We start from the raw sequence: 72,089 nt of genomic DNA, 5'->3' as shown, positions 1-72,089 counted from the left end.
GTCCTCACTCCTCCTCATACCCTACTTGGAGCCTGGGCTGTGATGATACCGAGCGTCCGTGTTGAGTCCACTTAGGTTGACTCTGCTCTCAATCTGAGCCTTGGGTTTCCCGATTCTAACTACCTTCTCCCGACCCCTGGAATATTTTACCCCATTTCAAGACAAAGACTGTCGGACCTGGCGTTGCAAGAAAAACGTGTGTATAGAGAACTACCCGCACAACAACGAGTATATATCGGTCACGAGAACACGAATAGTTTTGAGGGATGTACGCAGAACCAACAAACAGACGCCGCTTTGTTAACAAACCCCAGGGGACATTTATTAGATACAGCAAATTTGTGTAATTTGGTACGCAAATGGAATATCCGCTTTGATGGCAGAAGTGATCCCATAGCGTTCCTGGAACGGTTACATGAACTGATTGCGGCATATGAAGTTCCTCCAAACCAAATTTTGAGATCACTTCCGGAAGTTTTTAAAGGGTATGCTCTTCTTTGGTGGAGGAATAATTGGGATTTATGGCAAACATTTGATGACTTTTGTCACAGTTTTGAACTCCAGTTCTTACCTCCAGGCTATTATAAGAAATTGGACAAAGAAATACAAGACAGGACTCAAGGAGAGAAAGAAAGCTGTAGAGAGTTTATAGTTGCTATTTCGACTCTTCTGCGACGTCGTGGGGGCTATCAGGATCAAACTCGTTTGGATCGAATTTATAATAATTTGAGACCTGATTACCGATTTTACATACGAAGAAAAGACATTCGAAGTCTATCAGACTTACTTAGTCGAGCCGAGGAGTACGAAATATTACTGAGAGATAGAGCAACATTCCGCCATCCCCCACCACCGTCACAATCGCTTACGCCTGAAACCGCTTACTATGTGAAAGGAAAAAGGAGGCTGGAATTTGTTGAACCAGTGCACCTGGAGACTTTACATCCTTTTCAGAAGAATGACATACAGGATCCACAAAGATCACGTGAAACTTATGGAATGAGGCAAAATTGGGACGTTAAAGAAAGACGTCTTGGTCCAGAGAGAAACCCTAGGAACAACGCTTTGCCGAAAGTACAGCGCCTTGATCATCTCGCCGATCCGGGACCTCGACAGTGTACGGATCAACGAAGAGAAGACTCTCGACGTCAAGATCGGCTTCATAGAAAAGAATCATCTCTAGGAGAACGAGCTCCTCATAATCTCCAAGATGGGAGACAAAACTTGACATCCCAGGTAACGAATCCTAATCCTATATTCTCACTTTCCAATGAAAGGAAGCCGACTTGTTGGAATTGTGAAGAAGAAGGGCATGTATTTCGTGAATGTCCAAGACCTAAATATATACGTTGCTACTATTGTAAGAAGGAAAAGCAGCTTACAACAACATGTTCGTGCCGCGCGGGAAACGAATCACCGTCTCCACGGACGGGAAGCCGTTTGAGTCGGTAAAAAGGAAGCCTACCACTTCCCAAGAATGGAACGACTGGATTCGTAGGGTTTCAAATGTTCCATCGAATCCGGAGAAGTCTTTAATGATTCCGGATCTGAGACCTTTCGTCAATATGTTAATATTTGGAAAATACTTTAAGGCCCTTATAGACACGGGGGCTATGTTGACCTTTATTTCACCCGAGGTAGCTAAATACCTTGATACGAAAAATATACCTACTAGGAAAACGACTTTGAAAATCCATTTGGCCGATAACCGAGAAGTTGAGGTCAGAAAAACGTATACATTTGTATACCCTGTACTTTAGATGATAAAGAAACCGTCATAGAAGCGATACACGTTACCAAGTTATCAACTCCGGTGATCCTAGGAATGGATTACATTTCCAAGCTGAAATTAATTACAATGAACGTTGCGAGTAATGCAAATATAGAATCACCTATTGAAACCAAACCACAACTTTCGGCTATTGAACCTCTTACACCGGATGAAGAACTCAGACTAAAACAGTTCTTAGACGAAGAATTGTCACTACTGGCTGAAGCATCTGGGCGTACAACGTTGGTTGAACATCAGATTTGTCTGAAAACGTCCCAGCCAATCAAACAACGCTACTATCCACGAAATCCGGCTATGCAAGACATTATGGATAAAGAAGTAGACGATATGCTCAAAGACGACATCATAGAAACTTCCTCTAGTCCTTGGTCTTCACCGGTTGTCCTAATCAAGAAACCGTCCGGAAAATATAGATTTTGTATTGATTTTCGTCGTGTAAACGAAGTTTCTTCTAAAGATGCTTACCCTTTGCCATATATCAGTGGCGTCCTCGATAAGTTACGAGAAGCAAACTATATCACAACTCTGGACTTAAAGAATGGATACTGGCAAGTACCTTTACACATAGATAGCCGTCCCATAACGGCTTTTACGGTTCCCGGGCGGGGTCTTTTCCAGTTTAAGGTATTACCTTATGGTTTACACAGTGCACCAGCTACCTTTCAACGACTACTAGATACTCTCATAGGACCTGAACTAGAACCGAAAGCGTTTGCATATTTGGACGATATAATAGTACTAGGAAAAACCTTTGATGAACATCTAGAAATTCTGAGAGAAGTATTTCTTCGTCTACGCAATGCTGGTCTCAAACTTAATCCAGAGAAGTGTCAGTTTGGGAAAACGGAATTACGTTATCTGGGACATCTTGTGAATCGATACGGTATTCAAACCGATCCACAAAAAGTACAAGCCATGCTAATGTTTCCCGTACCCACGAACTCTAGATCCTTACGTAGTTTTATAGGATTAATGTCGTGGTACAGACGCTTCATCCCAAATTTCGCCCGCCTTAGTGCTCCTCTGACAGCTTTACTAAAAAAATCATCTCGATGGGAATGGAAAGAGAAACACCAAGAAGCTTTCGAGTCCCTTAAAGAACAATTAAAGTCTGCACCGATCTTGGCATGCCCTGATTTCACTCAAGAATTTAGTCTACAAGTCGATGCTTCAGACTTCGGGTTGGGTGCTGCTCTCACCCAAAAGCAGGAAGGTCGAGAAACGGCAATAGCATTTGCCAGCCGACTTTTGTCTGATCAAGAAAAAAAGTTTAGTACGACGGAGAAAGAATGTCTGGCGTTAGTCTGGGGAATAAAAACATTCCGTCCGTATCTAGAGGGCTACCATTTTAAAGCCTTCACGGATCATCAGGCGTTACGCTGGTTACTGTCCATAAAAGAACCATCCGGGCGCCTTGGTCGCTGGGTTCTCGAAATTCAGCAATACGACTTCGAAATATGCTACAGAAAGGGAATCAACAATAAACTTGCAGATGCATTGTCCCGCTGTCAGGCACCCCATGAAAACATAAATACAATGGAGGTGGCACAGGTTGAAAAGAGTTGGGCGGAAAGCACTCATTGCAACGACGAATGGTACGAATCCATGTACCGAAAAGTACAAGCTAGGCCACATAAATATCAAAACTTTACCATTCAAAATGGACTATTATATCGGAAAGTGTCTCAACGAAGACTTCCAAGAGGTTCTACGCTTCCATGGGCGTTGTGTGTGCGGAAAGAGGACCGGGAGAAGGTCATCGAAGAAAACCATGACGCACCAACGGCCGGCCATTTAGGTGTACGTAAAACTCAAACACGCATCCAACACACTTACTATTGGCCGGGATGGAAAAAGGAAGTGTGGGAATACGTAAGAAAATGTGAGAACTGTCAACGACAAAAAGAGGAGCAAAAGCCTCCACGGGGGAAAATGCACTTTAGAGTACCACAGGGGCCATGGCACACTGTTGTAGCAGATATAATGGGCCCATTTCCAAGATCAACCAAAGGTGCGAAGTACGTTCTAGTCGCTCAAGACACTTTCACAAAGTGGGTTGAAGTTGTTTCCCTCAGAAATGCAACCGCCAGGGAAATCAAAGAAAAATTTCGAGAAAATATACTACTGAGATATGGCTCCCCTAACGTCATCCTTACCGATAACGGATCACAATTTACGTCACAAATCTTCAGGAATCTCTCGCAAGAGTGGAATATTTATCATTCTTTTACAGCCCCCTATTCACCACAGTCAAATCCGACTGAAAGAAGTAACCGAACGCTAAAGACTATGATTCGCCAATTCGTAAAAGATAACCACAAGCACTGGGATAAATACCTTAGTGAATTTCGTCTAGCTATGAATACGGCAGCCCATAGTTCCACGGGCTTCAGCCCAGCCTTCTTGAATTTTGGACGGGAACTACGACTACCCCTTTCCTTCTGTCGCGATACGTTGGAAGAAGAGGGTCCTAATGAAAAGAATACCCCTCAAGGAAGATCCGAACATTTTAAGGTAATTCAGGAAATGGTACGCCAGAACTTACATAGGGCCTTCAAGAAACAAGCCTATTATTATAATCTGAGGCGACGACATCCCATGGTGCAGATAGGACAACAGGTATTATACAGACGACATGACCTGTCCGATTCATTTTAAGCATTTGCAGCCAAACTAGCCCCCAGGTTTGTGGGACCTTATACTGTCATCGGGAAGGAAGGGGAAAATATATTCCAACTTAGGTCGGATAGTGGACGACACGTAAGAGCTCATGTCAAAGACCTCAAACCCTACCTCTCATAGTCTCCTATCCTTTTGTTGCTTAGCTTGGATTGCGTAACTAATTCTTGCTTGGTATGCTTATGTTGCTTAGGTTTTCTTAACTTTGTTTTGGCTTACAGGTGATGAAAATGGCTAAACTTACCAAGGACGACATGGCAACTCTGGCACCATCCAAACCAGTTAATGACAACATCATTAATGAATTTTTAAGACTAATAGAAGTGCGGAGCAGACAGGAGACAAAAGCAAAAAAGGTTCTGTGTATGAATACAAACTTTTTCTCCCGTTGGGATCAAAATAATGTAGGCTATCAGGGCGTAAAATCCTGGATAAAAGAAAATCCATTTATAATGGATATTGTTTTCTTCCCTGTTTTCATTCCAGGCCAAATCGGGCACTGGATCCTTATCGTCGCCCGGCCTAAAAAGCGAGACATAGTGTGTTTTGACTCTTTAGGAGGAGCACACAATCGACGAATGAAACAAGTCAAGGAATTCTTTGAGAACGAATCCCTTCGCCGCAAACGCCGCTTTGCCAATGATGAGTGGTCAACCCTCAACATGTTGGGTAACACGCCTCAACAGAACAAAGACTCCAACGACTGCGGCATATTCGTCTGTCTAATCGCAGACCTTTTGGCAAGAGAAAAACCTATACGTAGTCTTAGGGGTTTAACCTCAGCCGAACTAAGGGACTCCGTCAGAAGGAAACTTAAGTGGACTGGCGTTTCCAAAACCAAACCGGAGCAACAGAAGAAGGAAGCCAAAATAATTTTAAGGAAGGTGGACACTACTCACACCACCACAGCTCCCAAGAATACCGAAGAAACCCTTTCTGCTGGGAACATTTTTACACCGAACGAAGTCGACAGAGCTACGGCATATTTGGAAACCATACTCTCTAGTAACAGATCTCCTGCAACACCGGATCCCCTACTAACGGAACTGGACGAGTTTGTCTACCCATTCCCGAAAGAGTCACCTGACGCTTCGTCCGGCTTCGAAGAAGCCCTAGCCAAGACGGGCATTAAGACTCCCCCAGGAGATAAGGATCCCGTAACCTCCAACGATTCAATTTTGGAAGTACGTGGAATCGAGCCTCTTACAAAAAAGAAAATGGATGTGGATCCTCCACCACCAGAGCCTCCCGTTCATCAAGAGGTGGAACCCGCCCCCACAAGCTCTTCCAAGCCCTCCGGAAAAGCAGACCCTCTCAGGACTATTTTGAGTGTTCGACGAAAGAGAGGGAAAACAAAACGACAGCGAGTCTTCTTGGAAGATGGATCGTTTATTAGGATGAACTCGAAGAAGATACAGAACATTTCAAAGCACTATCCAAAAGTGGACTTACGTAAAATAAATAAGTCGTAGTATAACTAATTTTAAATTAAGATTACCATTAATACCAATGTGTGTCAAACGTAAGTTCCTTTGCTAACCAAAGTATAAGTTTTAAGTTCTTTTTTCGTAGTGTATAGTTTTAAGTCCCTTTTTTTTCGTTATGTATATTTAACCAAAGTGGTGTTTTAAGTTCCTTTTAGTTACCAAAGCAGGATTAAATTTAAGTTATTTTAGTATTTTTCTACTTACCTTTGGATTATTTGTTTTAGAAGTTATATTTTAGATTTAGTTTTGTATTAAAGATATCTTTCTTTTTCTTTCGCTTTTCTTTTTTCTTTCCGAAAGAAAGAGGGGGATGTAACGACCCTTATTTGTCCCCGTCCTTAATCCTCACCCTTTCTAATAGAAACCCTGTTTACCAAAGTGCAGTTTTCCTTATTGCCCTTGACCTTTTTATTTTCCGCCTTCCACTATTACCGACGTCCTGTTGTTCCTAACTTATCTTATCTTAGCGTCTCCTCCCACGGCCCTACGTCTAGCCCTACACCCTTCGTTTTCTTTCCGCCAATAAATCCTTATTCCCGCTACACCTAAAACATCTCCTCTACTCCCCTCCTATCCGTAAACAACCAGCGTCGTCCTAATTTCCCCTGCGTCGTGCCCTAGTTCCACGTACCTCTTTTACCCTGACCTTTGCCCGCACCCTAGCGGTTATCCAGGTTTCCGCTTACCATTATACGTTTCCTATCCTCGTGTCCTGCTAATCCGCTTTGGGCGTCGCCTTCAGGTAGTCGGCGTCGTCCTATACATACTTCCTCTTATAATTCCTGTGTCCTTCGATTTCCGACGTTACAATAAGCCCTGTCCTATTTTCCCACGATCAGTCCGGCCCCTCCGTCACTTGACCCTACCCTGCGCCGCCGATGAAACTTCCCGTTACCTTATCGCCTTCCGCGTCTTTCCCCATAAACCTGACCCTCTCCTAAACACTCCTACATGCCCACCTAATTCCTACCTCCCATACGTCCTGCAGCGCCGCTTTATACAAGTCGGCACTTTTTTTCCCTATGCCGACGCACCCCTAACGACTCCATCCCTGCAATAAAGAATACGGTCAAGTATTTAGAAACAGCAGCGTCGCCATTTCAAACAGGTTGGAACAGGCAGACCATATAACCCTACGGAGAGATGTTGCCGGCACCGCTGCTGGCAGCAGACTGACAATATTAGGGGTTCTGCGCATGCGCCAACCTGGCTGCTATATAAGGGAGCCGATCACCAGCACAGCTCTCATTCGTTCCAGGGAGACCACCGCAGGAAGATCTCCGAGACCGACCACGCTTCGCCACTATTAGGTAAGACAATCGCCTCTTCGTCTTTCCCCGCTAGAGAAATCCGAGCGCCTCTATCCTCTCGCCCGCTAGAGCAATCCAAGCGGAACCTTTCGCCCTGCGCTAGAGAAATCCCAGCGCCTCTTCGTCTTTCCCCGCTAGAGCGATCCAAGCGGAACCTTTCGCCCTGCGCTAGAGAAATCCCAGCACCTCTATCCCCTCGCCCGCTAGAGCAATCCAAGCGGAAACTTTCGCCTTGCGCCAGAGAAATCCCAGCGCCTCTTCGTCTTTCCCCGCTAGAGTGATCCAAGCGGAACCTTTTGTCCTGCGCTAGAGAAATCCCAGCGCCTCTATCCCCTCGCCCGCTAGAGCAATCCAAGCGGAACCTTTCGCCTTGCGCTAGAGAAATCCCAGCGCCTCTTCGTCTTTCCCCGCTAGAGTGATCCAAGCGGAACCTTTTGTCCTGCGCTAGAGAAATCCGAGCGCCTCTATCCTCTCGCCCACTAGAGCAATCCAAGCGGAACCTTTCGCCCTGCGCTAGAGAAATCCCAGCGCCTCTTCGTCTTTCCCCGCTAGAGCGATCCAAGCGGAACCTGTCTTCCTGCGCTAGAGAAATCCGAGCGCCTCTATCCTCTCGCCCGCTAGAGCAATCCAAGCGGAACCTTTCGCCCTGCGCTAGAGAAATCCCAGCGCCTCTTCGTCTTTCCCCGCTAGAGCGCTCCAAGCGGAACCTTTCTTCCTGCGCTAGAGAAATCCGAGCGCCTCTATCCTCTCGCCCGCTAGAGCAATCCAAGCGGAACCTTTCGCCCTGCGCTAGAGAAATCCCAGCGCCTCTTCGTCTTTCCCCGCTAGAGCGATCCAAGCGGAACCTTTCGCCCTGCGCTAGAGAAATCCCAGCGCCTCTATCCCCTCGCCCGCTAGAGCAATCCAAGCGGAACCTTTCGCCTTGCGCTAGAGAAATCCCAGCGCCTCTTCGTCTTTCCCCGCTAGAGTGATCCAAGCGGAACCTTTTGTCCTGCGCTAGAGAAATCCCAGCGCCTCTATCCCCTCGCCCGCTAGAGCAATCCAAGCGGAACCTTTCGCCTTGCGCTAGAGAAATCCCAGCGCCTCTTCGTCTTTCCCCGCTACAGTGATCCAAGCGGAACCTTTTGTCCTGCGCTAGAGAAATCCGAGCGCCTCTATCCTCTCGCCCGCTAGAGCAATCCAAGCGGAACCTTTCGCCCTGCGCTAGAGAAATCCCAGCGCCTCTTCGTCTTTCCCCGCTAGAGCGCTCCAAGCGGAACCTTTCTTCCTGCGCTAGAGAAATCCGAGCGCCTCTATCCTCTCGCCCGCTAGAGCAATCCAAGCGGAACCTTTCGCCCTGCGCTAGAGAAATCCCAGCGCCTCTTCGTCTTTCCCCGCTAGAGCGCTCCAAGCGGAACCTTTCTTCCTGCGCTAGAGAAATCCGAGCGCCTCTATCCTCTCGCCCGCTAGAGCAATCCAAGCGGAACCTTTCGCCCTGCGCTAGAGAAATCCCAGCGCCTCTTCGTCTTTCCCCGCTAGAGCGATCCAAGCGGAACCTTTTGTCCTGCGCTAGAGAAATTCGAGCGCCTCTATCCCCTCGCCCGCTAGAGCAATCCCAAGCGGAACCTTTCGCCCTGCGCTAGAGAAATCCCAGCGCCTCTTCGTCTTTCCCCGCTAGAGAAATCCAAGCAGAAACTTTCGTCCTGCGCTAGAGAAATCCGAGCGGCTCTATCCCCTCGCCCGCTAGAGCAATCCAAGCGGAACCTTTCGCCCTGCGCTAGAGAAATCCCAGCGCCTCTTCGTCTATCCCCGCTAGAGAAATCCAAGCGGAACCTTTCTTCCTGCGCTAGAGAAATCCGAGCGCCTCTATCCTCTCGCCCGCTAGAGTAATCCAAGCGGAACCTTTCGCCCTGCGCTAGAGAAATCCCAGCGCCTCTTCGTCTTTCCCCGCTAGAGCGATCCAAGCGGAACCTTTCGCCCTGCGCTAGAGAAATCCCAGCGCCTCTATCCCCTCGCCCGCTAGAGCAATCCAAGCGGAACCTTTCGCCTTGCGCTAGAGAAATCCCAGCGCCTCTTCGCCTTTCCCCGCTAGAGAAATCCAAGCGGAACCTTTCTTCCTGCGCTAGAGAAATTCGAGCGCCTCTATCCCCTCGCCCGCTAGAGCAATCCAAGCGGAACCTTTCGCCTTGCGCTAGAGAAATCCCAGCGCCTCTTCGTCTTTTCCCGCTAGAGCGATCCAAGCGGAACATTTTGTCCTGCGCTAGAGAAATCCGAGCGCCTCTATCCCCTCGCCCGCTAGAGCAATCCAAGCGGAACCTTTCGCCCTGCGCTAGAGAAATCCCAGCGCCTCTTCGTCTTTCCCCGCTAGAGAAATCCAAGCGGAACCTTTCGTCCTGCGCTAGAGAAATCCGAGCGCCTCTATCCCCTCGCCCGCTAGAGCAATCCAAGCGGAACCTTTCGCCTTGCGCTAGAGAAATCCCAGCGCCTCTTCGTCTTTCCCCGCTAGAGCGATCCAAGCGGAACCTTTTGTCCTGCGCTAGAGAAATCCGAGCGCCTCTATCCCCTCGCTCGCTAGAGCAATCCAAGCGGAACCTTTCGCCCTGCGCTAGAGAAATCCCAGCGCCTCTTCGTCTTTCCCCGCTAGAGAAATCCAAGCGGAACCTTTCGTCCTGCGCTAGAGAAATCCGAGCGCCTCTATCCCCTCGCCCGCTAGAGCAATCCAAGCGGAACCTTTCGCCTTGCGCTAGAGATATCCCAGCGCCTCCTTCTCTGTCCCCGCTAGAGACATCAGAGCGGAACCCTAGTTCCTTTGTTAGACCCTTTCCCAACGCTTTTATTTCCAAGTTACATTGTCCTCACTCCTCCTCATACCCTACTTGGAGCCTGGGCTGTGATGATACCGAGCGTCCGTGTTGAGTCCACTTAGGTTGACTCTGCTCTCAATCTGAGCCTTGGGTTTCCCGATTCTAACTACCTTCTCCCGACCCCTGGAATATTTTGCCCTATTTCACGACTGAGTCTTTCTGAGTTACAGTTACGTTACGATATGAAAAGTCACGTTACAAAGTTTAAATCCAAGTAGTTAGTAAACGTAAATTGTACATTTTACAAAGTTATATTATACGTGATATTTACCTTGAAAAACTGAAATATCAGATTATTATTTACTCGAATTCGGGGAATAACGTTGTATACCTCGCCTTCGGCTCGCTGGGGACTACAACTTGCAAATTCGGGGATAAGCGGAATTCGGGGACAGGTTGAATCCGTAAATTAGAATTAGAATTTGTTGATTTGTTTCCCAATTTAATCAAAGTTTTGACTTTAAGGGCATTTTGTGACTTAAACTTAGAGATAACTGAAAAAGTGACTGGACCTTTCTTGTCTGAAATTTAATTTTTTTCGATTCTGGCCTTGGATTTTGAGCTGTATTTCTGATTTTCTCGGTACAAAGTGTGGTAGAAAAGTCTGCAACGGTCAACTATTGTACATTGTTGCATGTAAATATAAAAAAAAACTTACCCTAAGTCAATATTTTTAGTTGTTTAGTAGATTTAATTTGCCACGGAGTTCACCTAGTCATGTCAGGTAATTCCCTAGGGGGACGTTTAATGTTACCAGGGGTAAGACATAAGGGGGTTTAATTTACTCAGAAGATTATCTGGTCATACCAGAAAGTTCCGGGGAGGGGGTATTGTTACCGGAGGTTAATGACACACGTGGGCCTCTTTAGATAGTGTTGTGTCAGTGAACATAATTAAAATTAACTCCGCCTATGACTAATTTTGACGCTTCGCTAACGCTCAGCCAATTCGCGATGTACTCTAGTACACGTATCCTAGTCAGTCGTTTACGTAGTAATACAAACTCAATCTGGAACTGTTATGAATTGCACAAATTTTAGTCGGAAAAAATAAAAAAAACCCCTAAAATTACCAATTAACACCATTGACTTTGCCATTAAGAGCGTTATTCGGGCTTAGTTGCAAGGATATAAGACAAAAAACTGTTTGGCCTATTTTGCAGATCTCATTATATTCTGGTTTTAAAAAATCTAATATTTAAGGTACGACTAATGGATCGGCCGCTATCGACACCGAAAACAAAATTTTTACGTAAGAATCATAAATTATTTGCAATTAAACGCGTTTCCCGACCAAACCATTGAGTATAGGGCAAATCGTTACTGGACTTTTATTGTAGATCAAGTCGTTTTTTAAATTGATAATTTGTTTTGAGCTAAGTCCAACGGTTTGACAGCTATTGGAAAAAACCCAGAATTTTCACGTAAGAATTACAAGAATTTCGGACAATATTGCGTTTTACAGCTTAACCAAGTGAGAAGGAGAGCGTATAACAGGCTTACGGAAAGATATACAACAAAAAGCTACTGGACCTTTTTTGTAGATCCTGTCAATAGCGATTTATTTAGTTTTGAGATGTTAGCTAGTACAATCGAGTCAACCGCTATCGACTCCAAAAACAAAATTTTCACGTAAAAATTACAAAATATTAACATTTATTAGCCAAACCGATTGCGATAAGGCTAAAAGTCACTAGACATTTTTTGTAGCAATAGATTATCAAGTTTATCAGGGAGTTTAACTTAATCAGAACTTCATCTACTGGGAAATTCCCGAGAGGAGGGTTTATGTTATCGGGGGGTTATAAGGACACAAGGTACTTTTCTGGGAAATGTGTGTCTGACAGATTTTAGGACTTACATAAGGATATACGACAAAAAGCTACCTAACCTTTGTTTTAGATCTCTAGATTGCCTAGTTGTTGAAAATTTAGAATTTAAGTTATGACCAACGGTTCGGCTGCTACCGCCTCCAGAAACCAAATTCTCACGTAAATATTATCAAATATTTCCATTTAAACAGGTTTTTCGGCCAGACCATTTAGGATAGGGTTACAAGACATTCTTTTTAGAACACGTCATTTACTAAAACTTATAAAAATACGTTTTTTTGAGCTACGACCAACCGTTTAGCCGCTATTAAGCCCGAAAGGTAAACTTTTAGGCGAAAATTCTCAAATATTTTAATTTAATCGCGTTTTGCGGCCCAGCAAATGGAGATAGAGTAAAAAATCACTGGACCTTTATTTTAGATCACTTCATTTCCTAAGTCAAAATTTCGTTTTATGTTTACTTCCGACCAATGGTTTCCCCGCTATTAACCAAAAAATGTAAATTTCCACGTAAAAATAAAAAAAATTGCACATAATCACGTTTTTCGACCAAACCACTGGATATAAAGCAAAAAGTCTCTAGATCTTTTTTGTAGATCGCGCAATTTTCTAATTTGCAGGGTCAATCGGATTTGATCTACGACCAAGTGTTAGCGAAAAAATCTCTGGAATATCAAATATTCCAGCATTTTGTCGGTATACCATGGAAGATAGAGCGCAAAAAGTCACTGAACCTTTTTTTGTAGTTCATTTCATTCTTGACTAACGATATTTCATCAGATCTGACCTAGCTCCATCGGTTCGCCCGCTATTTTTGCGAATTTCTTTAAGGGGTTTAAAATTAAAAATTCCAGGTTTTCAGACCTTTCCTTGTTGGTTATACGGCAAAAGGTACCTGCGTGCCTAATTTCAAGTTTCTAGCACTTCTAGAAATACCTTAGATTTTGTATACGTGAGTGAGTTACATGCGACTGTATATATATTAGACATGTTACCTGGCCATGGGTATACATATTCTTATTTAGATTTGCATTACAAGTTCTGCTGTAAAATTTTAAAAAAAATTTAGCAACAAGGTATATTTTATTAAAATGTTTGCACATGAAACTTGAGGTGGATAAAACTGGGGATATTTGAGGGAGTGTCTTACCCCCGATGCCTAAGCCGCTCCAACCATCGCGACGTTAAGTAGCAACCATCGTCCACCTTGTACATTTAAAACCACTCTAAAGGTACATATATAAAACCACGAAGAAAAGTTCTTCTAAGACTGCACTCCCAAAATTCCTTGTCGCTTTACCTTTACTTTGGTGCTCTGTTTTATGAAATAAGTAGTAATACACGTATTTTTCCTTCAACACTCCTTTTCTGAGTTGAAACCTTCCTTTATTTTAGAGCAGGCACTGACGATGACTTCTAAAGTCATTTCTTCGAGACTACTGCTAAAGTTCTAGGGTAAACTGTTGTTCAACGAAAGTCGGTAGCTGGAGGCTTAACTTTGCTTCATGTAATACTAAGAGTATTTAATGCCTTCTCAAGGCTGCTCTTTAGATCTTAATTGTTGCTCTTCCTTTGTAGTTATCTTTAAGTGAGTGTGTTTTTGTAGAATAAAAAGACTGTTCAAGAGCAGGTCCAACCACATCTAGTAAAGAAAGTCAACTGGTTTCTACGGAAATTGCTAAAAATAATTTTTTCCTATCATGATTTTATTTTAAATACCATTCAACTATCTTTAATAACTACAAATTGTGAAACATATATCATGCCCCATCTTTACAAAATATAATCTGAATAACTACAACCAAATAATAACTACAACTAAATAAACATTTGCAACACATACCTTCTTTTATTCATATAATATGTTAGTAATTCTACAAATATTCATGTAGTAAAGGTTATATCCCAAAATTTGTAATTGAGGCCTAGAATCGATGCCAAACAGAGATCTTCTCATTTACATACAAATTACATGTACAAGGGAATTTAAACTTGTTCTAGTCTGCTATAGAGGATATGTATATCGCGAACTTCTGAATATATTTAATACTCGTAGATAAAGGATGCACGGCTCAACTTCTGTAATGTTTGTGTAATGTATAATGACTGTAATCATGTATAATGCATTATTTAATTGAACTATTTTAAAATAAGAATTAATAATGGTTTTTTTAATTCTTTTTGTAGCATAAACGTACAGTTAGACATAAACAACAGTTATAAATGCGTAAGGTACGCGATAAAACAGTAGGGATCAATTTTGGCTGGCTTATACCATCCAGTTGAACCAACCACTGGTCAAAGCAAAATCCGATGTGTCGCTTAAATCTAGGCTAACTAATGGATATCCAGGAGCGGCACATCACTAACCGTAAATGTCGAGATTCTGAGGTTAATCGTCAATTCCATAGGTCTAGTTTACTGTGTTAGATGACTGTTGGAGTTAGTGGGGTTCGTGCCCTAACTTCAGTGGTTCTTGCTAGCTTCAAGAAGGGTTTGCCACCCCTTGCCTACTTTGACTGGAGGGGCTGGTTCATAGCCGGACTCCTCTTCTTCCGGGCGGACATGACTTTAAGACGTAGTGCCCTAATTCTTTTTCGTGGAACTCGATTGGAAGTTGTCCCTACTCCCTAACCTTACCCACCCTGAATATCCAATCACTCCCAAAGTAGCACACAGGTTCTTACAAGACTAAGTGAAATCTATAGGCTTCTTGTTCTAAGAATATAATTTAACCCTTTTTACCCTTACATTCCATATCCTCCAAATTAGTGCAGATTGTTATCTAATTTGTCATTAGAATAAATTTCTCTATAGTTTTTGATAAAAACCAGATTACTTATGCAATAAAAATTGTAAAACTATTACGACGACGTCTACTTTGGACTTGTCTGTTTGGATATGATCAAATTACGGAAATTTGTATACACTTCTAAAACTAAGTTGCCATTTCTAATGTTATAACTGTGTTTCCGGTATTTTAAAATTGCACTTTTATTTTAATTAGGTTACAAGTTAACCTTATTAGCAAATATAATGGTTTTATCTCAAATAACGCCATTACAAACATGATGTGTATTTTTTATGTGTCCCCTTTGCCTAGGTAGAACAGTTTCAGAGGATATTAACTGAAAAAAATTTTAAATTGAAAAATGCTCGAACTCATTTAAACTTTTTAGTATAGTTCCCGTTTCATTGAAGTCTTCTCGATATGATTAATGTTTTCGTCTGAGCGTAGCAAAATTAGTTTATATAATTGTATTAGACATATCTTGTTAGTTTAAGATTTTGTATTACACGATTAATACTATCTTAGAAATAAAGTAAAAAATCGCTACTAAATATTAGTTCATGAATATAATAAAATGCATGGTTTCACTTAACCTACAACGCAACTATATGTGAATGCTGTTTACATCAGACATCGTAGAGCACAACGCTTCACCTGATATATATATATATATATATATAGTTAGTTTTATATATATATATATATAGTTTGTAGTATAGTATTTTGTAGTTAAGGTAACCCAGATATCGCAAGTACGTAAATATTCACTTTTGAGCTCCCCTGATCTTTTTCTGAATCTCTTCAGACGAACAAGACTCCAGATTCGAGGAGTTATTTTTGTGATTCCAGACGCTGTATTAAGAGAAAGGCAAACTGGAGCTAAAGTCACCTTCACTATGAATCAACGTTTTCAACCATAACGACGTTTTGTGTACACCAGTATGCTTACTATGATCATCAAGTGAATTTTTTTGTTTACGGTTTGTGTTTTAATTTTTTGTTTTATTGTGTTTCTTACTTTTTTGTACAACATATTTTATCTGAATTACTTTGGATACATCCGTTAAAAAATGTTACTAAAGTTTGGTGGGGGTTAGCGTTTTTATAGCAAAATTAAAAGAAAATAAATTATTATTTTATTTAAACTACCACATGTCATTGTTATAGTTCTATGGGTCTAGAGATATTTACAATATAAGATTTAATATTGTTTTAGTGTAATATTAAAATATTATTTTAATATATAAGAAAATAAAGCCGCTGTTGTTATGGCAACAGTAAAACATATTAAGATAAAAAAGCAATTGTTGGATACGTAATATTATTGCCTTAATAATCTGAATTAAGACGTTCCTTATAAGAAGGAGAAAGGCTAGTTCTACACAAGTATATTTATAAACTTTGAACAAGCCTCTACGAAAAGTTAGCCTGAAACATAGAAATAGTGCAATAAGAAGATAACCATTCGTTTTATATAAAAAAGAAAAGTTTAGATAAAAGAGATTGAGAGCTACTATTTTCTTTTGCGTTAGAGTACTTGGCATAGTTACATCACTTAATGAGTCCAGAACAAATGTCTATTATGAAAGTACTCGTCACTTAAAATAATTTAAAAAGAAAAGCCGTAACTGCAGACAATAGTTGAGATTCTTACTGCACTTTATGAAATGTTTTTAATACACTTACTTCTTTATTCTCAAGTCACTTCGCTTTAAAATTTTATATCAATCTTGGTGCATTACCATTAGGAAACTCAACATTAATATATTCTCAAACAAATAGAAGTTTACTGAGGATTGTAAATCTATTCTCAAAGCAAAACATTTCTTCAGATAAATGTTTACCACTAGTGAAAATTGTGGAAAAATAAACTATTCAATAGATTTCATCTCACTTAATAACATTTTGCATTCAGAATGGTTACTGTAAAGTTTCTATAATAGCCTTAAGAAATTGAACTGAATGCTTCTTGAAACAGCTCTATGCTTCTATTACAGGTTGAATGTAATTTAGCAATACTTTAGTAATACGAATAAAGTAACACGATTTTTATTTATGATTTATATTTATTAACGTTAAGCACTTTTCTTCTATATACTTAGGCACTTTGTAATGGTTTTAATTATAAATTCTAACTTTAAGTACATAAATAGCAAGAAGGATTTAAGTTTTTAAATATTGCTAAGGTATTACGGAATGATAATAGCTCGAGTTAAATGATATAGACCCTTTTTATTTTTACAGATTTGCTTCTTGTTAGTGAATTAATATGATTAACATTTTGTGCTTTTATGGTACTACCACAAGACATAGCTTTATCGGAATGAGATAAAGTACTCGAGGCTAAGCGTTTACTCAGCGGCAATTCTAGAAAATTTCCTCCTTGTATTTTGTTGCCGAGTCTACTAATGTTAGTGGTGATGATGATGAAAATGTTCATTTCCATTAAGATTGGATCAAGGTCTCCCCATGAAATCGACTTTATAACCAGGGTACTCCATTATCTTCACAGGAGATATTTATTTTAGTTTAAATAAAGCGTGACTTTAAAATACCATTGTGTGAGTTTAAAGAAATTTAATGTTCACTTTGGCGGACACAGACTACTACTATTCGGCTGAACTTAAGTCAGTGCATGAGTAGTATCGCAATGAACGGACCGTGTTAACAACATAATTTAATATAACACAAGAGAGGTTTCATAGTTTAACACTTTTACTGTGTCAATTGACTTATATACATATGCTGAGACACTTTTTTATTACTATAGTCAAAATATGCCAATATACACGTAAATAATAAGTTTACCGATATCTTTTCTCAGCATATAATATAAAAATTGGAAATTAAGTAAGTCTTTATGGATATAACTCACTTAATTCTTGCTTTAAAATTCGTTTAGACTATATCTTAAACATAACACATCTTTTTACATTCGAAATAGGGAAATGTGTACTATTAATATGTTATTGATACAGTTAAAATTTCTAAAATATCATGTATAAAGTAGGACATTGTAAATTTTTGTTTTATATCAATGTAAATAGTTTTTTTTCTGTATATTACCTTCAAGAGGTCGCCTTTTAAAGATTACTTTCAATTTTAATTTGCAAACTGGTTTTTCCTAGGTGTACGTTTATAAAATGTATGGTAGTATCTATTTCCTAATAATTACACTTAATTTTGTGGTATCTAATTAGCGGTATCCCTGTATTTTTATCAACATGATAGCAGATAGTGTTGGATTATCTCTCCGTTATTGACAATTTGTTTAAACTCATCTGTATTTTCTTTGATATATCTACTTAGAGGTAGGTATATCAAAACACTGCTCTAGCAATCGGTCAAATAATTTCGGTAAAGAAAATTGAAAATTAAACCCGTTTTAAACAAAATGTTAAACACAAAGCAAAAGTTTAATTTTATTATTAGAGATGTTGGTAAATATCCATAGTCCATTCAGGAATAATATGTCCAACGACAAGATACCACTTACTCATTTGGTACTGAAAAAGGGTGCATTTTATATAAATATATAAACATGTGAAATAGTTCATGTTTATGTAATAAGACATACGGTATAAATCTTTTGATATTTTTTATCTATAACCAGTTTTAGGCCACTAAACACTTTATTTATAAATTTTGAGTACGATTTGAAGGCTGGAATGGATTTAGTCCTTGGCAACTAAGCTGTAGAGTGGAAAGTTAAGATGAGAGGGCGGAGATGTAATCTTTGCCAAACGTTATTACCATATTCATCCAACCAAACATGGGGGTTATACTGTAAGTATTTCTTCAGAAAAATTAATGGTTTGTAAAGAAAGGTATGAATATATGTTAAGCCTGCATTACACTGGATTCATTTAACGAGCAACGTTAGAAACTTCTTACACTCATTTCTCAGATCAAACTCCATAAATTAGCTTTCTCCGACTTGACAAAAATTAACCATTCCAACTACATTGCAATGTTAATTGATATTTAACTTTTGCGCAAAAAGTAAATTGCTCATTATCGATTAAAATAAAAATCATAATTAAATGCTACATTTACTACCGAAATATCTCAATAAAGTAAAATAAAGATATTCCAATTCAATAAGTATCACATTAAAATTAGTTAATACCATGTAGAGCCATTTGCCATGGATTACGTCAGAAATATTATGATTTAATGATAATAATTATAATTATACAATATAAATATTTTTATTTGAATTAAAATACAACAATTTAACAAATTATTCATAAACAACTACAATAAAAATCTAATAAGTAGGTAAAACGTACATTTGGATTCCTGATTAACTAACAAAACATATTTTTACAGTTTTAATTCCTTCGTTTAAAGGAAACTTCACAGAAAAGTTAAATAAATGTTGTAATAACTTATTTGATAAAACGATGACAGGTCCATCTAGTCGTATACAAAAACTGTGTTCACAAATCACTACATCGTTACGAAAAATATGTTGCGATGAGAATCACCGACTCATTGAAATACAGAGGACAAAGAGGCAGGTCCAGTTCACTCGGGTCTGGACGAATGTTATCTCGTGGACAATAACAACAGGAGGACACAAAGAAACAATGATGGGAGAGGGGTGGTGCTGGCGCCATGCTGCATAGCCGCTGGTGTCTCCCCTGAAACACAGGAATATAGTGGGTTATTTACCTTACTCGTACGCTACAATACTGGTGGAATACGATATATAGATGAGCTATATCCATGCTAACTCCATTATTAAGAACCTAAAATGGATTTATAAAAGTCCTTTCGTTGAGCAATACATCTTTATAAAAAGGCAATATTGATTTGAAAGTTGCTCTTGGATTATAAAGTTAAGATAACCGAATGTAAAAGTAAAAGAAAAACTAACTAGTAAAGCTATAGTAATTTCATTTACATGAAATTTTAGATAGTTTCTTTCGGCAATTAGACATATAAAGCTATTTATTTGCAGGAAAAAAATCTCAGTTTGTATATTGAAGACATCAAAAATATATCCAGAGTTTACTTGTTTTTCAACCACACTACAATTTTAAAACTCATAACTAGGGAACTTAAGACTACATTAAGACCAAATTTCGGTAGAAAGTTACAACTAAAACCATTCTGCTTAGTAAAATTAATTTAGAATATATGGACAATTTTGTTATTAAGATATAAACTATCATTTAATCATGGCCAGGTTTTTTTAAAATTCAGCGTTCAGAACTTCCTAATGCCTTAATCTAGGCGATAGCACTTTCATTCTACTGTTTAAAACGTTAATTTGCAATACCAATCTAACTGAGAAAGTCTTGTTGATTTACCGTTGCTGACACTTTCTCTTTAGAACGCGCAAATCGCCAGAGGGCGTTGGCTATGAACATGTGGTTCTTGGCTCTTCCAACCGTCACATCGGTCTCATGACATAATATACAGATAGATATAGGAGTTTTTTACTATTAACTCACCATTGAGGACGTGTACAGTTACTGTAGCAGAGGCGAGCTCAGCGAGAGAGCAAGTGTAGTTTCCAGAGTCCACAGTGCGAGCGTTGGCTATAAACAGACGACTCTTGGCTCCTCCAGCAATCACATCGGTCTTGACACTGTACAATAAAAGTAATCATAGTACATTGGTGAACTTAAGCAATACAATATGGGAAGAACTTAACTATATACGTAAATTTAATTTTTTCAACTGTTGTTATTCGCATTTTATGGACTTTGATTTAATTCAGATTTATATGAGCAAACTTAGATCCAAGATATACTGTAATAGTAATATTATTGGTGAAAATGTTTGAAGGGAAAGCACAAATTTTTAACCAACGTCCAGCATTGTTTGAACCCCAATGTCAAAACTCTAATTGTGTATTACCATAACCGGTTCCAAAAACTGTAAAAGGTGAACCTCAGGCTACACTTACAAAATGAGTCTGTTCCATAAGTATCGGGACTGGCCGCTGTATCTACAACCGATCGGTGGAGGGGGACCTCACCAGTCGGCATTGTTAGAGGTGTCCCCTATCAGTCTAGTGCACTTTAATTCAGTGGCATGCAGTCATGCGATATTTTTATCGTGTCTTTTTGCCAGCATGGAGCGAATCAACGAGCAACGCTACGCTCTAACGATTTGCTTTAAAATTAAGTTTTGAAATGGAATAAAATTTTTAAGATAGGCCGGGAGCTCGTTTAAGACGGTAGGACGCACAACGAATGGTCGAACCGATGACCAGGTGGCCAAAGTGAAAACAATTATAACTAGGACAGGTGTTTAACCATCGCCGTTTATAGTGTGGAGACCGGCTTTTCAGTCGGAACCGTCCTCACCATTTTAACCGATGATCTTGCGATGAGGAAAGTATGCGAGAAGCTGCTACCGAAAGACTTGAGAGAGGAGCAAAAACTGCCGCGGGTGGAAATTTTGGCGTATCAGTGATGACTCAGTCCTTACCTCCTGCAACCAATAACTGGCACACTCACATTTTTTCCGAGAATGGAAAGAGATAGCAAAGACATCGGTTCGACTTCATCAAAGTGGTTTTAGTCGCCACAACAAACGTTCTCAACAGTATTCTGAAAACCGACTTCCAGCGGAGTTTAGACGATTGGCAGACCCGTCGAACTAAGTGATTCGATGCAGAAGGTATTTATTTAGAACGTTATTATGTAACTGTAATGAGACATGCACTAAATGTTGGTTTTTGGAAACACATACTTATTGAACAGATCCTGTACGTCGCAATGTACATAAAGCATTTCTCAAATCATTCGAAAACTGCAACCTCTCATTTTTATATTCCTTAATCAGAAAATTAAATTTATACATTCACAAAAGAACATAATCTGGCTTTATATGTAAAGTATTTTCATTGATGTTTTTCCGTTTCCGTTATATAATCGGGAATTGATGAAAATACGTACATACTTCATACATCAGTAGGGTTTGCATAGCTTTATTTGAAAATCTCGTTAATCGTTGGGCCAACCGTATACACCTCAGCGGTTTCATAAACATCCCAAACTAAAAACACATTCAAAATAAATGCATTCATAACCTACATTAATGATTTAAGGTGGTATACAAGAAATACAATTGAATGGAAAATTTTTAGCATATTATTTAAAACAATTTCATATGCTCTATACTGATATACAAACGATACCTTATTCCGCCTCTGGATGTGTCAAAGTTGAGAACTCGAGTCCCATGGGTCCAAGTGATCAGATTGCTTGGTTCTGAAACCCTGCTGATGATACATTTGAGTTCTATGGTGCTACCAGCGTTGTAGAACTTGTTTCTGATGGGCAGACCCCTCTCGTCTGCGATTTCAAGTTCCGGCACTAAACAAATTTGTGTCCAATTTACATATAAGTTAAAGAGTTTACAGTGTTTTATAGTAAAACAAGTCCTGGTATGTCTAATAGTCACATGTCCATTAAATGAAATGTTTTTTATATCATATATGAAAACAAATAATTTATTAATATTCCCAGGCTCGGTTCTGGATGGCAAATTAATATTGTTGCAATATTATTCATACTCTGCTATGTGTTATTTTTAATTAAAAGTATTAATATCTCATAATTATTACATTTAATTCTGTAAAAGAATAAATATAATCAAAATGATCATATTTGGCTTAATGTATTGTTTGTGAAAAAATGTAGGGTTTTTAGGATTATACGTGGTAAACATCTATTCTTAAACTATTTTCACACTGTGTCAGATATTTGAAATATTTTAAATTAAAAGTGTTTTATGAATCCTGTAGCATTCATGAACAATTTAATACCGAATCAAGTTAAACTTGATAACATATTATTTTGTAATTGGCATTTAGCAAGCAAGGGGTCTATATTAAGGACTCTAGTCATCTTCACTACTGATATTACCGTAACCAATCTGTACTGAGTATTGCTAACAATATTCAAATACTTTTTTCGATTTACTATCACTATCTAACCAAGAATAATATTTTCAAGTGGAAACATAAAAACCTCATTCTATCACATTTCTTGCAGGCGTTTAAAAGAACTTTCTGAGAGCTAAGAAGAAGTTTCAGTTGCGAGCGGAATAAATTATAGTATAACAAGCAAACAGCATATTTCACGACGATAAATAGCAGTGAATAGTGTTGTTTGCAATGTCAGTGGGGTTTATATTATTGTTGTACATTTTCCAGAATTTACAGCGGACTTTTAACAACCCGTAGCGAATACGTAAATCAGAGTTAATATTCCGATTTTCACTATTTATTTTCCTCATGTACTCAGTTGTAACTTAATTGCTAAATTTATATGACATTAAATTAGATTTTGGAAAGGCTTTTTTTAGAAATGTTTGATCACCATTTCTATATTCATATTGACAGCACATTTATTGATATAGTCCGTTACAAAAATAGGATGTAATACTCATATTCTAAAATATAAATACATAGATATAACTTAGAGTTTTATATGAAATATTAAGCTTCATTAATATTTTTTTAACACAAAAATTTATTATTTATGTAATCTGAAATAGTAACTCTATACAAAGGCGTGAATCATAAAAATACAATTTATAAATTATGCAATATAACGAAATATTGATCATGGCAGGAAACTTTACTCATATATACTTATCAGTGAAATCCAGTATCAAAGTTGATACAACAATGTGAACATGATCAGCGTCCCTGCGGTCTAAACTTTAACATTGTCACTACAAACACTGGCGCAGTTTGCCTTGTGTTGCTACTTTATAGGTTAAGGTTATTGTTGCATACACTCTGTGGCCCATAGAAGACCAATCAGGGACTTACACACACATGTATCCTCTGTGTAAGCAAACTTGTAGGTTTGCAGAAGAGACCACTTCATGTGGTTTATTTATCCTCAAACAGTGAACTGGTGATACTGAAATTTTGGTGGTCGCACGTCACAAATGACCACAGGATCCTAATTGGATTACCCATATCACATAGGAAACCTTAGAGCAAAACTAAGAATGGACATATAAGTTCCTATTTACCGGTTATTACAAAGCTGTCCAAATTTGCTTTAGCACAATTTCTGCATATAGGGCTCGTCAATCAGATAAAAAAAATCCTGTCTTGCATCAATTTAGCTGGGGAGGACCTAACTATATTCAGGTTACATATCTAGGCTAGCTCCTCTTCTGCTCAACCATGTTGCGAACCAGAGACTGAGAACGAAGCCAATTAAAAACTTCGATATAGCGCAAATCTATATTCCCTATAACCAGAATGTTTCCCAATCTAAACTATGAAAAAGGTAAGGATGTGTTACTTGTATAATCACTATTTATACATAAACAAGGTTGAAGGCATTTACTTATTCTCCAATTATATTCATATTTCTAATAACAGAATATGTTTATTAAACTAATAAAGCAACACGAATAAACAGTTTAACTGAAAATGTGTTCCTCTTTGATCAAACAGTAATGGAAGGAAGAGGCTAAACATATACGTATGCCAATTATAAAAGAAGATTATAAGTATTTTAATGTGCTAAATAAAACTTGCAAGGTTAAACACACACAGCACATAATCCGAGTATATAACTATTAAATATTTAAGATCTGACCTACCAATCAGGATATAAGCTTTGCTGGAAAATTACTATAAGATCAAATGGGTTTAATGGTAACCCAGTTAATATTCAGATTTTCTCTTTGACGGTGAATTTTATTGTAGTTGGCAGTTTTTAGAGGAAACAATTTTTAATGATCCATACATATGGATTCCAACTGTAACATTCTAAAATTATAATATTTGTTTGTAACAATAATCTAATGGAATAAGCTCTCCCGAGTAGAATGCCTTATACAAATTGACCGTTGAAAAGGAAGAATCAGCTTGTAAATGTTTCTGACATTTCACTGGAGTAGGGTTCCTCTATATATTCATCATTGATATTACATCAAAGCTCTACAAATTTGCATTTCATGTTTAGTATAATATTATTTATAGAACTTGGTGGTGTAATCTCATTCATCCAAGGAGAAGCCACACGACATTTTCCATGTACCAGTATTTGTTTAAACTTTAAGCAAGACCTTAAGTGGTAGGGGCGTATTACTAATGTTATAAAAAGACTTGCCCAACAGGGTTTTACAAGTCAATCATGTAACAATTAAAGTCTTTTGTAATGGTTATGTACTTTCGAGAAATTTAACTGTAACATTCAGTAAGGAACATATATATGAACTGTCAAAAGTAAATATGGATAATTTGTAGCATTTTGTATTCTGAGTGAAGAAATTAATAATGAAGATACACTGTGAGATACTCACCGACTACCTGGAGATACACAGTGAAGACTATGGGGGGATGTGAGGACACCTGACACTCGTAGAAGCCCTGGTCCCGGTCCTGGGCGGTTGTGAGGCGCAGTTGCCAGTCATTGGGAGAGGCGAAGGCTGCTGTGAACCGGCCATCGGTGCTGTACACCTCCACTCCCACTGAGAGGAGGTGAAGTTGCCCGTCGCGTCTTCGTAGCCACGAAACCTAAATTAATAATTTTGCTTATATGACAGATATGTGGGTCAAATAATCATTTATAAATTTCTCAGTGTGTAACAGATTAGAGATGTCATATTTACTCCAGCAGCACATAACAATACTATTGTGACCCTTTTAAAATGTCACTTTTAAAAATACCTTGAGAGAAAGTTAAGGAGGAATACCACATTCCAACATAGCTTACCGAAGCTTCGTCAACAAGATCGTTGACTCGGCAGTGGAATGTGACGGAGTTGCCGAGTTGTGTGGTAAGGTTGGCAGCAGTGGTCGTAGTCTCAAAGTATGGGAGTATGCGTTGTGTCGTAGAGACAGCGGGAGGTGGAGAGAACGTAGACTCGTAAAATAGCATCTGCAGAAGAGATTCGATGTGCGCGTCATCATTGCCTAGAAAAATGTTAATATTTAGGTCAAATTGCCATCATTGAAAGTGGTTTTGGTGCAGAAAAAGTGGTGCAGGGTAATTGATATGAAAAATTCCACTTAGAATAAAAAAACTTTGTTGTGTGTGTGTGTGTGTGTGTGTGTGTGTGTGTGTGTATGTGTGTTCGAGCTTGATGAGCCATTTTGATGCACCGGAGCGGGAATTTCGGTTTAAGCGAAGGATTTGAACAGAAGCGTGTGAATATAGTGCCTACAAAGTACAGTAGCAGTCATCATGGTTCGACCTAAAATCGGATTATTATATATAAGTAGATATGAATATGCCGATTCTGGCTCACTTTTGGGACAGTCAGAAAATCAATGTAAAATACTGTCCATTGAACCATAAACAAATTTAAGAAATCTAACAGGAAACCACGAATGGAAAATAACCGAATCTATAGCTGTTTTACTGTTCATTGTAGGCTTCTACATTTATAAGCTGTTTTAATGAAAAAATCCAGAAATCTCAATGAAAATCTATAAACGGAAATAATGAAATTTGCTAACATTCGCTCAACAGAAATCTAGAATTTTACTGAATTTCTTTAATATCGTTCTTAATCACATCATAGGCTAAAAATTTCTCAGAAACCACAACAACATAACAAATCGCGTTTGTAACAGCATTTTGAAAATCCATATTGATAATTATATCGTTCTTTGAAGCAGAAATATTTGTCAAACTCTTTGTTGTATCAATGACATAAATAGGTCTATTCGCTAAAAATTCTTTAGGATTATAATACATTTCCATATTTTTGTAGTAAACTTTCTTAAAATCTTGATACATCTGATACATGATTCTGAAAAGACCTCCTGAAATGTTTAAATGTTGTAATTCATCTGGATAATAAGAACCGTTCAATTTTACTCTGATATTTTTTACATTCAAACTATCAAACTTTGAAGGATTTTTCTCTTGATTATTCTGTCTATCTGTTTGAAAACCTATGATAACGAACTTGGGATTGAAGATATTTCTATAAATATTTGTGATATCGAACGAATAAGTTGTTCCGGAAATACCTTTTTGCTCAATACATTGCCAATCTAGAAAATTAAACATAATGTTTTGAGATTTTGTAATTTCATCAATCAACTGAATTTTACTCGTGGTTTTGTAATAAATCATCGGAACTCTAATGAAAAACTCGTTAATTGTAATTTTGCCATCAACAGGCATAACATTTCCAGTTGCAGTCTTCAGAATCACATCATCGTCTTCAGCTCTTATGAAACTAATGTAAAATCCACCTTTATAGATCGGAATAGTAACATTTTCAAAGAATCCTAAGCCGAAATGTGCTAAATCACCGACCGCTTCAAATTGTCCAAATTTAAAAGTTGATTCAAAACTGTTTGAAAATACATCACTTTTGGAATAACAAATGGTTCCTTTAATAGTGCTTAATTGACCACAGTTTTCGACTTCTTCTATCAATTTATTGTGTTTTCTTACTTCAATCTTAGAAAATAAAAACGGTATAAAATTATCGATTAATCTAACATTATCAGTTCCAAGATATGCTTGACCATCTTGTTTTGTTAAAGTTCCAGAAATATAAAACTGGAAGTTAGACGAGCAAAAGTTATCTCCAAAATCAATATTAAACTCAGTTCTTTTATTCGGTTCATTCAAATGTTGTTTACTAATTGGATAGAAATTTTTAAACTCCGCCCTTTCAATATCGCCTGAATACTTTTTGTAGTCCACCATTTAATAAGAGAAAATTTAGAAATTTTAAACATCATGTATAAGTCGATAAGAAAAGATTTTAGTCATTTTTTAATGATCTACTTCGTCATATTCAGGATTCTGTTCCTTAAATTTTGCGATCTCGGTCACATATTTCAATAAAATCTGCACAGGATAGTAACCGCTATCTATAATATTGTTCCAATCAACTGTATCTTTATTTTCATCCAAAAACTTTATACTCAAGTGTTGATAGAGGCAAAGAACAGACATATGATCTTTTAATTGATAATGTATATTTTCTTGAATGAACTCTGGGGACAGATTTTGATATTTTGCAATGTTATACCAATTCAATTTGTTTACGTATAATCTCATCATATCTTTGGATAATTCATATTTTTGAGAAATATCATCCCAATGTTCTTTTTTCAAATCTCTTTCGTGTTGCATTATAAAAAGATCGAAAGCACTGTAGTGTCCCGCCATCTCTATTTATTAGGGAAAAATTTCAAGTTTTTATAAATTGGCTCTTTTTAGCGTTACATTCAGCACATTTTCCAGAAATTCTCTTAACTCCATTGATGTTTGCATAGTATTTTATATCGTTTGTGGCAGTTTTCTCTTTACATCTCACACAATATATGAGCGCCATTTATTTAGGGAAAATTTATCGTGCATAAAACCCTACGCGAATACCTATTTCAGTAAGATCTTCCTCCATATTATTAAGTTTTTCTTCTAATTTTTGAAATTTGACAGCATAAGAATCATTGTATTCAACAAATTTATGACCAATATTCTCAAAAGTTTTCGTAGCATCTAAACTAAACTTATCAAAAGACTCTTTAAAATTAGTAAGTTTTTCATTAATTTCACCAACATCGTCTACTGATCTTCTATTTCTGGCTTCTAACTTGTCATAGACTTCTGTTGTAAAATCTTTAACATGCTGTTTATGATTCTCATAATTTTGTTTTAGTTCATTAAACATTTTAATAGGATCTTCTAATTGAATCATTACAACAACATCAAATGGATTAATTCCTTTACTAACACTGCTAATTCTTTTTCCTTTAAAATCTAAGGCACTTTTAACATTCGGATCATGTAAATCAACAATATCGATGTTTTCTGATAATTTTAGAGGTTTTAAAATTTGTTCTTTAACAACAACATCATGTTTGTCAATACCAGGTCGAACACCGACAATTCTTTTCTTATTAGCCAAACTAACATAATTCTTTTCAACTTTGATCGCTTCAGTAATTTTATCAGCTTTTTCGATATGAGACATTAAATTGGTAAATATTTTTTTTGCACCATCTTCAAATTCTTTTTTCAATGTTTTTATTTTATCAGCAACTTCATTTGAACTCATGAAATTTGCAAGTTTGTTATCATATTCTGCTTTAAAATCTTCAATCTCGACAGCAAACATATCTGAATCTGGAAGGTTTTGTAATAAATTTTCTAACTTGTTATCAAACTCATTTCTCAAACTATCAAAATTGACATTATTTCGAATATTTTCACTTCTAATTTGCGTTCCGAACACATCAAAAATATTTTGCGAATCCATATTTATTAAGCAATAATTTGTTGACAACTTCTTTAAAATCTTTACCATCAGTCAGTTCATTCAAAACAAAAACACATAAATGACCACAAATTGGGGGATCTTTATAGTCTTGAATCTGAGAATCATTGTAGTAGACGCTTGATTTTTTCAAATATTTAATCAATTCTATAGGTGGTTTGTCCTCAATTCTTCCATACGAATCAAAATAAGATGTATTCTTATCATTTTTATAATAACAAACCCAATGTGTTCCACTTCCCATAATCGAGTCTAAATTCACAATTCCACATTCAAATTTCTTAACTTTTTCAGGTAATGTATCTCTCATGAAGATTCCTCTAAAATGTTTAATGTTTTTGCAGATTTCTTCCAATTCTCCGAATGTTAAAGGTTCAAATTTTTTTTCCTATGTTTGATTTCACGTAATTCAAAGTTTTTTCATCTAATCCAGATCCTGTAACATCTTCCAACTCTTTATCTAACCAATTTAAAATGTTTCGAACAATAGGAATCACATCTTTTTTAACGATTGGAGCAGCTTTACGAACATAAGGAACAACATTTTTAACAACTGGAATATTTTCTCCAAAATCTTATAAATCTTTCAAAAGACCACCATTTTTAAGTTCTTTCAACTGATTATAAGAAAATTCTATTCTGGTTCCTTTACTGTTTTTCTTATGTTTTTCGAGTTTATTGTATTGTCTATTTGTTAAAAATATCTTATCTTCGCCATTTTTTAGTTGATCTATTTTAAATTGAATACTAACGGGTATTTTTTTCTTAAAAGCGGATTTTATTTTTTCTTTCTGATTTTTGCTGAAATTTACATTCACCTCCATTTATATAGTTAAAATTTCAAGTTCTCTTCAATTCCCATTCCTAGTTTTCTCTTCAAAAACATTGCTCCAACTGTTGGAAGTGCAACAAATCTTTCACCTAAGCTAGCATCTTTTGATAAAAATCTATCCATTGCCTTATCTTGCAAAACTTTATCTGCTATATGTCTGGAATTTGTGTCTATATGTTTTGCATAAAAAATATCGTGTTCCATAGCAGCTTGATCTAATTTATTTATACCAGGATCTCCTCTTTTTAGTCTTTTTTCGAGTTTTGTGCCAGGCCCCAGATACTGATAAGTTGGTACGTGTAATTCAAAAGGTAAATTGTTGATAAAATCATTCAAAAGTCCGCTACCTTCAATCATAGATGAACTTATTGCCGGCAAAATTCGTTTTAAATATTTAATTCCATCAGGTTTTTCAATCATTTCGTCAAGTTTGTTCGAAATAAAATCTTTAATAGCTTTCTTTTCATTCAAAAAATTGTTGTTTCCAGCCTTCTCTTGAGCATAAATATAATTTATAATTCCATCGAGTTTTGTCAAATCGTCGATATATCTGTACTCAATCTTATTATCATTGTATTTTCTTACACCTGATCCTTCGATTCGTTTTTCCCAAATTGGTTTAATCAAATTGATATATTTTTTACCTCTACTTGACTTAGGCTTCTTAGTAGATGGATCATTATTTTTGTAAATTGAGTCAGATTCCCATAAAATTTCTGTATACTTTTTCAAATCTTCTTCAGAATATAAATTATCTTTTGGAACGTCATTGTCTGTTAATAATCTCCATAAACCTTGAGTACCTTCGTACATTTTTTCATTAATAATTATATCATTTTGTTCAAAATTAACGGGTAAATTTCCAATCATAAAACTTTTCTTTTTTCTATCCCAATACAAACCAAATTTATCATCCTTCGCTCTAGGAAGGAATTTTTTACCAATTTCACCAATTATTATATCCGTTGTTCCAGGACTTATTGGTTCAACTATGGTAGAGTCTTCAATGATTCGAGGTCTAAATGGTGTTGAAGATGGTAATTTTGGCAATTCAAACTCAGATTCTGGAATCGAAATATCGGCAAATTGTCGTACAACTGGAACCAAATTCATTAAATTTTGATTATCGCTTAAAACATTTTCAATTTTGCCCTCAACATTTTTTATTGCAGAAGTTACAGGTTGATTAATTTTTTGAATAAGTTCTTGTTCTTCTTCATCAATTCGAATCTGTTCTTTAAATTCTTTGATTAATTTCTTTTCGATTTGATCAAGTTTTTTCGCTTCTTCAGAAGTTACGTTCACCATTTATTTAGGAAAATTTTGAAACGTGGAACACGAAACGTGGAACGTAAAACGTGAACGTGGAACGTAAAAACGTGAACGTGGAACGTAAAAACGTGAACGTGGAACGTAAAAACGTGAACAGATTTACCGTTTTTCAGTTGTTTTCATAATGTAAATAAAAAGTAAAGATAATGTAAAAATAATTGTAACAAATATTTTATCAAGTAGATTTGCCAGACCACTGAGCAGCATTTATATTAGAAAATTTATTCAAATATTTACCATTTTTAGGCTTCAAAGTTAGATTAATAGTTAAAAATCCGTAGTCTTCCTTCCAAATTTTATCACACAGCTCATTAAATTGGTTAAAACTCATATCAGATCCCACATAAGTGTTGTAAATCTTTCTCGAATAGTGATCATCTTGCTTAAAAATACACAACATATTCAGATTATTTCTTATAACTTGTTTATCAACCTTTGAAAAGCATTGGGAAAGATAGATACAAGATATGTTTTTGTGACGAGACATTACGAAATATTCCTTAATAACGTCCTGATTTTCCAAAATACAATCATCAAAAACGATTAACGAATTGGGTTTACACTCGCTTAATGGAACTATGTCCTCAGAGGCATTATAAAAATGTGATACCTTTTTGCTTAAGTTTTTCTCAATATTTTCAAATCTTTCTTGCAATTTTTTATAAGCGTCTTGTTCTAAAGATTTACTAAAAACATACAAATTGGAATAAGGAATCAACCTATTGTAGATAAAATTCAATAATAAAGTTGTTTTTCCACATCCACTTGAACCAACAATTAACAATCTGATTGGTTGATCTTTCTTATTTTCTTCAAACGTTTGAAGTTTTATCTGATCTTTTTGCTTTAAAAATTTCTCCATTTAAATAGCTAAAATGAAGCTGTTCAAGTTGACTTCAGAAAGCTCTAAATTAGTTTTAAACTTGGAACATCCTATACACTTAGAGGAAGAATCAAATTATTTTATCGGTTTAAGCGGTTTTTATTCTGACAATTTTGTAATAAATATTAGTGAAAGTTCTCCTTATTGTATAGGATTTAGTGAGAAGAACATAACAAAATATTATGGTTTAAACAAAGGATATTATACTTTCGATCAAATAAAAAATTCCCTTAAAAATTATCTGAAAACATTCAAACAATCAGATAAATCTTTAAACTTTGACGAAAACAAGTTTGAAATGCAAAAAAATTATCTCTCTAATAAAATTCAAATAAAATCACCAGTAAGAATAATGTTTTCAGCAATTATTGTAGATTTGTTAGGGTTTGTTCAAGAAACTATTGAGCCAAATCAGGTATATTTAGGAAATAAAACGCCAAAATTTAGACCGTTCGATGTAATTGAAGTGCACTGCAATCTCGTTGAACCTAGTTTTGAAAATCATACCGAACATTTACACAAAGAATCTGAAATTTTGTACACTTTTTTCCCAAATGTTGCTTATGGATCAAAAATCAGTGAAAAACCGAATGAAATCGATTATATTCCAATTAGAAAAAATATTAAAAGAATTCAAAAAATCGTTCTAACTATTCAAGACTCTGAAGGAAATCTATTAAATAATGAGAGTAAAACAACAATTTATTTAAGATTGTCGAAGCAACGGACATGAATCAAGGGGGTCTATTGAATAGACTACCTTTAAACTTTCAAGGGTATCGAATCGCGACTCTTACAAAAATTACATCCAGACACTATTTTCGACCTTTAAACTCAAAATAATAATTGCTTGTTAAATTTTTTTTCTATCTAAATGGAGTCAGTCATAGATCTAAGAAATAATCAACTAAAATTCAATAATAAAGAAATTTTAACAATTGTTGACGAAAATAATGAATTTTGGTTTAAGGCTAAAGATGTTGCAGAAATATTGGAATATAACAATACAGAAAAAGCGATTAGAAATAATGTCGATGAAGGTGACAAATCTCAATACTTTTATCTAAAAGATAAGGTAGCCCTCGAGGGCCACCTCGCAAATATTCACAAAGATACTATTTTCATTAATGAATCAGGACTTTATTCGTTAATTTTAAGATCTCATAAAATAGAAGCAAATGCTTTCAACAATGGGTTACGAGAGATGTTTTACCAAGCATTCGTAAATTTGGTGTGTACAAACTTGAAAACAAGATTAAATATTTAGAGGACAAAGTTAAGCACTTGCAAATTAAAGATGAAATCAAAACGGAAATAATTGCAAAACAAAGTGTAAAAATTGACTTAATGAAACCAGATCTTGTTTGTAAAGATTTTGATAAGAAAAAACACCATGTTTTTGTGTTAATTAAGAAGAATCACATGTGGGAATGGCCTTATTACGTTATTAGAGCTCAAAAGAGAGAAATACCAAAAAGATTGAAAGAACTTGAAATTGATTACCCAGAAATGGAAATTTTATTAAGACATGGAGATCCAAATAGTATAAATCTCTACAACCAAATGAAAGAATCTTTGAATATTTTATACAACGGAAATCATTTTACTACAAATATGGCAGAATCTCGACTGATTTATAGAATATCTAAATTACACGATGAAAATGTTAAACATTCGAATTATGATAGTTTGTTTGTAAATGTCTTTTAAGACTATAGAAATGTTGAATTTCTCTTCCGCATACGCAAAGAACTGGTCTAGCAAAGATTTTTTTAGCACAATCTTTACAATATGCTTGTTTGTTGTCTTTACTATAATGGAGATTATAAAATTCTGAAATATTCTTAACCTTTTTACACCGTGTGCACTCTTTCTCTTCTAAAGTTAATTTTTCCATTTTATCATATAATTCTTTTCTATATTTCTTATTACAATCCTTACAATAATAGCATAATCCATCTTTTCTAGTCTTATCTTGAAAAAACTTCGACAAATCTTTAAATTCTTGACACTTTATACATTTCTTTTGGGCCTCCATTTATATAGAAAAATTACAGCTTTGACTTTTTCAATTCATATTCGTAAAAACTTCCGGTTATTTCTCAATTTTCAAAGTTTCCAAGTTTATTTAATTCGTCTAATATATCAGATTTTGCTTCGCCTTTATATCCATACGGTACTGTATCGATCTTATTTTCTAGGACAATTCTCTTATCATCTTTAGCGTTCAGTGCCAGCTTGTTTATAGTGATGGTATACAATTCATGTTTATAGCTTTTTATTACAGTCATCTCCCTAAATTCTTCTTTATCTTCGAACAAACATTTCTTCAAGTTTTCGATATTTATTGTTTTATTTACAACGCTTCTCTTAATTCCTTTACACCTAACTGGGTTTTTATCTAGATATTTGTACGAGTACATCTTAGACCTTAAACCACAAAATTCTTCTAAGATTTCGCCATTTAACTCATCTTTGAATTTCCCTATTACCTTCTTATTTTTAGTAGTGAAACATTCATGATCTTTTGGATAATCACTTGTATCAAAGTCATCTATATTTTCTTTAATAATTTTAAAAGGATCTCGTTTCAATTCTAGAAAATAACTGTCTGTATCCATGTAACACAGATTCAAATCTGGATCAAACTTCTTTAATTTGTTGTAATAAAACTCGTACATTAGCAATTTTGAGAGGTCGAGAACTGAAAATCCTATGTAAATCGGTTTGTTAAATTTAACCTTTTGTTTGTACATGTGACTCGCTATACAGTTGTCGTCAAAGATGTTAAAGCATTTGAAATTTGTTTTCTTAGCTTGTTTCATTGAAAATTCTTCATTTCCTAGTCTAATATCACATCTGTTTCTCACATTTTCCATAGATTTTCCAAAAACAGAGTTGTTCATCAGCTTGTAAAAATCTTTCTCAAAGTCGCTTGTAGCTTTGGTTCTCATGTTTGTGTTAAAATCAATGTAATCTTTCATAAAAGGCTTCTGATCGAATGCAATAACTCTATTCACATGTTTCAAAATCATACCTTGTTCCAAATAGAACTTCAAATTTCTCGAATGAACAACGTATTCAGTTTTATCCAGTAGAGTTGTGCAAAGTTTGTTGTTATAATGTTCTGGAGCAAGAGGTAAATCTTTGTGATGTTCATGCAAATTTGTTGGATATTCAAGATCAACTTCTAAAATATATCCATAATCTTCTTCTCCTGTAAGTTCTAAAATTGTTTCTTGCCATTCTGCAGTTGTATACGTTTTAGGATCCATCCACTTGATTTCGTTATATGGTAAATTTTGCATTAGGCCATACCCATAAAGGTTATTAGCATCGACGTACAACAGATAGTTTTCGGGCTTTGTCTTATCAAAATCTTTTAAATATTTGTTATTTGCTTTCACATATCGTTTAATACACTGAGAAATGCCTCCGCGAATACCTTTTTCGATGATCAAATACATATTATAATCACTAATTAATTGTAATTCTATATTCGTTAATTTTAACATAGCATCCCATGCAAGACTGGGAGCTGTTAGATAGTGTGCTGGATCAAGCTTATAGCAATTCAAACAAATGTTTCTGAAATTTTCAAAGATATCAGCGAGCAATAGAACATCTTGAATGTTATAGAGATCGGAGTAATTTCCTAGATTTTTTACTTTTAATTTGTTCCATACATTTAAGTAGTGTTGAAAATCTTTCTCAGATATGCTCTCGTCTGTCAAAAGTGAATAGAAATCTTGAATTCTCAATTCTTCTGTGTAATCAAGTTTTTCAATACTATCGATAAATTCATAGGGAAATATTCCTTTTCCAGATAGAATTTTAAAAATCTCGTCGTCGTCATTTGGCTGTCTTTCTATTATCTCATTCAATATTCTTCCATCTTGTATAAAATGATTTGTATGTTTGAAGTCTTCTCTCTTTAGATTTTTAGCTAACTTTTCTATAGACGATGCCATAAATCTGAACGTGTCTACGAAAGAAAACTTGATGAATTTTCTAGGTTTATCATCTTCAAACTCATATCCATATCCTGAATTTACTGAATAATTTATATATTTCTCATCGGTGTTTGCAATCAAATCAACATTACCATACTGTTTTGCCAACTCTTTTACGTACAAATGAGTATCATAACTTGACATATTGTGACAGAAAACTGGAATATTCTGAGGAAATTTGAGATTCAAGTTACAAGATAAATGAGCTGAACCTCTAAATTTACCTGTTAAATGACAATGATCTCGTACTTTTTTTCTTGTTTGATTATCAAAACCCTCACATTCACAAATATGGCAAAGATTTGAATTTTGATATGCAATTTCTTCTTCTTCGGTCAATTTCATAGGTATTTTATTCTTAGAATTATACTTTTTAGCTATGTATTTCGATAATTTATTAAGTTCTTCAAACAATTTTGCAGGAACATTTGGCAAATCTTCTTCATTTTTTGCTCGATAACATATCGGCTTGTACATACGATTGGTCACATTAGACACTAAGTATAGAGTAAAACCATATGGAATGTGCTTCTGAATCTTGGTTGTGATCGATTTTTGCGGATTGTTTTTGCATGTGGGAATCTTCTCTAATATGCTTTCAAAATCCATATAAATAACGTACGGATGGCTAAACTTCTTTTGATAATTAGTAAATTTAGTTGTTTGACCTGGAAATGGCATAATTGGCTTACAAACTTCGTGATTTTTACAAATTTCTAAATGGTCTGCTAAATCTACAGATTTGTAGAAATGGCTTAAACATCTCCTACATAGAAAATTTTTATGTCCATGTTTGGATATTTGAGAACTCACTAACCTACTTAAATCGGTTATCAAAACAAAATGAGATTTGTCTTCTTGTTTTACATACAGTAGATCAATATTTAATTCTGCATCATATTTTTCAGAAATTTGCAACGGAACAATGTTAAATTTCTCATCATAACTGTAGATATTTATTGACATTTTCGGATACTTGTACTTAGAATTGTAACTTCGTTTTTCAAATGATTGTATATCTTTTAAGGACATTGGATACTCGAAACCTGAAAATATCTCGTCATTTACAAATTGTTCGTATTGTTTTGCTCTATCAGCATTCTTTTCAGGTTTTTCAATAGCACATCGGATAGAATAAATAAAGCAATAATCATCTTTATTTTTTATATTTATACAAGCTTTTTTATCTTTGATTTTCTTTAGTAAATCGATATATGATCCTGCGTTCATAAATTCGTGTTTGTTAAGGCTCAAAACTAGTTGTTTGCAGCGTTTTAATGTCCATCCGGAACCTTTATTTGGATTATTCGTTTGTTCTCGATGTGTTAATTTATTAAATTGCTTAGTAATAAAGTCGTTTATGTCAAAGATCTCGTCTGCTTTTATAGTAAAGTACATTGGACACGTTTGTGTTTCACCGTTCACTAAAGTTCTTTCGTATTCGCATTCCAAAGAGAGATATCCTTTACTATTTTTAACATTTTCTTGAAATTTTTCTATTAAACTTTTAATTTCTGGCCTCATAATTGATAGATATTTGTAAATTGACATGGAATTGTCGTTCAAGTTTGTTAAAATGTATTGCTTGAAAAGACCGTGTATTGAGGATAAAACTTCTACATCAATGATATTTTCGGATTTTACTTTAAGAGTTTTATCAATTTCTTCGATCATTTCAGACTTAGTTTTATCGTTTGTTTCAATGGACAATTTCTCAGCGATTGATTGAATTTTTTCATCTTTAAATAGATTGAGATCTTTTTTAATTTCCTTAAAATTTTTCTTTAGTTCACGCAATTTTTCTATATTGTACATCTTTTCATGATCGACAATTTGATTTTCTTTAGCCCAATTCCTCAAATAATTTAGTTCTTTCTCATAAAGTTCTTTATTTTTTAGATGATTTTTTGACTTATAATGTCGGTTAAAATGATGTTCGAAAACATCTTTTTTGCAGTACGGGCAGGATATCTTTTTCCTCTCCATTTAAATAGGGAAAATTTGAATGTGCCAAGTTTTACTATTTAGTGAAATATCTTTTTATTAAGCTGAAAAATAGCAATAATTCAGTAGATTTCTAAGGATTTTTATCAAAATTTGATAAAAATCAGCACAATTTATGGTTAAACAGCCTTTGATTCTTCTATTTAAAGAAGAAAAATTTGTTTAACTAACACTTTGAAAAGTGGAGAATTTTACTAGAATTTTACACAAATTGTAGTAAAACAGCTGTAGATTCTTCTATTTATTATAGAAAAATCTGTAAACTAAGACTTAAAATTATTGAAAAAATAGTATAGTTATAGTAATAAAAGTACTTTTATTACTATATTGGTTTGTAGGGGGTAATTTAAATTCTATAATACTATTTTTTCAATATTTTTTTCTTTAACTTTTCTAAGATTTTTCATTAAGATTTTAATATATTTACAACAGAATTTTCGAGAAATATCGTTCACATTATCAACTGTAAAGCTAAAAATTCGCAATAATTAGAGAAATTCAGTAGATTTTCAGGATTTTTCAAAAAACTCTAGTATATGCACCTTAAGAGCTGTGGTTTTGACCCTAAAAAACCGTGTTTTTAGGGTCAAAACCCCGGTTTTTTTTGTGTATTTTGGAAGTATAGTTTTGATTTTTCACCTTAAAAGTGTAGAAGTATTAATTTTTTTCTATGTAAATGGCGCTGTTACAAGAGTTGAATAAGGTTGGTGATTTAAAGTACAAAGAATACAAGAGATTAATAGAATTAGAAGAAAATAAGAAATACAAAATTTTGAATCTGGAGAAAATGAAAGATAAATTCGGGTTTACAATAATTGCCGAGTTGGAAGATTATAAAGTACACTTACCGAACAGATTTTTGACTGTTTTGGATGAAAAAAAGATTAAAGAATTGAATAAAAATGAAAAATTACACTTGGTTGTTACTGGAAAGAAGACTATTAAAGATAAAGACTGTGTTACAATTAACTTTGTAGAATAAAGATTTTTCATTAATATTTCTGGATTTTTTCATTAAAACAGCTTATAAATGTAGAAGCCTACAATGAACAGTAAAACAGCTATAGATTCGGTTATTTTCCATTCGTGGTTTCCTGTTAGATTTCTTAGATTTGTTTATGGTTCAATGGACAGTATTTTACATTGATTTTCTGACTGTCCCAAAAGTGAGCCAGAATCGGCATATTCATATCTACTTATATATATATATATATATATATATATATATATAATGAACTAAGATGATTCAGTTTCAAAGCTATTAAAGTCATAAATCTTTGTTTTAGGATTTTGTCTAATCAATCGTTAGGCATCCTGTAACTCGTCTAACAATCCAACTGGCTTCAAAACAGTTTAGTTAATGTTCATCTTAAACTTACATCAGGAATTTAGTTACACTTGAGTTCGTGATCTTCTTTCACGCAACATGGCTTCCCCTTCGGTCCAACTTCCATAATCGTTACAAACATTATACGGAGGTGTAAATGCCAGAAGAAAGCGTAAAGAACAACATGATATAAAATTTTTTTATCTCAAATCTAAATCAACATATACAATGGAAAGTTACCAAACAGTATAGCAATCTTAAATCTAAACGTTTTTGAATATGTCTATAAACATTTGGATTGTGTCATCAAGGTATATAATTTTTCCAGCAGACAATATTTACTTAAGTTTGGACATTACATTCAAGACTTGGAAACATTTATAATTAATGTTTATACTTATATTGTTTACACTTTGGCCAAAAAAAGTGTGAGCTATTTATGAGTGTAATTGAGCTTATTGAGCTTTGAGCCTTGCTCTAGCGGATGACACATCTTGCAATACATAAGCTAATGTTTGTATAAAGGTTGGGACACACATAACCGCACCGCGCCCGACACGTCAGTCGGCCGTATGCTGGCCGTCATACGGTGAAAGAATTGCAGCGCAGTTTTCAACCTGCAAGTCCACACATGTCCGCACCGACACCAGACCGTCGTGGCCGCACCGTCACCGATATGTTTAGTTTGAATTTTGACGGGCACGGTGCGGTCTACGAGCGGCATCATATGTTGTTTACTGTTGCGTTCTTCTTTTTAAAACTATTTAAGTAGTCTACACGTTCTATTTTAGTGAATTATTTAGTATAGCCTACTAACGCTACATCCTGTGTTCGCGTACAAAATCATATTTATTATTAAAAGTGTTACATTTTCTTACCTTAGAGTAAACTAGTCATATTTTCTTATTGTGCAATCTCACTGATAACAAACTGAATATTACAAATAAATATTATTACCAGTGCTTAGTAATAAATAATACTATAACATAATGTATTTAAAATAGCAGTAAATAACAAATACAAAAAAAATGTTTTCTACTTACTTTATTTCTAATTTATTTACTTAGAGTAATAAAATATAAAAAAGTAGGTTACATCCTTTTAAATTTTTCTTTCTTTTTTTAAACTAATAATTAGGCCAATAGATTTACAAAATAAGGGAAATGTAGGTACCCCATAAGAGGCTGTGCCTGTGTTGGGGATACTATATACAAAAAGGGTACAAAATAAAAATAGCGGAATCGAGCAAGAATAAAATGATAAAAATGAGTTATTGTAGCTTATGTAGTAAATAATGTAATATTACGTTTCAAAGTTTAAATTTAGTATAACTAGTGTGATGTATTAAACAAAAAGGATTTATGCATGATTTACAATTAATTCAAATATTAGGCTTTACACATGTAACGTTAAATATTATATTATAAATAATTATTTTATAATGCTCTAACGTGTCTATTTAAATATTATTATAACTTAGCAGACAAGACTAACCATACACTAATTTATTATCTTAAACATATACTCAATACTATTTTGACCGATCAACCATAGGCTACTCTAATTTTTTTAGAAAATATATTTATGTTTCTACTATTTTTGACTAATTCTGGCAATAAATTATTTGTCCTCGGAGCTATAAAAGAAAAACATTTGGTAAAATCTGTTTTTTTGTATGTTCTCCAGTATATATATTACAAATATTTACTATGTTTTACAAATTATTATAAACGGGCTTGCAACATGGCAAACTCTATAGCTTTCGGGTTTAATACAAAAAACACCAAATATACTGTTTATAGTGTATTTGACCAAAATTCACTGCAATGAAACACAATGAACAAGAATTATAGGGATAAAAATATAACCAAGATAAAGATATTTACAAATTTTATATACTAGCTGATTGTACAAAGCTTTACTGTAGCATTGCAATATTACATTCACCACAGCGATTAATAAAAATAACAACAATGAAATTAACAATTATCTTAAGCAATACTTAATCTTCCGAATATTTTTTAAGTATCTGTCACTTCGAATTCAAATGAAACATGCTCTAGTACAAACAGTGAGATTGTTGCGCTCGGACTGCATACGGACATGTGTGGCATCACGGTAACCGAGCCGAGCCCGCACCGATACTCGGCCGACTCACATGTCGGGCACGGTGCGGTTATATGTGTCCCAACCTTTAGACGTTACCGTATACCACCACAAGAAGTTACAAGGAACAAAGTTTTCCGTAATTTCTTTTTTTAACGTAATTATTATGCATCAAAATAGGAATACTCCACAACAAGTTAGGTTGCATGAAAGACTGCCTATGGCTTATTTAATTTAAATAGTTGTATTATTATTTTACACGTTAAAGTTTTATATGATTGCATATCATTGTGTTTAAAGTGTATTATTTCATTGTAGTGAAACGTATTACCATAAAATTCTACATTTTGTATAAACATAAATTAAACTTCATGAAAACTTTCAAGTAAAAATGTCACTTTGCAGATTTATTAACTTAGCTTTATACATTTTGTATCATAAAAAATACCAAACGTCTGAAAGCCTATTATCCCATCAAACTGTTTATGATTAGTAACAAGTTTGAAATAAAGAAAATAATAATTCATAAAAGTTATCATTTGTATTATAACTGTTATAAATAGTGATATTAAGACATCAATTACTTTGCTAAAGAAGTTTCCAAATCCATTATTTAAACAATTAATATTCTATACCTATTTGTGCTTAATATATCAGTAATACAATATTATTAAACATTTGTAACTAAAAACTGATGTACATTTTTTAATTATGCATTTTTTAATCACTTTCTTAAAGTAAAATATACCATAAAAATAACAGTTTTGTTTAAATTTTCTAAAATTCTCACATATATTTATACGTACATTTTAATACGTAGTATATCCCACAAGATAGGTTTTTTATACTTATACGAATACACCATATAAGAAAAACCATGAGATGTTCGATAAATATTCAACATCTATGTTCTCACCAACACTTGCTTTGATTTCACATACTGACTTATATTGAAGTATATTGAGTAGAACAGGCAATAGCTGGCTATAATTTTCTTTCTGACTACGAAACTCACTTGCTGCCGGCTATAATGTCAGCCATAATAGTACGTCAAGCGCTGACAATTCTTTAAGAAAACCTTACCACTACCCTTTTCATGTCGCTTATTTTCATTACCTTTAGTTCCTAGAAATTTTACTTTTTTGTTCCTTTTAAGGCCTTCATTTCAGGTATTGGAAAAATTACTTAAAGTATGAATTATTTTGAAAACCAATAGGATATATAAAAGATGGCATTTTGTTCCTATATAATGTTTCAGGATAAGCGATAAGCGGCATAATTAAATATTTCATTGTTTTAATGATATATTAAATACTACAAAAAAGTATTCCACTCACCTTTTACGAAATCTATTAATATACTGTTAAGTCTAATACTAATACTTATCTTAGTTTGCATTCCATAGCATAAAAAAATAGGATTATAGTAATTCAATTTTATATTTAAATACTTTAGACTCTCACCAGGTTCGGTTTCGCAGGACAACTGCCGGAATAAGGACATTACTACGAGAAACAAAAACATGGCGCTACATCATCCTGGGAGGTTTTTAGGACCTGAAACAAACAAAAGAGTCTTATATAAAAATACGTAAGTTCGATTAATTTCTTTAGAATTAAAAATAATATTTCAATGTATAGTAAGGGATTTAATTCACTTATTAATAATGTTTTATTAATTGCTGGGAATTATGAATTACAACATTATTAGTGAATATCTATTTGAACATGAGGAAGTATGCTGATGCTGTCTGAAAAGCACATAATTTCAACAGGATAAAATATTATTACCAACCTTTTTTGTATCTTCTAAAACAGTTAAATATCTTCTCTTCATAATCATATACTGATAAGTTTAACAAATTATAATAATTCCTTATCATTGCGTACAAGTTTGCTATACTGACTTTATCGAAAATGGTGAAAGTGGAAAACTGTCACTTCCATTATAAAAGTAGTTCAGTGAAAGAATATATATTAATATTCCAAAAATGTTTTTATTTAACCATTAACAAACGAGAGCCATATCATCTTAATTGCTAGTGTATACAATACTGTCTGGAAATTACTTAAAAATTTAATAAATTTCTAATAACTGTAAGTTGTTGCATGTTTGCTCAAAGTAACCTTACCAATGACTATCATTATGTCTAAAAATATAAATAAATCGAGAGTAACATCAGAGTAATTAGATTAGGAATTTAAATTTTCACGAAGAAACGGAGTTGGGAGAACTTTAGTATTATACGGTTTTCCGTTGATGATATAAGAATTACTAAGTACGATGGAATTCGTAAAAGTTATTAAAGGTTAAATGTTGTTGAACTTAAAGTATAATTTTGTTCCCATAAAGTTATCAATAAAGTAATAGATATAAATTAAAAAGAAAAAGGAATCCTTACGATAGTCCAATTAGGTTTTACGTGTTAACAACTGAAAGTAGTGCACTCAACATTGCTCAGCCTTTGTGGCGAAGTCAATCTTTCTTATTTATTTGGTGGTCTAATTGTGTCATAACTTTGTTTGAAACGTTCTTATTTTTTCAATCAATGTTGATAGATCAATTCTAGTTATTAACACAGAATTTCTTCTTAATTAGTTAAACAAAAGATAACCAAAATATAAGGTATTGAAGCCTCTCAGGAATGATTCGTATTGTTTATTATTCTTATTAATATATGATGAGTTATAATAAATATGTTGATACATTATTAGGTAAAGTTTGGCCGCAGATGCTCACGTATACGCTGTAACTCAAGGTTTCCTAATTTCGTGATGTATGTTAACTGAACTATTTGCGAAGTAACGGGGCTCGTTAATTTTGTTCTCAGGTTACAAAGGAAAAGTAAGTGAACCGCTGGAATCCGCTAAAGGATTGTGACCTATTATTTTTCTCAAGGTAAAATTGCTGTGGAATTGTCTCCGGATTTTCACTTTGTTCATCTTCAATATTATTATTAGTGCTTTTTTTTTTAGTATATTCAGTGCTCATACACCTTTTATTATTTTTGAGTTTACTAATTAAATTACATACCACATGTGGCGCAACAATTTTGGATAAGACTCCATGTAAGTATTTAGTTAAATCTTTTGATAAGTGAATATACGTACAAGAGAAAATGCATAATTGCCGTTTTAAATACATTTAACACATATTTCAAGAAAATTTAAACGTAACTATTATAATCATGTAAAGAGAGCCCATGAGTACCTTAATTGTATCTAATTTCTAGTAATTAGCTGAACGTTACCAAAGCCTATTACTATACTGGAAAACTTTCATTTCTATATGATTATCTGTGCGTCCGTCTTTTATATTATATATGAATGAATGAATCTGAGTTTTGGGCTTCTCCATTTTTCTTCTTCAGCTACTCTAAATGTGCTCTTCCAGGACGTGAAAGGACACAAATTATGCTATGTGGATCCACATTAAAATGTTTATTTCATAAGGATAATCCCAGAATTGTATAGAATAAGCTAACTAGTATTAAATCATAATGTTGCCATCTATTATAAATAAAAAAACACTAAATAACTATTATTCTATCGAAGGTGATATTTACAAATGCGAGTAAATAGTATTGGTTCCTTGTAAGGTGTAGTGTTCCTTGGTTCTATCAACTTTCAAATATATTGTCTCTATTAACATTATATCAATTATCTTTTATTAAGAGTATTTGTGAGTGACATCGTGGGATAAAAACAAGCCTTTTTGTTTATTTATTTAACTTGGTAATTTAATATTTCGTAAAATCTGTTGATTACTATTTCTATGATTGAGTAACAACCATTTAAACAACGCCACAAGCTTTGGAATTGATAATAATAATAGGATTACAGTTGGCTATGATAATAAGCTGAAGCCATGACACGATGGTTTTCATTGGCTCAGTACTAAATATAGTGAGTCAGCTGACACCTGTACTATATTAGTGGATAATTCTACTTATACTCTTGGTGAATTTTCTTGACTTGCCCCTTTCAAATGTTTAACAACTAGCAACGCCTTACAAGCATGTCGTCATCGCATATTATTTACTGCTAACAGATTGTGCTACTCATGTTATCTATTAGTTTTTTTACGTTTAAATCATTTACATAATAATATTTTTGCTATTTTAGGCTATTTTTAGTTTTTTTGTAAATAAGTAATAAGGATCTAAAATTAATTTACCAAATAGCGATTATAAGCTATTTTTTACATTTAAAAAGCTTTTCATACATAGTTTTAAATGTGACTTATACAATTGTTTCACGGTCGTCTTCTAAAACATTAATTGATCATGTATAGGTAATATAATAAATATAATTGGTAAAATATGTTATTCCTAATTCTAATAAAAACAAAATCAGCAGGAGCCTTAACTGCATTCTTGTTTTTAAATACTTCATCCTTTATTAAGTAATGAATCTCAGAGACATTACTTGATATTACAGTATATTATAAGATTACATACGCTTTGCCGAACATGAATAATATTACACCACTTACAAATACAGATCTTGACAGAGGCGTAGTTGAAACCGCAGCCTCTCCTCTCGGTTAATTAAACTCGAAGTCTGTAACATATTTTACACTTGGCTTATTAACAGAATATATCCCACTGCTGAGCCCTGGTAACTATGTAAATTCCCGAATTGTTATTAAATTATGTGGCTCGGATATCAAACGATTACAATATATATATTTATAATTTTACATTTATCAGTGCAAGTAACACTGTTTTAAGTCCTTAGTTCATTGCATGAAACATTAATAAAGTCATGTTGATAACTGTTTTGTGTTCAGAAATTTATGTTTGAAAAAATCTTGCTTTACAATATATTTCTATTCAAAATAGAGATGACATTTACAGAAGTAATAACACGTGCTATTTAAATTTAAGTATTTTTTTTACATTACGTATCCGTACAATGATAATACTCATTATATGCTATGAAGTGAGATATATTAAATTACTTAGAAGCAGTTATAATAAATACATTTCCTTGTACCTCAATGCTTAACTTAAGCATTAGTTGTACAACAATGTAAAAAATTAAATATGGGAGATGTTTGGCGTGAAAAATTCCAATACTTGAATTCTTTCACACGTATTTTAAATATTTAATATATATATATATATATATATATATATATATATACAGGAAAAATTGTTGGATCCATTTATGACTTTTTAGCATATATCCAAACATGATTTAATTTTTGTCAAAAGAAGGTGACAAATGTATTTCCTTGTTAAAAGTTTTCAATTATTAAGCAGAATTTAAATTTCTTGCACACTATTTAGGATAATAATGGTAGGTAACATTGCTTTTGAGACATAATAAAAGGTACTTGCCTAAAAGCTAATTAATACACTCAACTGGCGCCTCCATCGCATACGTAACAGCAATTAGCAATTAGTAAACTACACCAATTAGTTATTGTGTAATTAATTCATACCATACGCGTAAACCTATACACTCGACGAATGCCATAATTCATTAGGCAATGATTTAATTTTCTTCAAGGACTTTATATATCTTCTTAGGAATAATAGTTACAAATGTAGTCTAATAAAGTTATTGAGGAAAAAAACAAAATATTTTACAGGAAATAAAATATTTTTTACCCCACAAAATATTGATGTCTCTAAATTCAACTATAATCATGGAGTTGATAAGCTCTCGACACTAGGAGTTGTCAAAATATTTTCAACACCCGACATTGATTGTCAATAGTATTTATTTAAATTTACATATATTCTTTTAGAGTTGTAAAAACAGTGTTTGTAATGAAGTAGTTGTAATAACTGTTGAAAAAGTAGTTTCAAACTATCTTAAAGTACTTATGTAATAAAAAGATTGCAGAAGAAAACACAAAAAGAATTAATGATAATATTTTATCATCAATATAGCACTTAAATTAACAGCCAAGCATAAATTGGACGTTACGAATTCGAATGCTACATAATGCTAGCCGTATATCATCATAAAAGGTGGAGTATTAACATTTCTCTTGCAATGTCCATTAAATAATTTAATAGTATCTAATAATAATAAGAACAAATGCTTTTAGTAAGGCACAGGCAATTTCATATTGTTAGTTTTCCGATCGCCTAATCATATGAGAATACATCAATATGCTAAGTAACATACATAGCTTGTTTGAAGTTTATACATTTGTCCAATTTAAACATTAATTTTGATTTATAAAACCTAAAAGCCCTGGAAAACTGAGCGCCATTGGATTGTATTTAATAAGACATTCCATACTTATTTACTTCAGACTAGTTGTGTGGTTATTGTTAATATATATTTAAGTACAACCAAATATTGGATCTTTACTATCTTTTTTAAAATTTATCTGTTAAATTGATATTTTTAGTCTTTAGTATATACAAATACAAATTTTACCTACGTATTAATCAGGTAATTTTTAAAAACCTGGTTTGTTCAGATTATTGATACACTGCAGCTGTAAATTTTTTAAATATTAAATACAGGGAGTACGTTGTTATTTTATTTAGAGCTGTCAGTGTAATTTCATTAGTGTATATTCTTCCTTTAACTTAATAAGGACTTTTATATTTTTTTATTTTATTTTCTAGATATCAAACATATCAATTGGTTATGCAAACTGTTTAACGAATGTTAGTCGAGTGTATAATACGTTTAATATTTGTCAAAAGATTACAAAAATCCAGGCTTATGCATAACCCAAATATCAGGGTTATTGGCTGATTGGCAATAATTCCGTGCTTCTTTACCATGTGAATGGGGTGGATCCTAGCTGTAAACAGTTATATACCAATAAAATATATAAATAGATTTAACAATCCACTATACCCAAACCTTGCAATACTCATTTAAGGGACAATATAAGTCAAAAACATATATATATATATATATATATATATATATATATATATATATATATATATATATATATATATATATATGTATGTATGTATGTCTCAGAACCCTACTCCAGTCAGCTTTATTACTAATCTAGCCACATTTTTACTTATTTTATACCATGCGGAAGTTTCTTTTATCATTGAAAATATTGTACTACATATAATATATGAGCATATTTAAAAGCAAGTTAACAGATTAACATTTTTATTTTGGTCAAGAAACGTTTTACAAACAGAAGAATAACAGAGTCATTATATTTAATAAATATTTCTCCACACTATGGTGTTGGTTATATGCCAGGATAATAAAGCTAGTATAATATCTAGTTTAGTGCAGTGAAGATAATTATAACTTAGATTGGTTGTGGACATATTGTATCACAATCCTGTGTGCAATAACCCACCAACTGTTTAATATCCCTACCGTTTATGTATTAAAATTAAATTGATACCCTACGAAGTTTATATCTATAAATTACATAAATATCAATATTACAACACATTCTATGAACAATCATACGTTGAGGGCAGTTAAAATAAAAGCTGTTGTATTGGAATTCACAATATTAACATAGCCTCATTTATACAAATCCCTTTGTGCATGTTTTTCGCATATATTTTCTGCAATAATTATGTATAAATTAAATTTTAATTTGCCTATACAGAAAAGGTTAAATTAGCCGGAATTAAACGCTTTTTACAGAAGTAGATTTTAAAAATCTACTTTTTATATATTTTCTATGTCAGGACAACCAGGAAAATTTTAATTTGGTATTATATATTAGACGGGAACTGAATTTACATGATTAAATCGAAACGTTTATACATTTAGATGATAAAAAGACCGTAGATATAGTGTTTCTCAGTGAGAAGTATGAACATATATTTTCTTTATCTAACAACAAGAAAAAACTCTATCTATGGCACTAGACGTATTTGACTGAAGTAGGTTTCTGAGACATTTATATGTACATTATTTCTAGATCGGAGCATTAGCGGAAATAAACTCAGCTATGGCTCCAGAAATGAAATATATTCAAAACAGAAATGTAAGCTACTACACTCGCCAATCGTGTAGCATAAAACAATAACAATGATTTGAACTTTTGAATATTTTTACCACAGACCCTAAAATAATAAACATTATCTTGATATATGCTTACTTCTCTTTGAAAAGTTTATACCATATTACATTATAAAATACATCACAACTCTACATGGTCTTTTATTTTGAAACAGAGTGCGAAGCTGCATATAAATGCTATTGGTTTATTAAAGTGTTCATGCTATTTATTCGGAGATTTGAATTTTCAACATTTTGAAAATAGCGCCAGAGATCATCCCTCTGATTATCCGTGTGATAACTCTTGATATACAGGTCCCATTGAGATAAAGTTTATAACACGTTTATAAAGAAGTCAATTCCCATAGAAAATTTTATGGATAAAAAATTTCCAGGTTATTCCTTCTGTCTGCCTCTCATTAAATCTGATTGTCTGAGCGAGAACTTTTAAAAAACATAGGTCCGAAAGATTTAAATTTAGGTAGAATGTTTCCTTAGATAATCTTTAATTACAGCAATCTAGTTTTAATAGAGTATCACAATTGGAATAACATAAATACATGGACAATGAATTTAGTTCATTTTAACTTATCCTAATTACTATGCAAATCATGAATTTCATACCATAAACCAGTTAACAATGTACTTTTGTTTATAGTTTCAATCATTTCAGTCTAAAATTAATGTAAAATAGTGAATATACAGTTATATGAGTAGTTATTTGATCGACACAAACCTCCAAATTCCAACTGCGAGGAGATTAAGTCACAATATATTTGTGATTTTCAAATCATGCAAGCATTAAAAAGTAAAATATGATTTATATTTTTGTATTTATATAAAGGCAGACTATCAAAAAATATTTCTGAATTATGAGAATCTGATATTAAGAAGTTTGAATATTTTCAGTGTGTTCCCTATATTTACAGTGATATAGAGTTGTATATAGAGAACCTCACAAAGGGTATCAATGTCAAACCCCCGTTTTTTATCCTTAAATGAGTATTGCAAAGTTCGGATATAGTGTATTGTTAAACCTCTCTTGATATTTTATTGGTATAAAACAATTCACAACTTGGATCCACCCCATTCACATGGTAAAGAAGCACTGAATCCAAATGGCCAATTGATTGCCATAGCGTCCATTGAATATAACCAAGTGTTTTAATTGCATCGCTCCCCCCAAGCCGCGCTGGAGTGGTTGTGTTGCTGTGGTTGCCTCCCAACCCACCCCCTCCACAGACACAGCATGTTAGTCCAGTCAATGAAGGGAAAAATCGACGAATGTTACGAAAAAAATAGAGGCCAGGTGAATTTATACCCGTTGTTTGGGTCCCATTAGACGAGTATTTTCCTGAAATTACCAGCCCTTCCTCATGTGCTTTTTCCTCTAACTCTTTAAATATTTACTTATTTATTTTGAAACCTTCAGGGCAATAGTTTATCTCCAATTATATAAGCCCTATCGTAATATATATTTTTTATTCCACAATTCAAGTACTAAAATATATTTTACTATGCATTAAACTTAACTAGCAGTTTAATAAAACATTGAATATATTTTGCAGAATGTTTCACCTCTATGTGAAGGGGTAAGAAATGGTGTAGAAATATTTTCTAATAGCGTCCTAAACATGGTAGAAATTTACCCGTTTAGCAATTTTTCAAGTTTAACCCCTAAATCCCTTATTGATTGGGCTAACTTATACCAAAAAGGCTACCAAACTAGGAATAAATAGATTTTCCAGGATGAAAATAAAACAATTAGGTTGCATACGGTGGGACCATTCCATTTTTAAATTAGTCAATTTCAAACAAACAACATAAGTTAATTCATAAGTAAACATATACCTTTAGAGAAATCATAATATATTCATTTTAGTATTACAAAATATATTATTTTATTTCATATATACACTTCCATCTTACTGTATACCGTTTTATGATATTAAACTCAGTATCGAATACCCGAAAATCAAATAAAATTCAGAGTTTCAATAGTTTTAATTTTTTCTTGTTTTATTGTCTTCCTCCTTAACGAAGTGTTTTATATTTCCATATAAGTATTTAAATTAAATTTACTCAATAACATAGTAAGTTGAAATACAATTTTGTTTTCATTTTCCGTTAAATTTTAATTTCGCCTCTGCGTCCAATGATATTTAAATTAAAAAACAGTTAATGAGACACGAGGAATATAATTACGTCATGTAATATTGAAATTCAGTAAATTTATAGTAAAATAAAATTTGTACATTGTTCCTCTTTATGGTTTGTTTAGAAGGCTGCCTTATTTACTACTAAATACATTATTTGCTAACATTAAGGAAAACGTCTCCTATAGAATGTTATATTTATTATACTCATTGCATTAAATAATAGATTAAAAGTCATAAAAACATCACATTTATGTAATGACCATTGTAATGAGTACAAAAAATTGAGTAAAATAGTAACATACTATCAAAGTATATATGTTGACACTAGGTTGAATTGTTTATGAAAATAGTTATAAATAGTACACAGCTAAGTCATTTGACAATACTTGACTAAATATTGCCACGATACATTGTTGAACCTATAAGTTATTATAAGAAGTTATTAAAGAAGAGAACCTTGCTGTTAAGAGTCGAATTTGTGACGGAAATGCTCACATGCATTGTAACTAAAAGTGTTCGTAATTCCATGATGAAAGTTTACTAAGCCGTTTCAAACATAACAGGACTTCGTAACAGGAGTTGGTCTGGAATTTTCTGTAGATACTTGTACATATATATTTTTTGAGCAAATTCACCCGGCAAGTGAGAGATCCGAGTTCGAGTCCCGGAGGAGCAAGTACTTTTTGTGAATCATTGTTTATTGAACAAATTTACATAAATATACATAATAAAATTAGAATAAAAATATGTATTGTTTAAACTACATTTTACAGTAGAATTCGTATATATGCAGAATTATATAATTACCAAAAATATTAATATTAACCCAAACTTACCCTTTTTACTTTGCCAAAATCTTGTTAAAAATTAAAACTTTATTTTTGGTTTATGAAACACTCTTTGAATATTATTCATAGTGGTAAATAATTGTTTATATATATATATATATATATATATATATATATATATATATATATTAAATAAAATAACAAGATAAAACAAACAAATCTGTATTTCTCAACTACATATTGCAGTCAAATCGTATATATGCAGAATATATTTAATTTATCAAAATGTAATGTTAACCCAAACTTTTGCCTTGTTAACTAGCATAAAACATTATCTAGTAAAACGTTATTAAATTATAACAGTTAAATTTTAACCTTGATAAAATGATACACTCATTAGACAATGTAACTTATAAAGAATACGTATCACTAACAACCACGCCAGTTGTTTGTTAGCATTTGATTACTGAACTCCGTTCTTGTTAAACTTAGTTTTAAAGCTTGTTAGTGCCAGAAATTGTTTGGTTTGGATGTAGTCACCAAACAATTGAATTATTATCTGTAAATAATAAAAACAGTCCTCTTCACTTGTAAGAAAAAGTAGATATGTACGACAATTGAAATATCAATAGGAGGTATTTCCATAACCAGGATACCCACTAATGATTTATTCATTGTATTTTTACTACGCCTACAAAATACGGAGTTACTCAGATATTAAGGTATTTATGTGAGCATTTTCCTATGAAATGAGGTACCTAGGCAGTCAGTGAACTTAATTAACAAATTTTATACAGATGAAGAATTAGGAGTTCGTTTGACAGATGCTTACGTTTTGACAGTCGTAGGGTGAAAGATCGGGACGAAAAAAATATGCGCTGTAATAAATTTTTGTAGAAATGTTTTACCTTTTTTCACCATTTAATACACGCGTTCTTTGTAAATTTAACATTCTTTTGAAACTTCCGTGTAATATATATCTCAAAAACCATTCGAGGTTCATACAAAACTCTTGAAATAAAACACTAAAATCAATATAACTTTTCCATGGAGCTAAAGAGGGCTTCATGCACCAATTAAAATGTTTATGGGATCTCTCTTTCAAGAGATGTTTACAAATACGATGATAGAGTGAGATAGAAGACTACCCTTTAAACTTTCAACCCAAAACTCAACATTTAATTCTTCATGTGATAAATAGGGACCTATGTATCGAGTTAAAAGCCTGCAGGGCCTGTCTCTCCAGGGTTATTAACAGGGCAGCCTCATAAACTTTTGGCATATTAGCCACCGAATAAGGTTCTTCCTCATTTCCTAAAACTAGTAATGAGGTAATGAAAACTTAGATGAATGTTATATAAAATAAATTAATATTCATTAATTGTATAGTGAATAATCTTATACCAACAAGTTTTTTATTTATTGCTACATTGTATTTTAATTTTCTCAAGAAGAATTATATTATTTCAAATATTAAGTGTATAAATCAATTGTAAATAAATTATGATTCGTTTCAAAAGTATTAATTCAACCGAGGGAGACAAATCATCTAAATTTAAAGTCTTTAGTAACTTATAATAAAACTTATTATAGTGCATTAGGGATAAAAAGAGTAGATTCTGTATCAACTGGTGGCTCAGAGCAGGCATGTAGTAGAGCTACAGCTTCAGTGATTACGTTTATTTTCTGGTAAAGTTCAATATCCTAGTGGCCCAAAGGTCAACGGCAGAGTATAAGAAAAACGTGTGTTAATCTAAGGAAAATGTCCAAAAATACGAAAAACAATACAACGTTGGATTACTGGGGTTAAAGGACCCTAATAAAAGTAGAACAGCGCTGTCTTGTGTAAATTCAATTTTCTGTTCAACACGAACTTAAAGCGGAAAGTTTGTAAGATAAACTACACCACCTCACATTTAAAGCATGATTACCGTATTTATGGTCCTAGACTATCTCACACTGTTCTATATACTTTGTCTCTGTAATGTGTCCCTAAATGTCTTGTATTAAACAAAGGTCCTCAATATTAGAAGGTGACATAAATGTGAAATTATCTGAAATGTAATCAAAGATAAATTTACGTTCCTTCATCGAAAAACGATATTAAACTTGAGCTAAATTAAGACAAATTAAATGTGATAATACTTCATATTGTGTTATGGAATATATAATAGTATTACACAATGCATATACGTAATAAAATTTGGATAGCAATGAAGTAAGATAGCGAAAGTTTTTGATTTATAAATTTTCGAGATATAAAACAATGTTGTGTGTCACCAGATGGATTGATAATAGGATTGTGTGCAAATCAGTTTGCTAATCTATCTGTTTATTTGCCTTCCGAATAAATATTTTATTCAATATTCATTACAATTATCTGCTACTATGTTGTCTCTTAATAATGATACTCTTTCACAAACCTAATTAACGTTTTACTATTAATATACTACTAATTGCACTAAGTGGACGATTTGTCAATCTAAAACCTGATTGATTGTGAATAATCTATATAAGGCGGAGTCTAAAGCTAATCAACTTGAACTTAAAAATAATTTCCTATTACAAGGAGTACTAAGTAAAGGTCTTCACCCTTTTGATTAGAAGCACACAACCCACATTTAAGTGAATAGAACTATTTTTCTTTTCTTTTGGAATAAATTGTTAATTATTATTTATTTCACAACAATTAACCATATATAGGTTGCCTCTTTATACAGATACTCTTACATATGCCTAGTCAACATTTTAATATTTTAAAAATACAAATTTCATAATCCAAAATAAAACCTGATGGATTGTGAATTACTTACATAGGTCTTATCTATAACCCTCCTGGCAATGACTAACTACATCAATGAACAGAACATGTGTTGAAGGGCAATGGAGTGACATATTTATCCCACTAAATAAATGCGCTTGATGAATTTGATTCGTTGGATTGGGTGATTTCATACAAATCATAAAGGCTTAGCATAAAATGACACACTAAGTGCATTGCGTTGTTTTCTGGCACAGCTGAATCCTTTTGCGGTGTCCACGAACAGACGATAATACTTCTTCGTACTCTAAGAATGTAGCCAGACTCGAGCGCAAGGTTGATATTTATTATCGTATTGAATCAAAGTGTTATCTCTTAATAAAAATCTAGTAGAGATAGACACGTACTTTAAACGTATCAGACGTACTATTAAGCTCTTATAGTTTAGTAAGGAAAACCATGTTAAGCACTTTCATATTTGTTTTTCAAAGATGATTAAGAAGGGTTACAGCGTAATGTAATCTTCCTAATTAATTATTAAAAATATTGTTTGGAAGGAATACGCACAATTTGCCAAATAATATACAAATATTAAATAAAATTAAAAGGTATTTATCGCAGATTAAAAATTTATGTTACAGTTGAAATTTTGTTTACCAACAAAATGGAAAACACGATCTTTCCACCGATACGTAGAATAATAAAAACCATATATTATATATATATATATATATATATATATATATATATATATATATATATATATATTTATTTATTTATTTATTTATTTATTGATAGTCTAGTTTTTAATATATGTGCTTTAACTTATCTCTTTATGTGGAATTGAAAAATGAGAGAGTCTATTAAACTAACTATTAAGCTATTTTATTTTATTACTGAAAACAACGTTAAGCACTTTTACTTTTAGTTCAAGGAATATAGAATGACTTATTAAACATGCCTTGTAATACGCATTCAAATACATTTTACGTATGTTTGCTGGTCTAATTGCATATTCAAATCATAAAATTAAAAAGTTTTAAATTTACGTACGCAACTTATAAACTTCGTTCTTATGTATTATATTTTTAAATGGCATATCTCCCATCATTTTATACACAAAATTAAGATTTTAAGAGTTTGATATTTAATACCCTTCAAATGTAGTTAAAACAAGTGGCCACCAGTACAGCCGGGTTAAGAGCCAAAGTTAGGACGCAGATGCTCACGTACACGCTGTAACTCAAGAGTTCATAATTTCATGATGTAAGTTCACTAAACTGTTTTCAGGGTAAGTGGAGCTCGTTAACTTTGTTCAAAAGTTACAAAGGAATGATGAGAGAACCGCAGGAATTTCTAGAAAAGCAAAACGTTTTATTTTCACTAAATGAGTTATGGAAGTCTGTAGCTTCCAATTTTGTCAGCTCTTTGATACTTTTCTTTCAGGATTTATAAATTATATTGAATAGGTTCATCAATCAAAGTGACTTCGAGGATAATAACCATGTACTCGTAGTTGATTTCTATTATGCTTTTTTAGGTACATGTTAGATTATAAGAACCTTTGACCAAAAATCAGGCATATAAGTAATGATATTTTACTAAGGAGTATTATTATACTACCATTAAGATAAATTCACATCCTAATTGAATAGTGGTATATACAAAATATAACAAAGCGTCTCTAAATATAGCTATAAATTAGTCAATATACAAAGAGATGATCAATAAAAAAGTGTTATGTTTGAAGACATTTTATAAACATACTAACTTTAATAAATAATAATAAAACTCATTTGTGAGAAGGTGTTTCAATAAAATACCATGCCCATATAGCTAAAAAGATTTAGAAAATATTACAAGTACAAAGTTATCTTTCTAATTCAATTCAATAAAAAAGAAATGGAAGATGAAATAACAATTATAAAATTATCAAATATGCATAGAGGTGTTTCATAGTATGGCCTTTTCTAAAACGGAGAAGATACGATCCAAATAATTACAAGAAATCAAACAACGAATAGAAAGCAAATTTAAATTAGCCTTTCCTACAAAATCCTATTCTTTAATCTTTCGTTACACATTTGATGTTTTAGGACTTGCGACAATAACCTACGCCCTTAAAACACTTCATAATGTGCGTGTGTTTGTGCGCGCGCGTTTATTGCGTGTGTGAGTTTGTGTAGGAGTAACAGTTTTTTTAATTCTTACTTCTACTCTTATATATATTTATTTATATACATACTAATATGATATTTATAAAAACTACATATTTATTTACCATGTATTATTAAAGAAGTTATTATGAACTTATATTAAATCTAAATGGCTCATCCTAATTATTATTATAAACTATATCGTGAACAATGATAATAATCCTAGAAGTGGGTGACGCAGATTTTAACAGGGTAATTCACTTACACTAACAAGGTTTGTTCCTTAAAGTTTCCAATTGTCAAAGTTCAGCTGTTAATTCCTCGAGAAAGACTACTTTACTTATCGAATTCCATACTTTCCCTATTAAACTTTCTAGTTCCATATTTTCATAGAGATGAAATATACCAGTTGAGGATTCGTGGAAGTGCTATGTAATACGAAATTCCATACTTTCCCTATTAAACTTTCTAGTTCAATATTTTCATAAAGATGAAATATAAGCAGAGGATTCGTGGAAGTGCCATGTAATATGAAAGCATATTTGTAACAAAGTCCAAGATACCAGATTCAACCAAGAGAGATTTAAAAATATTAAAAATATTTCATATTGTTAGGGCATTTGAAACATTTACCAATATCTAGTCGCAGGTAAGTTATGTATTGAGCAAATTAAAATTCGTGTCCTCCTCCGTAAACTAATGGATATAGTCTCCGTTCTCTAACACAGATATAACGAACTCAGATCCCAGAGAGCTCCAGTCTTGTATAGACAAGATGCAGTGTACGTTGAGCTGAACAAAGAGGCTTAAAAGAAATAAATCTTCATCTGTAAATATATTTATATCTGCATAAGGATAAAAATTAACTCGTGGTGCTCAGTAAATTATTCGGATTTAGGTATTCGAATCTCAAAACTCAATTTGAAACTGTAAGTAGGAATTTATTTTAATGGTTTTTAATGAGATTCAAATGCAAGGTAGTTACATTAATATTCTGTGAAAAAATATAAATAAATATAGACGTTACGAAAGAATAAATAGTACTTAGGTGAAGAGATTTTGAAGTAAATATAAAAGTGGAAAAATTATTTTTTAATCCGTATCTTTAAAAAAACTGTATATAGCGAATTCAGGTATGTAAAATTGATGCATAAAAATGCTATGAACTAAAAGCTTTTACAATTTATTTATATAAGCGTTTGTGTATGTAAAATAATTCGGGCATAGATTAACAATTTAAATCTCTCTGGAGTGGATATTCCTTGTCAATGTACATTTTATAAAGACATTTGACTGTCAACAATTTCACGGAAGACTAAGACATAAATCGTTAAAAAATAAAGATAAATATAAAAATAAAAACTTTATGATCTTGTACGATATACAGAAACCAATAACAAGTATAAAGATTAGATTTATGGGTATTGGTATTTCTTTATAGATTTTTTGTTTTAATACCTTTCTTTCAGAAATATATATATATTTTTTAGCCTCAAATAATTAACTTTGAAAACACAATTGATTTTTCCCCAACTTAAAAAGACTTTTTATTAGGTCTCTTACATAATCGTATCTGGTAGAATATGGCAGTTCACCTGTAATAATTTAAATGTTACTGTCTCTAATTCGTAGAATTTAATTGGTATCATGTACGTGAAAGAAATTAACATTTAACTATTGTGTATTGTTGCTTTTATTGCATACTAAATTTTTCCCCAGATTATATAGATAATGTATTTGTAAGTGGCCACACCATATGTCGTGTACCAGGCTTCAATAAAAGTGCAAGCAACATTCAAGTCTACAACTCAGTTCATTCTTGAGATGTCCTGGGGATACAAAGACATATTACAGAAAGGAAATATTTACATTTCCCGACATACATTATAGAAATTATGTAAGTATACAGGGTGATAGGTTTCAGTAACGTTCAATCAAAATCCATTGCTAGACAAACGTCATCAAATAAGTCATTAATCTTTTTCTATTTAGAATTTAAGGTCTATGCCAAATTTCAAGTCTAGAGATTAAATCTTTTTAAAGACATCTTGCACATCATACATTAACATTTTTCATTGTCAAACGTGTTCTGCTACATGTGTTAATATGTCACATGTGTGAATGTCTTATTGTACTGATTTTGTTCGAACGTGAATTTATTCTGCTGTTCTCAATACCCTCAAGGTTAAACATATGACCAATGTAAAATATTCACTAACGCTCAGCCAAATCCATAGAATGATATGTACTATCATTGAACTCCTGTTCCTCATGTAGAAATTAAGCCTTACACAACAAGTCTGTAGTTTAGTTCGTTTTCGTAAAATCGTCGTTACAGACAGGCGGCTAGACAGACAGACAGGCTGAAATAAAATTTTCCAGCCCATAGAATTATAAACTTTACTAACGCTCAGCCAATAATTTTGAAGCTAATGGCTTAGCAAAGAGTAATCCTTGTCGTGAAACAAGCAATGATATATCAACTATAATTGCTACTTAAGGCATTTCATATTTTGTGTCCTTAGTCGGTGTTTTAACACACTTCAACTCAATTAATAAATATCTATAGATTCAAGCCAAGTTCTAACTAAAGTTTCAATTTATTTAATTATTTAGTTATTAAATTAGTACTATTGAATTTAGCTCCATTACACCTTCAACTTAGTGATTCGATTGAAATCTAAAGCTGTCCTGAATCTGTCATAATCGTCTGAAGAAATAAAAATATGACAACACTAAATTGTTTCGACACCCAGATTATATAATATAGTGAATATAGATAAACAGGTATTCTCATTGTCTCATCAGATGCACAATCCATTATTACAGAAAGAGTTAATTCTGAGAGCCTCTTCGTCGCCGACTTTGTTTTGATCTGTCCAGATCCCAGGGGTCAAATTAGTAGCAGCATCAGATTTCAGACAACGCAATTAGGGGAAGGTAACTCAACATCCACATTGATTCAACCCTTCCTACTATAGCTAACGTATGTGTAGAAAATTGTTCAGTTAATTATAAATTAAATGATTGACATTATTTAAAGAAGTAACATTTTAATTAATACTATTCACTATCTATTTTTTATTGTTGAACTATTTTAAAGTAAGTTTCTTGTATGATCCTTATAGTTTCAAGAAGAAGATATCATCGATAAATACTTTCTATTTTAGTAAAAAAATACTAAAATTAATTTAAAAGTCATACTAGCTTCATTGTAAAATAAATAAGGTTATACTTTATCATATCAAATTACTTAGCGGAAGTAAAGTAAATTTTTTTACTCCGATTCCATTATGAACCTGAATAAAATAATATATATTACAAATAATTCTAAGACATTTGAAATTTAATATACTCTACAATTAAGTACGATACAAAGTAGTGTTATTTGTATAGCTAGTGAAAGTAAATATTTTACGGATTGCATCGTGCTTGTGGGATTCAATATAAACTCTCTCTTGATATCTACTATTAAATGTACCCGGTTTCAACGAAACAGAAAGCTGTTATTGAAAATAATTATTTAAAAAATGCCAAAAGTTTTCAGTCTTACACTAAAATTTACTTTTATAACCAAACAAGGATTTCATTTATTTAAAGATTTTCCAATGAACACTTGTGTGTGACATTTACAGTTGTGTTATCAAGGAAGATGTTATTTCTTGTTGATTTTATGAATAAGACGTATAACTGATTTACACGTAAGTATGAGGTACATAAATTCCTAAGATTATATTCTATCTGTATACTAGTAAAATTATTCGGAGGTTCATATGCGCTAGTAATAATAAAACTAGAAATAACTGTCAGCAAAATTAGTCATTAAGTATTTTATTTTAAGTTTGATACGAATTTTCTATTTCCTACTTAAACCATAATACACATTACCATTTTATACTTCCTAAATCTGGTTTAGGGCTTTTACGCAAAATCAATTTTTAAGTAGGCATTTTTTCTATATTAAATTATTCTTCGCTCGCATTTATTATCATTAGGCTATTTCTGAAAAGCACAATATACATAGTTGTAACATAATATGTAAATATTTGTATATAATATTGTACTAATACCTTACAGAGTTTAATATTAAATTATATTTTACGAATCAGTAGTTATTACGTAATATTAATAACACTTTATAAACCTCTTATAACCCATACAATGTTATGTTTTGACCTACAAGTAAAACAAACTCACCAACAAAACTTCTTTTGGAGATTGTGCACAATGCCCCGAATGACGAATGTTCCGGAAATGTCAACACAATGTCAAAGAGGAAACGGACACAACGTGATCCACAAGAGCGCACAATAGAGTGAATAGAAATCTTGGTCGAGGGCGCTCGTGTGTTTCCGTGAACACTCGGAGACGATCGGCCGCCTGCGCACGCGGTGTCAATAAAGGTATGAGTAATTACCCATTAAACGGTGCTATTAATTCTTCCCCACTGGGTAATATTTTCAAATAATTATGATTAGATTAACGTCCAATCCCTTAAGTGGTAATGGGTTGACAAACGACTCCGCACTTTCCCTCGCGGATAATGACCCTTTCACACTTAGCGACTCTCAGGGTGGGTCGGAGTTAATTCAAAAGTTCCAAGCCATATATTCAAGGTATGCCGGAGCTGGATACGCTTCGTTCGTCGGCAATTTTCCTCGGTTTAACTCAGCATTAACTTCATCCCAAACCCCGAATTACCAAAGCCCTTTTGTTTTCGCCCTTTTATTCCCTTCGGTAAGTATTCAAGGGTTGATTAATTAGCCATTGTTCATTTTATCGCCTGTCAGCGTTCAAGAAGTGTTAGTGTAAAGGCAGTTTTAATTTAAAAATAAGTAGATTTATTTTGAACTGTGCGAATTAATTATATTTTCATACCACATTTAGTCACTGATTTATTGTAGATTTTACAATTTTTAATACCAAATTGAAGCAATTTAAGAAAAATATATCTAATTATTTTTTTTAGATAAGGTAGGATATAAAGTGTTACGTGACATATTCTTGCTTTAAATATAAAATACAGTATATATCGTACACTGCCCTTACTTCCTCCCCTTACTTTGAACCACGTACTCACGGAACTGATTGCTGTTTAATTTAGATCCCAAAAAATACTAAACCTCCACTACTCTATGAGTTATTAAGTAAGAATGTATACACCATTTGTTTATAAGTCTTTTCTTTAAGAACATTGTGTAAATAAGACTCAGCCTATTAATAATTTCAATACATCGTGAAATCAATCCTACTTTAAAATATTATCAATTATGTAATATTAAATACGGTTTCCAATAACCGTTCATACAGTTTATTGGGATAGGAATAATATATTTAAGAAAACTACAACTTAATATTTTCAAAGATAATAACCAGGAAATTATATCCATATTATATATCAGGGCACAAACAAACAGCTACTAACACATAATAAATTTTACTAAGGTTACCATCGAAGAATTATTATATAATTGACTGTGACTTTTATTACAAATAAATATAACATATCATCACGTTTTCATTTATAATTTATAAATTACGTTTTTGTTATATTCCATGATAGTAATAAAATACAAACTGCAATTCACTATTTTTTATATTATAAATATAATTTGTTTTAAACTAAATTTTAGCCCCGGGACATTTTAGTTTCTTAATTTTTAATTTTTTATTGTGTGATTTATTTACATTATATTATTTGTCATGGTATAATTTACCTATATGGAGAGTTTTTTTTAAAGGAAAATAACGCAATATCATTTGTATTACTTTTTCGTCAAGAAATAAAATATTAAATTAAGTTCAAGCATCAGAAAGTTATATTACTTAGAAGAATAAAGGTAAACAATATATTGTGATAAGATTAACCCGAATTTCACCCCGTGCAGTTGGTGTAACTGATTGTCACGATATTTAAAAACAAGATCAATGCTACCTACGTTCAGGAATGAAATATTTCTAGGAATTACGGATGCTTACAACATTGAGCTACAATTTTACAAACCAAAATATGGTAGCAGACAGCCGGGTTTATATATCGGATTTATATCTGAGTTAGAGTTGGCCATAGCACTTCTTTATTAGTAACACAACCTGATCATTACGGACTGTCCTTATTCATTCATACCAACATACCCGCACAGAATAGTCAATTTGAATGGACGAAACAGATTAATACATACCCCCTGTTATTAAATGAATGTTCAGTTTCGTGATAATGGATACACTTAATAGAAGCCTTTCCATAAGAACGAAGCTATTTACAAATATGTATATATTTCTGACAATACACTTTGCCGTGAATATAATATAACATTTTGGCCGTTATAGCTACAATAAAGATTGATCAATCTGTATTCAATTGATCTACTTATTCTAACTTATCAATGAATCAAGGCATAATTATGCTATAAGTGCACAAACAAGTTTAAGAAAGGTTCATTGGTTTTACAATAATTAAAATCCAAACCGAATATAAATTTGAAGTATGACTTCATATTAGCAAATGGCAAAAATACAGCATTGCATTATAAAGAATGAACTTATCTTAGCTATATCACTAGAAAATTCTATAAAAGGGTATGTACTGTCGAGTATAGACTATTAAATATTCATAGACATTATAAAATTACAGTTCCTAGCCAAATTATTAAAGTGAAAACTGCTACACATTAAAACAATTTTAAAATACTGGAAATTCATAAAGACGTCTTGTGCAGAAATGTAACCATACCTGCAAGTTTCGCAATATTGCAGAATTCCTCATATTAAGGAAAATGCTATTATGGGATAGTAAAGTTTGTGGTCAAAGAATTTACTTACACGGATGTCTCCTTGTCGAGATGGCAGGTACGGTTTGACGTTATTTCCATGTATGTTCTTGTCACTTTGATTTAAATTCATATATCAATATTAGAATTAGTTAAGTTAAGAGAGAACTCTATTATATTTCATGAATTTATCACAGATTTTATTATATTTATATGATTAGTGAGACGTTTACTTAAATTTTTTTATTAGTTTTACTGTTAAAGGTAGGAGGAAAACTTGTTTGAATAGATTTCATATCACTTTACTCCTACAATAATTAATATTATTATTATGTTCTTGAATAATTAACATTGTGCTCAACCAAATATACTAGGTTTTTTTAAAGTCTATTCTTTTGAAAGTAGAAACCTAAATACAATGTCTGACTATCTTGTAATAAAACACAACTAAGAATTACAAAAAAAGTATTTACTAATCTTTTTAAAAATTTTAATAAAAAACTAAAAAAGTGATAATATTAAAATAAATTTTATTTGAGGATTTGACAAATAACAAAAATTACAAAAAAGACCATAAAATCTACATAAGATGAACATTTCAAAATATTGAACGTGTGACAGACCTAAAAGTTCAAAGTTGCAAAGATGTAAAAAGTCCGAAAGGTTGTAAGATGTAAATTACTCAGAATGTCTCTTGAAACCAAATAGTTATGCTACACATTGACTAAAGTTAAGCTGTAAACTTCTTTCTTTTATATTAGAATTTTCCTAAACCTCTAATTACTAGACAAATTTGTTTCTAATACAATGAAAATATTAAAATAAAATTATTTAATGGAATTACATTGTCACTTAGAATGTATAAATAATTAAGAATCAGCCCAAACGATTTCCGCAATTTTTACTAGATATCCGGATGCTTTACTTGTCTATCGTACCCTGAGCCAGTTCATCACCTTGAGCTAAGAGCGAGTAATTATTAGGCCCTATTGACAAACATGACACAAAGAAACGAGTAGGTCCGTCCACCAAGATTAGCGGCTTTGACCCAAACAACGGCCTGCTGACAAACAGGTATTACGAGACACAAATCCCTGCCTCACTGTAACAAAAGGGCTAATTTTTGCCAAAACTTGCATACTATGACTCACATTTTCTGTTCTAAGTATATTTCTCAATCTAGTTTTTGTTTTTCCCTGAAAAACTTTTTCCTGGCTTTTCATATTTGGCTGTGAGCTGTTTTCTTCTCCATCAAGGCGTGTATTACATTTTTAATCCCATCGAGTTAGAGCGTAGTTTATACATTACAACTGTTTCTTATATTACATCCATTACATTGTAAACCGATGTGAATTACATCTACTCTAAATTATTCAAATGGTTTTTTTAAATAATGATAGCCGTTATATTACTGGTGTAATACTTACTGCTATACGAAGTTACATTTATGGCATTCTGAACAGTAGATACTGTTGTATAAAAGGTATTGTCGTGCTGGAGCAATGCAGTTTGTTTTGAAATATTCCCGCCTGTTTAACCACATAAATAGTTTTTGAAAATTTTACAACAAATGAAAATGAGAATAAATTAATTAAAAAGTACATTTTAAGAATGTAATTGTGTCTGCATTTAATATTTCTACTCAAGCCCTAAAACAATTCATGTTTTTAGAATTATTTAAAAACAATAAATTAATAGTAATAGGTGTTTTAAAAAAATCACACGTTCACAACTACTAGTTCTATTGTTGTCAATATAAAAAAAAACATAAAATATTTACTTACCGTTTCAATAATATGATATAGATATACGATTGCAGTAGATTCATTTGAAAATGTAAATTTGATTTGTCTGCCACTCAACAAATCCTATTGTCTAGAAGAGAAATCCTCAGGGCAAACACATGCTGAGCTGAGTGGAGTGGTTTCGAAATCGGCTGCACTCTCGAATTCAAAGAATTTGTTTTGTTAACAATATCTAAGTTGCTTTACATTTGAAACAAACTCACTTACTATATTGCGGTGGAGTGATGCAATTATATTTATATATAATTAGTAAATTATAATTGGTTTAAATGGGATTTTTAGGATCAAGAGTTCCAAATCATATTATAATGGTTTGCTAAGTTCTAGTAATAGGACCCAATTAAATGACGTAATATGAGTAAAGTGCATTTTAATATGACTCAAATCACATGGATTCTTTGAAATTTAGTTATATGGAAATATAACGTTATACATAACATTAAGAAACCCTTCTGCAGCATACGCCTTAATGCGGTTGTGCATAATAAAAGTACTCGGTCTTTGTGTGCACTAGCAGTGAATGAAGGTGTTAAAGCGCACTAATAAAAGTGTATACTTTTAGTAGATTTTAGATAAAATATGTGTTTTTCTTAACTTAGTGGTATTTTATCATCTGTAGAAGGGTGATTGGGGAAGGTAGAAGGGAAAAAGACGCAATAAACAACCGAAAAACGATTGGATGTAAATAAAAAAACATTAAACCCACTCACACATATACATACACCTTTTAAAGTTGTTACTTTAGATGAAATTCACAGAGTGAGCCTAATGTAGAAGTCCTCACTTCGAACCTCATAATTTCAAAATGCAAACCTGTGATACATAGTTTAAAAATTTAACTTAAAGGAATTTTAAGATATTTCGCAAAACTTTTTAACCATTAAAATAAGGCAGCAAAAAACTACTAAGAAAAATTTGAAATAAAATAATCCAACGAACTTCTTGGAATTGAAAATAGTCTCCAGTAATGCTTCTTGCTATGTTTTCATTTTAGATAGCAGAAATGGAAGTTATTTCGGATGTGGTTTGAAATGTAAGTTTAAGCCATGTATCCTTTATTAAATAGTAAAATTAATGATACCCTGTATACATTACTTGTAACAGGAACCTACAAGATTGTTGTTTAAAATTATTTTAACGTAACATCAACCCGTTAATTAAGCATTGTTTTAAATTTTTGGTCCATCAAAAATTTAAAACGTTAATACGTTAAAGTTTAAAACAAACATTAACCACATTCATTTGAGGATCAGAATTTATACATCCATGAGACACATTTGATCATCATAATTCTCATTGTTTTGAAATTATACATATTGTTCCTAGAAATGACATATTCTACATAATTTTCAAAGGTTATATATGCGGGAAAATTGAACTTTAAACAAAATCTTATATTACTTAAACCTTAAGAAGAGCCTAATTATTTAATACAAGCTCAATTAAATTATCATCATTACTTCTGAATAAAAACTTGAGCAATTGATTAAAGGTTACAGTTCGAGATACATTTACGATATATTAAGATATACTTAGAGGTTTGTATAAGAAATGATTGAGTACATTATGAGTGGAAATGTTGTTGTGAATATTTTTTGTTTTTTCTAAATATAATACATTCTCTATGATAAAAAAACTTATGAACCTGAAGTGCCCAGCAGTTCAGTTGAACAGAGCTTCCACATTTATAACGGTTATAAACGCTTAGAATTAACCTAAGACAATAACCTTTAAACGTTAAGGAGTTAACATTTCGTTGTATGTTAGTATAGAATTTATATAGGATATTTGTAACATTCAAACAATATATTACATAACTATTACATTTTAGCAAAATATAAACTACAGCATATCTAATTAGGTATTATTGGTGTATTTATACTACGGGAAATTTAAGTAACATATTTATACGTATTGTTACAATTCCTTTAAAAAGTAAGTTACAAACCGCTTCGCATAAAACTTTAACTGTAAAGAAAACACGTTTAAACTTTATACCTTCATAAGGTACAACATAACCTCAAAAGATACCTGTCCGTTGATACAAAGCATAAGTTATTATGTGAGATATAATGTAAATTTGAAAACACTATACAAGAGAACTTAAATTATCTCATTAGATGCAAAACGTATTAAAATTTTACGTATTGAATTAAATATTCATTAAAGTGTAAATTTAAAACTTTCATGTATATGTTTTTATGTATATACTGGTATTTTTAAAAGTCATTAGGCACAGCATGAAAATTGCGTAACGCAGACACACGTGTTGTATTTAAATAAAAATGTAATACCTAGGGTTTAGTTAACTTTTAATACTTTTAATAAGTATATGGATAAGCATAAATTATGGAAGTAATATATCATTATAGATTACAATTCTAAATAGTTTCTTTAAAATAGTTGTGTATCTAACATTAAAATACATTTCATTAAATTTAAGGCAAAAGTTACAAATGTTCTTATATATAATATAACCTATTTTATTATAATTTACGATAATATAAATTTGATTAACGGTAACTACAAAACATATTATTACCGCCCACTCCCAAGGTTAAACTAGTTTTTCTTATACTTCATGGACTTATAAAATCCTTTAAAGAAATTAGGAAGTTTAATAGAAATATGTATTGTTATAGAGTGTAAGCCTACGTACGACCCAACTCAAGTAAAAGGTTCACGTAAATGTTCGCTTTATCATGTGGTCTTTCCTGCAACACTTGTTCCACGTAGATGTGTAATAGCCTGAGTGTTGCAACATTTCTATAAAATGGCATTTTATCTTTTTTTTTACTTCGTATCAATTTAATAACAATATAATAATTAAAGCCTTCACCATTAATATTAAAATAGCACTGCAAATCATCTAATAAATTCAAATAATCATTTTATTTAGTTCAGTAATAGAATTGTGTTTAATTTTAATACAAATTGTATTAAAAAAAATTGCTGATTATTGAAATGAAAAAAAGGCTATTGCCACCTATGGAAATTGAATAAATTAAAAGAGTAGTTTGTCAGGTCTTTGGACTTCCGTTATGTTAGTTTAGTTATTTGAACACATATTAAGTGCCAGAAATGGCCAGTTACAACATAATTTAATTGTAAAAGGTAAGGGCCAATGGCGTATTGGGAGCATACTCGCCCGGCAAGTGAGAGACCTGGGTTCAAATATCGGCAGAATAAATAATTTTTGTGATTCAGTATTTATTGAAACCAGGCTATTGACGCTTATAAAAATTTATTACATATATAACATATCTATTTGTAGATATTTGCCTTCTTAACATATTCTTATTTTGGTTATTTAAGCAGGTATGTGACAATAAAAACCATATACAAAATAATTGATCTTAAAAAGAAAGAGCTCTCTTACTTGCCCAGCAGGTGAGAGATCTGTTTAAGTCCTGAAATATCAAGACCTTTTTCTGATTAAATGTTATAAACATTATATCAGTTTATTGCCGTTTATTCAAATTGAAGGTATTGATATTTTTCCTAATTAATATAGTCTAATTTGAACACATGGGTAAGTATCAAAAGAAAGTGGAATACTACTTGAATGCATTGCCAAAATCGTAATTTAATCTCTACTAGTAAATCATAAAATCTATTTGTATACAGATATGTTCTAACATATGAGTATATTCTGAAATATCATAAATACTCCCTTATTCATTTTATTTCCATGCGAACCTTTTGCAAATTCTCACTTATTAACAGAATGTATGACTACAAATAATTGTAAATATTTGATTAGTTACTTTTAAACTAAATTAAAGGAAACTTACTTTCACGTTCAGTAACATAAATTTGTTGTGCACTACACTCGCTGATGCCACAATATATTGACATGAGAAATATCTTGAATATACTTAAATGCTTAAGCATAGGATATTATTTCTAAAAAACTTTCAGAAGTCCGTGTTCTATGTTTATGACACAATGTTGTACGATAAAACATGAGATCATTACACTCTGTAAAACGTTATGGAAACTATGTTTTCATAATTTTATCTATGTATTTGAATAAACGATAAATACCTTTTTAGAACAGCCTAATTCATTAGACTGCAAATCTAATTTATAGTGATAGTGCTTATATTGTGTTTATGACCGTACTTCTAACAATATGCTCACAAAGAAAATCCCCCACCTAAAAAGGCAATAAAGAAAAAAAGAAATATACAGAACATTAATTTTTTTTGTTTAAATGTTTAGCAGATAAATTGTGTTTTATAAACAAGGAAATCACCCCAAATATTTTACGTATACAATTAACTACAATTTTAATGTAAATGTTATATAAATTGCATACTTTTAAGCAAAAAACACAAGTTAATGAAGGTAAATACTTACATAAAGCATCCAGTATGATTAACTTTCAAACTTGTTTCATCTGTTATGACAAGAAACACAATATTTACTATTACAAGAAAGGTAAGTAATTAAGTAAAGATTAAACTAATTAGTCTTGTTAGTAACTAGTTAGAAACTTAATAGACTCGTTGCCTATCGGGTTTCTTATTCATTAGTTGTGTAATAAAATAATAGTAATAAAACACATTACTTAGATCCAACTAGAGAGACTTGTACAACTAATTTATGTATGATTAGGAATATGATACAGAAAGAATGTCAGTTATTAATTTATTAATTTTAGTTAAAGATCCTTAGGACTCTAAAATGACATAAATAGTACAATTATTCATTCCTCATGTCATAAAACCATTGAATGATTGATTTTATAAAGCACTTTAATAAGACTCAACAAATATATAAAGTATATGTTTAGTAGCTTAAAAGGTTTAGCGTTAAGTGAAATGTACTTAAGTGAAATCTAACTACGTTAGTAAATGTACAAAGATATATTAACAAAAGGTGACCATGAGCAGAGTATTTTTAACTAAATCAGACTTATAGTTGGTTAAAATATATCTCAGATGTCCTGGTTGACGGAGTTTCTTGGCAGAGTCGGTAAAGCCAATTATTCGGTGAATAGAACGTATTTGCTCTTTCCAAACACTTTACCGTGGCTGAACTGTTTGGATAGAAGCAGGCTTGTTTGAACCTGCCATTTCTATTGTAAATGACGACAGGAAAGAAGATCCGTTATCATGGATTGTCGTGGCCGAACGTTGGTAATCTCGAATGACAGAAAACATTTAAATACGCATGATATCTCGGAAAAAAATTAGGTTGTAATTATTTTGTGTGCAATACAAGCAATGCCTGGTACGTAGTGTTGTATACTTATACCTTCATTTAAACAACGTGTTAATCAATATTCTGTAAAAATTATTAACCAATGATTAACGTATATACTCAAAGAATTGTGTGTTTAACAGTAAAAAATATAAAAAGAACCATGCAAATTTGATAGGAAGTTCGTTTTTCATTATATAAGAATTCGTATTAACATACTTTTTATTACATTTAGTTGAATTAATAATGTAGAATATTTAAAATAATTTAGGTTACGCTGTAGTATATAGTTAAATAGTGTGGCTTAATTTTATTACCTAAATATAAAAAAATAATATTTATATACTAGTATGTATTGACGATAGAGAAGATTTTATGTTTAATCGTGCATTTACAGATCGATTAGATTTAAATTATTTCAAGCTTTCGGTTCGTTACCGTCACGCCCGTTTTCTCACTTTTGGATACTCAAATGTTACATTAAGTTAACTCTTTAAAATACTATATTAGAGTAAATGTTTGTTGTAGTATCGATTCTATTGGTAAACTGCACGTTTTTAATAATAAGACATTTAACAATAACTATGTCAGGAATGGTAAAACTTGCAGTAAATGGTATTACAGTAGTTCCATTTTTTATAATTATTCGCCCATCCAGATTAAACATTTAGGTAGTGGATGTTATACCTCATAGACGCCATCAACAGAAAATATGCAAAATTAACTTAAAAACGGAGACAATTCAGATTTAAAAACCTCTGGGTTTATATATTATTGTACGCTTGCGGTTTTCAAAATAAACCTTACAGAAAATGCGAATTGTACTTTATTAACCTTAAGAACAAGTACTTAAAATGTTTACGTACCACAAAATGAAAATGGATTCTGAATTGTTTATATTTATTAAGATTAAAATTGTATAGTAAATGAGACATATTAAATATTTATTTTAAAACTATGAAACGTATGTGTAAATGTTAAGTAGAGCTTCAGTTCAC

General features: G+C 32.5%; 1 protein-coding gene across 1 annotated transcript; it reads right to left on the bottom strand.

Moving 5' to 3' along the window:
- Positions 1–18,908: 18,908 nt before the first annotated feature.
- On the bottom strand, positions 18,909–61,615 carry LOC124366529 (zwei Ig domain protein zig-8-like). Its single transcript, XM_046823120.1, has 7 exons — positions 61,506–61,615; positions 42,941–43,033; positions 25,446–25,645; positions 25,033–25,246; positions 21,893–22,070; positions 20,196–20,332; positions 18,909–19,379 (listed from the first exon to the last, which is right to left on the bottom strand). Exons 2-7 carry the CDS (start codon positions 42,999–43,001, stop codon positions 19,285–19,287), a joined length of 885 nt encoding a protein of 294 aa, XP_046679076.1. The 5' UTR covers positions 43,002–43,033; positions 61,506–61,615; the 3' UTR covers positions 18,909–19,284.
- Between the last annotated feature and the right edge of the window lie 10,474 nt (positions 61,616–72,089).

The sequence above is a fragment of the Homalodisca vitripennis genome, chromosome 7 (genome assembly GCF_021130785.1).
Source record: "Homalodisca vitripennis isolate AUS2020 chromosome 7, UT_GWSS_2.1, whole genome shotgun sequence".
Lineage (NCBI taxonomy): Eukaryota > Metazoa > Arthropoda > Insecta > Hemiptera > Cicadellidae > Homalodisca > Homalodisca vitripennis.
This window is presented reverse-complemented; position numbering and strand designations above follow the sequence as displayed.

Coding starts and splice junctions, on each gene's coding strand:
- LOC124366529 (XM_046823120.1), bottom strand. CDS start 43,001: ATGTTTTTGTTTCTCGTAGTAATGTCCTTATTCCGGCAGTTGTCCTGC. Junction 20,333..21,892: donor ACATCCAGAGGCGGAATAAG/GTATCGTTTGTA, acceptor TTTATTGTACAG/TGTCAAGACCGATGTGATTG. Junction 19,380..20,195: donor AACTGTACACGTCCTCAATG/GTGAGTTAATAG, acceptor CCTGTGTTTCAG/GGGAGACACCAGCGGCTATG.